Here is a 70,919-nt window from a genome sequence, read left to right as displayed (position 1 = left end):
ATCATGGTTTTCATGGTACAGATCCGGAAACTGTTTAGTCCTGTTCCCCATCATGACACCTCCAGTCCTAAAGTGCTGCAGTAACTACTGATATAAGAAGGACCCCTGAATGTATCAACATACATTGTTCTACCCAGCAAGAGCTAAGTCGGCCAATTTTGACCAACAGTATCAAAATAGTTCCTATGTTTATAGTAATAATACAATGATTGTTCTCACATATTACACCAAACCTTTGAGGAGTAAATATCTTTGTTGTTGATGGTTGTTGGGGTCAAGCACTTACCTAGTACCATGTGTTTGACCTGGAGGAGAGTCTGAAGTGCTGATTCAAGCAGAGGTCGGAGGGTGAGCAGACCTTGTTGACAGAGTGGTTAATAGCTTTATCGTCTGGTTTTTGAAAGGTGTCTTTACAAATATGCTGCTGTGAAAGGTGAAAGGAGATTTTCTATACGTGCTCGGTGTAAACAAATAGATGTCACGTCAAATAGTTCTTCCATTGTTTCCAGTTTAGTTTCTGCACTGCCATCCAAATATGTGTGAAAACATGAATAATTCAAAGTGCACTGTAAGTTTTCTGAGGGTCTGCCACCTGCTTGTCACCATGGAGATGTTATTGCTTTGCTGATCAAACTTTTTCAGAAAATACGACCTTCAAACTACGACATCCATGGCTGATTTGCTGAATGTAAATTGATTGTTCAGGTTCAGTACATTCCTCGTGCACCACACCTCAAGCCCACCTCTGACTCAAATCCAGAGTTTTCAAAAGCACTGAGACGGATGAGAAAAGCCTCGCGCTGACAATGAGCAAACAAACACTAAAGGTTTTATTTCAGGTCTAGTGAGCCGTCGACAGGTTGAACAAATGAAAGCAAAGACAGAGGAATGAAAACGCGGGGGCTGCCGCACAGAAAGACCAACATGGCTCTGCACTATTTCAGTCTCTTTCTTTAAAACCTGGAAATATTTGTTCTTTTGTTGATGTTGAGCCTTTTGTAGAAACTTAATCTGATAACAGGGTGTGAGTGTTTTCATAAGTCTGAGTACAGACCAGGAGTCGCCGTTCTGTTTGTCAAACCTGCAGAGGGGCAACTTATAATATAGGGTTTTGGTCTTGGAATATTTCTAACTAAAAACTAAACTAAAAAAATGTAGTTAACAAATAATAATAATAATAATAATATAATAGTAACTGTGTTTTTCGTATTGCAATGTTAAAACAAGTATTGAAAAATTTGGCTTGGGCTGGCCATACAACATAAAAAAAACGCTGTATCTTGATAGGTTCAATTTGCCGTCTTCATGAAATGATTGTAATTATGCTGTTTGTAAGCTCTCATTGATGCTTCTGTGTTTATGGTCTAGTCACTTTTTACTATTAAGGCCACGTGTGAATGTCCTGAAGAAGACTTGTTGAAACTCAAGGCCATGTATCAATAGCCTAATGTATTAGGAATCTGCCTCAAATCACTGCTACTTGTTTTTTTTTTTTAAGAAGAAACACTGTTGAATAGAACATTTAATGAAGATAAGTCTGTTATCTTAACATGTCGGTGTAATCCCTCATTTGTCCAGGAGTGTTCCATTGTAGAACAAGATTCCGTTGTAGTCATCTGGACTACGTTTCGACTCTCATTCAAGAGTCATTCTCAATCTAATCTAGTCTAAATTTGCAGATTGAGATGGCTACAACAAAATCTTTTTCTACTCTGTTATCTTAAGTTTGGGAACAGGACCACACCCCTTTTACACCCCTATTAAGCATCCAGGTCACACAGATCAGTGTTGTGACTTCGTGCCCCTCCCTCCCATTCTCTTTTAATTATTCTAATTCTTATAATTTATCTTCTAGATGGGGGTATCGAGGCCCGGGATCCATTTCTGTAGACTCAAGTTGTTCATGTTTCTCGTATGTCAATAAACACTTTGCAACGTAGCTGGGGTCGTGGTCCTTGCTAGTGAATATACATTATGAGGTACTAATACATGGGTTGACATTCTGACAGCATGGATGGCTTGTACAAAGACGTTTTATTCTAACTGCATCAATCAGCTCCATATTTTCCTGATTATTGGAACTATACATGGAGTGGATTACCAATCGCTCCTCATGGAAAAGCACTGGCACAGGCACAGTTTATATGTTGGCTGGAATGTCACCGCAATTAACTCATACTTTCTTCTTGTTTGCCAGTCATTAATGAGTCCAACATGGCTTCTACGCGTGATAAATCCAGTCTTTGTGGCTCCATGGGTTTCCTTTTACTCTTGTGGAAGATTCTTACTCACAAAGACAGTATTGGCATCAGTTTTACTTTGGGCAGAAGTCAAGGCGTGTTGTAACAATTTAAAAGCGTTCTCACTTTTATCTGTGATATTTGGTTTCAACATGTCAGTAAAGTAAGGCAATATGTCTTCTGGAGTTTCTTTCAGGGCCCTGACGATAGGAACACCTCTACACTGGAGCATGTTCAGACAGGTCGTTTTGTGCAAACAGCGAGGCCTTTTAGAAGAACTGAGCTGTCCAATATTTATTGTTTGGTTTAGATTTGAGTGAGAAATTACAAGAGTCAGTCAGAGGCAGAGGATCGGCTCACTGTGGGGATTTCCCACTTTCCCTTCAGACAGTCTGAACCTCGTTTGGGCTCCAAGAGGGACTGGGCACAGGACAGAGGGGAATAACTCACAAGGACTGTCTACAAATCAATACTAAAAATTGTGTGTGATCCCACTATTTCAGTTGTATCACCACTAAAAACAATCACATAAATGGGACAAAGTTGGATCGTTCCTGAATAGCTTTAGCATAATCTAAAGAATTGAAGTCCTTGTGACAATATGAAAGAAACTCTTTGAATTGGCATCTAATGAGCCTTTTTCTTGGAACTGGAAAATCAAGTTTGAAATCTCAGTATTTTGTCAGCATAATCTGTAAATATGCCACTAAGTAAGATTTGGTTAAAACTGATGTGTAAAATGATGTTCAATATGGATATCTAAAAGGTGAACATGAACACACACTTATACAAAAACATGTATAGCTTAGTCCTAAGCCAATACTGGAGAACCAAAATAACACAACAAAACAATAACTGCTTAGTCCTTTTTGAAAATTGCGCCTCTACCACTTCTTGGCATCATTTGTTTTGTAAAACTTAATTTCTCGGATTAAGCTCAATAGGTCGAGCGCATGGCGTACACAAAGTCACAGTTAACGCTCTTAGTCCGGATTCAGATGCTGTATCACCACATGGAGGTCTGGTATACACAAGAAAACTCTCTGTGTGGCCATTGATGACATTGTGCTACATGTTTCACTATAAAACATCGGTCTGCCTATGGCTAAAACATTTACAAAAGGACTTCGCCAAATGAAACACCTTTTCACTCATTGTTATCTGCTATTCATTACCCCTGAATCCGATTTCATTCCAACTGCTGAGAACAATAAAAAAAAACATCGAATCAAAGGAGAGTTATGACCGATCTTTATTGCTCTCATATATCAGTCTCTTCTGCACAAAAACTGCTGACAAATGAAAAAATAATCCGTTGCAGGCTTCATGTCACATTTTCTCGGGCCCACCCAGGAGACTGACGGCAGCCATTTTTCTTATTTCATAACCTATTTTATCATGTGCGCCAGTCCTCCCGCACTGACTCAGCTGCCTCCAAATGGAAAACACAGGTCCATTGGTGTGCTCTTCTCATAACAAAGATTTTCAGATGTTTTCCAGACTGGATGGCAGCAGCACCAGCAGACTGAATTACTTGACTCGTCTTGGATAATGTCTTGGCACTGTCTGCAGCTTTTTTGAAATATAAATACGTTTCTACAGCAGCTTGGCAGCGTCTGGTGCCCCCTCCTCACTCATGGGACAGGCCGCTTTCACATGCCCCCGAAATAGGTCCTTGTTAGACGTTTAAAAAGAGGACTGGCTGTTTTATATCAAGCATACCAGAAGTCAATCAAATAGTTACTTGTGAGTCTCATTTTGTACAGGCCTAAATCCCTTTTTAGCTAGTAATAACATACTTAAGCTATTTGTTGTGTACTTTAGTAATACTTCATAAATTGCATGGTATAAATTGGAGAATCTCAGTTCATTGCGTCGGATCACAATGTCACGTCTGCAAACGCAAACACGGTGCATCCAGATTTGCTTATTTCCATGACGCATTTGAAGTTCATTGATCAATTGAACAAAATCTCATTTAAATCTCGGCATAATCACTATAAGCAACTGATGAAAATAAATGAATGTGGGCTTTTTCTCATGCTTGCACTGCACAAGCAGTACTTTATTAATGGGATTATTAATCCAAGCCTGATTATTGGCATGATATATTATTGACAACTCAGACTAAATACAGCCTCATTTAACCCCAAGTTAGTGATTTATGGCGCTGTCCCCTGGAACGAAAACAACCCATCAATAACAGTAGTGTTTGCATAGGGACTAGGCAGCATAAAGAAACATTCACAGTGAGGGAAAACGTCCAAAACATCATGGTGAAGTTGAAGTTGAGTATTTGGGGAGGGGAGAGGGGCTGACATGGGGGACTGCCTGTGGAGTATACTCCTCTGGCCTGAATTACTATCATTATTGTAATGACTCTGTAATGTTTGCTTTCCTGGCCCAGTAATTGTTACCAAGCCTGCTGTTCAGAGGTGCAGGTGGACAAATTGCTGCCGAGCATTACTTTCCATGATAGAGAGGGGGACATAATTGTTCCCACCAAACAGGACCTCTCTCATTCCTGAACATGGAGGGGACACTGGGGGTTATGTTTCCCAGGGGCAGAGTCGGGCTCTAAAATCTACCGGGAGAGACTGTAATAAAACGTCCCATTAGCACTCTGCCAGCCCGTTGTTGTCAGCAAATAAAATAAACTTGCCATGGTTGTTTTTAAGAAATGACATACAAACTGGCCTATATCACCTAAATCCCTCTTTTCTCTGGCATTTTGTCTATTATCTTTGGCCAATAACAATGGGATGTCGTACCACATTGATCAATGCTCAAAACCACGCATCAAACTATGGACCAATAGGTTATTCTTGTATTTATTCATCATCTTTATTCACAAGTAGCCCCAAACCTCAGAGACGTTGCTCAGATGATTACTGCAGATGGTTGTATTTTGTAAGGGCTGCAGAAAGTGTTTTGATGGTGTTAGCAGAGCCTTGACGTGGCAGTATGCGCTGGAGCAACTTTTTTGAGGTTTTGAGCCACTTGTGAATAAAGATGACTTGACGTCCCTTTTCGGGTCACAATAAAACACAGCAGAAAGAAGCGACCCGTGGGAAAGCAGACCCGGCCAGCGATGTAGGCAGCAGGGTCAAATGCCAATGCCATGATGGGAGGGGTGCCAGTCGCTGCACAATGAGTGACATAAGTCTGGACGCATGCACCTGATCATTAACAGCTGAATCACAGGCCCAGACGGCACATGGATAAGGACGTGATGATGTCAATGTACTTACAAATATTATGAGACAAAACATCACCATTTTACTCACCATATTTCATGATGGTTGGCACTAAGACAAACAACACTGAAATCATTCATTTGCTTTTTTTCACAGCTTGATGAAATAAAAAAAAATACTTTATGATGTTTATAATGTCACATAAACAGCCAGATATAGAAGTACTTTACATGCGGTTTTACTTTTTTAGAGTATACACCGACCTGAAATTATTCACTGTTGCTGCCTACGATTCTCACAATCATTACTATTGAGTTCTTACAATTGGATCGTGACCTAAATAATCACGATTATCATTTCACGGAATAATCTTGACCTGCTTCATGAACAAATACAGCTGTGGATTTATTAGAGCCAATGAAGCCAATTGTCCTGACAAAAGTTTCAGGCTTTAGTATTTCTACATTTCAGTGTGAGGCAGTCGCTCACCACCCAGGAGATGGAGAGCAGGGGCGGAGCACAGGGAGCAGGGGCGGAGCACAAGGAGCAGGGGCGGAGCACAGGGAGCAGGGGCGGAGCACAGGGAGCAGGGGCGGAGCACAGGGAGGTCGCTGAGGGCTGAGGCTCCTCGGGAACCATTGACACGAGGTGCGAGTGTATAACACAAGTTAACTCCAACTCTGCCACATGTGTTGTTCCCTAACTGTCAATAATACCTGTGAAATACACATTTATAATTCATTTCTAGAAGCCTTATTTTATGGCGTAATGCTTAAAAAAGTCTCTGACATTATCAGCACACATAGGCACCGGGAAATCTTCTGTGTCTCTTCATTGCCACTCTGCCTTTGCACCCGAGTGACCGCAGACATTTTTTATCCATGTTAAGTCACACAAGACTACACTTCCTACCTCACCTATCTAGTTCCACTAGTTCTTATTTCCAGTTCATAAGAGAGGAGAATTATTGCATTGAAATTGCTGTATGGATTTTTCATTGCTTTTGACAACATGACACGTTCATGATACTGCACGTTGTCTGGAAGACAATGGGCCGTATTTAGAGTTAACAGGAGCCTTTTCCAGGGGGTGGTTCTAGGGGGTGGTTCTAGGGGGCGGTTCCAAGGGGCGGTTCCAGGGGGAGTTCCAATGCGCTATTCTGCCACCCAACCTTCAGGCTGGCGTGAAGAGGCTGGAATCGGATGGTGCCAGTCTATATATGGTGATAGTGCTTGAACCAATGACTGATATCAGTGGCATTCAAAACCACCACCTGTTTGCAATTGCCTCATATACAGGCAATGAAAGCAGTGAGCAACTGCGTTTGATTTTCCCAAAGTTCCCAAAAAAAGATAAAATAAATAAATTAAATATTAATTCTCCTTTATTTCTTTTCGTTCCACCCGGAGAGCTCGCCTTCATCACTAGGACTAAACCCAGGCTGAACCAGGTCTAAAACCCGGTGGCGCACACATCTTGCTTATGAACTCAACTTGTGATCCATAAACGAGAGCAGGCAGCAGCAGAGCCACGGGAGCAGATGATGCAGAGGCGCACGCCCCCAGACTGCTGTGATTACCTGCATTGATCCAGGTGCCACGACTCCACTGCACTAGATTTGAAGTTTATTAGTTACGATTCTGGCAAAATGCACCACACCACGCCATCAATTTGCTTCACTCCCCCACATATTCCGACATGTTCACAACTCTTGTTTAGAATTCTACTCCCTGCGCTGTCAGCAATTGCAAGTCAAGATGTCAAGAAATGAGCTCCTCAGCGCCCAAGTTAACGCTTAGAACCGGGGCAAAATATGGCCCAAAAAGAGTAAAAATTATGATTCCATAGAGAACGTTTTGGTTTCACGCTTAAACAGTGGTGAAGTAGGAGGGGGTTTCAGAAAATCTGACAAAATAAATTCTGCAGTTTTACTTAAAGCTGGTTTGGGTTTTGTCTGAACATTCCTCGTAAACAACAGCTTTATTAACAATATTGTGTGTGTCATCAAATGGAAAAGATGTTGTAGCCACATGTACTGACCCTTTGGGACCACCACACTGTTGTATCCACATGTACTGACCCTTTGGGACCACCACACTGTTGTATCCACATGTACTGACCCTTTGGGACCACCACACTGTTGTATCCACATGTACTGACCCTTTGGGACCACCACACTGTTGTATCCACATGTACTGACCCTTTGGGACCACCACACTGCTGTATCCACATGTACTGACCCTTTGGGACCACCACACTCCACATGCACCACGAGCCCCCGCCCAGCACCACCTGCAGCAAACTGTCCATGACTCTTAAAAGCTCACCACGTTGTTCCTGGTGCACACTTTCTTTAGCACATGCTCAATGTCTAAAGGGAAATCGTTGAATGACTTTTACTAAAACTATGCACATGTGAAACCTAATGTTATTAATAATGACCTGGTGTCCTAGATATAATCTTAAATGAAAGCCATGTGACTTGGCCCAGGCTGCTGATCATGCACTAGATTTACACAAAAAATGGATTTCCCCATTATAGTTATATGTTTGGCCTCTCATCCAAGTGTCCTCAGGTCCTCTGACAGGGATCTGGTCACTGTCTTAAATATCTGTCTGAAGATGGACGACTGAGATGCATGTTTGTTTTTCTTTCCCTTTAGTTATAATTCTCTGTTAGTATCACAGGGTTCAATCTGAGTTTTTTATCAAAATTCATATATGTTTGCTCTTGCATATCTCTTTTATAAGCTTTTATGAAGATTTTATAGGTTTTGGTCATTTTTACGAGCAAAAGGCACATTACCCTCTTTCATTGTTTGCTATATGAGTGGTCAGAACTATAAATCCCAGTATTCCAGAAATCATAAACCCTAAACATTTTGGACTCCAATGCTGGGGGGCAGTGACCTACCTGAAGTCCACGATCATCTCCTATGTCTTCTGGGCAGTGGACTCCAGGTTGTTACCGTTGCACCGGGACACCAGCCACACCAGCTATGCTGGTTTAACAATTGGCACTATTGGTTAACAATATTGATCAAAGGATCAATATTTATACAGACTTACTCTTTTCTCAACAGTATTTATTAGTTCACTGACAATGTTGATTGATCCTCTGGCAGTAGGAGCTTGAGTGTTAGAAATTCAGAACGTTTCCAATGCTTGAGCTATTAAGTTCATTAAGAATCATATTTGCACTATGGTTTCCTTTAAACAAGTGAATAGTTTTGAGTTGAGAGTGTCTGTTTTACACACATCATTTAATCTCTCTACTTTCTCTCTGAAGTTTTCCCCAGATGGTTCTGTGCTGGATTATTCATCGTGCCCATGGCACAGGTTGGAAAGTGTTATAATTACAAGTGTGAAAGTGGCACATATGTGGCTTATACATTGACAGTCACTTATATGTGATTTTATTCACCGGCTACAGCCAAACGCATTGTTCTGACACCCACAGCTATTGACGGAATGAGGAAAATTGTTACATTAAGGTACACCGTATTTAGAAACTACACTGCAAGAAATACTTGACATTTTATATCAATATAGGCAAGCTATGCAGCCAATTAATTTCTTTACTGGGAGATTGAAGCCTGTACTTCTGCTTTCATTTTAGTCAAACAGTTAGAACGATAACAAACAAGGAACAGGTTGATTTGCACTAAACGCCCCTGCAGATGTGTGTCTGATTGAGCCATTTGTGACATCAGAGCCCACAAACCTGAAAATGAACACACACACACAGAGCTAGTTTTAAATTGTATGTAAATGTTCATATGTCTACAGATGCCTTTTGATGTCTTGAAGTGATGATCAAATATTTGAAAAAAAGATCAAGTCAAACAAAATTGTAGAATAAATTGTGAGGAAAAGGATAAACACTGTGTAGGGTGATTTACCAACAAACAAGTCAGACAGGTAGGGGGGGGCAAGGTGGTGAAGAGCTTTGAAGGTGAGGAGGAGTATTTTAAAGTTTATGCGCTGCTTGATGGGGAGCCAGTGGAGAGAGCGGAGAACGGGAGTGATGTGTTCACGGGACCGGGTGTGGGTGAGGAGGCGGGTGTGAGTGAGGAGGCGGGTGTGGGTGAGGAGGCGGGCAGCGGAGTTTTGGACCATTTGGAGTCTGTGGAGGGAATGGGAGGAGATGCCAGTGAGGAGGAAGTTGCAGTAGTCGAGGCGGGAGGAGATGAAGGCATGGATGAGGGATTCAGCAGCGGGGAGGGTGAGGCAGTGTCGGATTTTGGCGATGCGGCGGAGGTGGAAGTATGAGGTCTTGACGATGTGGCTGACATGGGGAGTGAAGGAGAGGGTGGGGTCCATGATGACACCGAGATTGCGTACCAGGGTAGAGGGGGTGATGGTTGAGGTGTCGATGCTGAGTGAAAAGGGACCAGTTTTATTGAGAGTGGATTTGGTGCCAATGAGGAGGAGCTCTGTTTTGTCACTGTTCAGTTTGAGGAAGTTGAGAGTGAGCCATGATTTTATTGTAGAGATGCAGGTTTCAATGTGGCTGAGGGGAGGGTTTTGGGTGGATTTGGTGGTGAGGTATATCTGGGTGTCGTCAGCGTAGCAGTGAAAGTCCAGGTTGAGTTGGCGGAGGATGTGACCAATGGGGAAGATGTAGCAGATGAAGAGGAGGGGGCCGAGGACTGAGCCCTGGGGGACCCCTGCATTACTGGGGAGAGGGTGGATGAGTGACCGGAGAGGGAAATGAACTCTTGCCTGTTGGTGAGGTAGGATGTGAGCCAGTCAAGTGCAGAGCCCTCAACACCCAGTTGGCGCAGCCTTTGTAGGAGGATGGAATGGTTTATAGTGTCAAAGGCTGCGCTGGGGTCTAGTAGTAACAGGATGTTTAGGGCCCCGGAGTCTGCAGAGGCGAGGAGATCGTTGAGTACTTTGACCAGGGCTGTTTCAGTGCTGTGAAGTGGGCGGAAGCCAGATTGGAGGGGTTCATAGAGGTTGTTTGACTGGAGGTGGGTGTGAAGTTGGGCGGCGACGATGCGTTCCAGCGTTTTTGAGAGGAACGGCAGGTTGGAGATGGGGCGGTAGTTGGAGAGGTTGGCGGAGTCTAGGGTGGGTTTTTTGAGGATGGGGGTGATGGAGGCCAGTTTGTAGATGGAAGGAACATGGCCGAGGGATAAAGACTGGTTGAAGAGGGTGGTGAGATGGGGGATGAGAGCAGGGAGGCAGGCCTTGGTTAGAGTCGTTGGGAGGGGGTCGAGAGAGCAGGTGGTGGTTTTGGAAGCGGTGATGAGGTCTATGATATGAGAGGAGTTAACAGAGGAGAAGGTGGTGAGGGGAGGGAAGGGTGGGTGGTCAGGAGAGGGAGGGGGGGGGGGGGGTGATGGAGTTAATGGAGACGGCAGTCATGGAGCTGTTGATTTTGGAAATTTTGTCATTGAAGGCAAGGAGGAAAGAGTTGCAGAGGTCAGGGGAGGAGGGTGGAGTGATGTCCGGTGGCTGGAGCAGCTTGTTGACGGTGGAGAACAGGGTGCGAGGGCTCCGGTGGGAGCTGTTGATGAGGGTGGAGAGGTGGGCAGATTTGGCGGCTTGGAGAGCGTCACGGTAGGAGGAGATGTGTAATTTGAAAGCTTCAGCGTGGACGGTGAGGCAGGTTCTTTTGAGGAGTCGTTCGAGTTGGCGGCCAGTCTGCTTCATGGTGCGGAGTTCAGGGGTGTACCAGGGGGCGGGGTTGATGTATGAGACGGAGGAGGTTTTCCAGGGGGCTAGGGAGTCAAGGGAGTCGGAGAGGGTGGTGTTGAGCATGACAGCATAGTCGTCGGGGGAAGAGGGGGGGGGAGTCAGGGGGGAAAGCAGAGGATATGAGCTGGGAGAGTGTGAGGGGGTTGACTGACTTGATATTGCGGTAGGTGATGGTGCGTTTTTTGGGGTTGTGGGGCGAGGGTAGGGGGGCGGAGAAAAGGATGCAGAGATGATCAGAGAGTGGGAAGGGGAGGGGGTGGGGCTTCAATATGGGTAGGAGAGAGGAACAGACTAAGTCCAGAGTGTGGCCTTTGGTATGGGTGGGGAAGTCAATATGTTGGGTGAGATGGAAGCAGTCCAGGAGAGAGAGGAAGTCGGATGTCAGTGGGGCGTTGGGGCAGTCAATGTGGATGTTGAAGTCACCAGTGAGTAGGAGGCGGGCAGAGAGAGAGGATGCGATGGTGAGGAGTTCGGACAATTCAGTGAGGAAAGAGGGGTGGGGCTTTGGGGGACGATAGATCAGGATAGCGGTGATAGAGTTGGGGAGGGAGAAGGCGAGGTATTCAAATGATGAGATGGATGGAAGGTTGAAGTTCAGTTCAGTGATGGATGTCGATTTTTTATGAATAACAGCAAGACCTCCCCCACGCCCGGAGAGGTGGGGTTTGGCAGTGTAAGTGTAGTTGGAGGGAGTGGCTTGGTTGAGAGCATAGAAGTCCAGGGGCTGTTGCCATGTTTCACAGAGGAGAAGCAGATCAATGTTATTGTCCAGTAGCAGTTCAGATATAACAGGTGATTTGTTGGCGAGGGAGCGGCAGTTCAGCAGTGCAAGGGAGATGGATGGGGGCGCGGAGATGGATGGGGGCGCAGGGGTGGGGGGGCGGAGGTTGCTGAGGTTGGCAGTGCGGCAGGTGGGGGTGACGGGGGGGCGAAAACTAGTCCAGAGTGAGGGGATAGGTGAGCCGTCGTTGGAGTGTTGGTTATGGGAGAGACCAGAGCCCCTGTGGATGTAGCGGGGCCGGCGAAGGATCCCAGCTGAGCTAGCTGCAGAGGCAGCAGCAGCTGGGAGACGGTGGTTATGGTTGAGGAGGTGAAGGTCAGCAGCGGTGTAGGTGAGTAGGCGAGAAGTTGGTGGAGCGGTGGCCTGGAGGCGCGGGAGTGATAGTCCGAGGAGGAGATGGAACGTAGCAGCAGATGAGAGTAATCCAGTTAGTATGTTGGCGGTGGCTAGAAGCTGGTTAACTAGAAGCTGGTGGGCAGAGAGTTGTGAAAAAGCAGCAGTGGACCGGGTGTTGAAGCTGATGGAGTGAGTGGCGTTGGTTGCCCCAGACCTTGTCTGCACGGCACGGAGGCCCCGCGATACCATGACGGACCTCAGCAGGTGTTAAGCCAGCTGTTAGCTGGCGGCTAGGGCAGTAGATAGTCCAGGAGTGAGGGAGGAGATGAGCGATGGACGGTGCAGTAATGTCCGATGAAGTTAAGGAACAGGGATGTAGACAGAAGACAACACAGAGACGCGGGAACAAAACAAAACAATGGAAACGACTGACAAAACAAAGACGTTGGGACAGAAGCGGCAGTCCACATACCAGACGCCGGCGTTGCTCTAGCCCAATCAAGACGCATTTGAGTCCAGTTTTGTGACCAGATCGCCCCCGTCTGTGGAGCGGGGAAAGCAGAGAAACGGGGCTGTACCTTGGTTGTATGGGGCTGCTTTTCTCCGGGTGGAGCCGGTGCCCCGCTCTCCGTGTCTGCTCCTGTGGCGGGCTGGGGCCACACCTTCGCCCAGGTACAGACCTCCGGGGCGGCGGGTGCGGGAGCGCGGAGTCGGTGTTCGGGCGTGGAAACGCCGGTGCTGCGGAGGGGAAGCGGAGCTGCGTGCGGCTCGTGGCGGTGCATGCCGCTCGTGGTGGAGCCGGTGATCGGACACGGAAACGCCGGTGCAGCGGAGGAGAAGCGGTGCCGCTCGCTCGTGGTGCGTGCGGCTCGTGGTGGTGCGTGCCGCTCGTGGTGGAGCCGGTGATCGGAACCCTAACCCTTTGTAGATGAATAAAACCTGAGCCACTGCTTCACCGACAACCACAATGAATTCATGTTTTGAACGATCATGTGCTGTTGTTGTCTATTCTACGTTAGATAAACTTTGTTTTTCAGCACATGTTCTGAATGTCTCTGTTTTCCAGTCGATCTGCTCTTATTTATGCCCTTCACTTTTTGCAAAACCTCAGTTAAATGATAGAAAAGGCCAAATTGGTCAGATTGCATGACGTGCTGTAAACACAGCGCACTTTCTACATGCAGCCAATCATACATCAGTTCAACAAAAATAACCAATGAAACGGGTAAAGAGAATTCAAGTCACTGTTGGATTCGAACCCTGGTCACCTGCCTTCCAACCCAACACTCTACCTGATATGCTACCCACTTAGTGACGTCATAATGCATAACTATTGATTTTTACACAGAGATCCGGGGCTCATGCCCCAAAGCCAGGGCCTGGCTCCGCCCATGACGGACAGCAGACATCACAATAAGCCACAACAGTGTGATCACACTGAGTGATTGGCTTTGTTAACCACAGTTTAGGACCCAGTGTGCTGCCTGAGGCTCTGTTTACACGTACATACAATACAAGACACTTTTCCAAGGTTTGACTGACTGAAAGTCAAAGTGTTATCGAAGGCAGACTGGGGTCCTGTGAATATGCATGTCAATTTAATTGTTGCAAACTGTTTAAACATTGTGAATCTCCGAGGTGAGTTCACAGTGTATGTGTTTAAAAAAGCCTGAAAAATCCAATAGCGTTTGTAGTTTAGTCAAGAGTGCCAGAGTGACCTCTAGAGGACACAAATGTTACTACGTTTGGGTGGGGCCTGGGATATGATCAAGTCACACACAGCAGCAGCTAGAGTCATATCCAATCCATCCCAAAGTAGTATCCAAATCTGTCTTCGAATTAAAAACTGACAAAAGTATAGACTGTTTGCATTGTCACACAACTAACTCAAATGTTGTCCCTCCTCAGCAGCAGCATCCTATTTCTATCACTCACATTCACCGTCTCACATTGTACTTCTGATGGGTTATGGCTAAAGAATGAGAATGAGAGGATGATTGAAACATTAAAAAACAATTGCAAAATAAGTCTAGTGACTGTTGTGAGAGCACACACGTACTGACAAGAGTAGGGCAACAACAACATGTATTACAAACACTAAAATACCCACACAAATAATTAAACGTTTCAAAACAAGTCCATCAAAGTAAGTAGGCCAAAACATGACTAAAAATACTATTGTGGCCTCTCTGCTCTCGCTCCGAAACCATTATAGGCCAACTCATACCCAACGTCACAACATCACTTTTAAGATGTGTCAGGTTTGCAAGTTTTCGAGTTCTCCCTAAACTATTTTGACTTTCCTTCTCCATCTTTTGTCACCAAAGTCAAACTGAGGATCAATGTGTTTGTCCTTGCTGGTGATGATGACTATAGTGCCTTGTGCGCATCAATAGTTGGGGTTGAGGGTAACAGCGGCTGTGGCTGGGCCGGCCTCTGCTAATGAGTGAATGCAGACGGGACGTGGGGTCAGTGATGCCCTCTGTCCTGCTGAGTAATGAAGCCCCGGCTGGAGCAGAGGTTAGACGGAGTAAATGATAATTAGGTTGCTAACGTCCATACTGTGCTCATTAGGATGTGAGGCGGACCTTTGGCGATCGATAACGGCAGCACGGCCTCAGCTAGTTTGAGTTACTCTGACAGAATAACACTCAAGACTGGATGTTTATGAAAAAATATGGCTCACGTTATGTTGCCTGTGTATTTTTAGACATATTATGGTTTTTTTCGAGGTACTTAAAATCAAACTATGACATAAGTAGATCATCATTTTACATTTTGTTCATTTAAAACACAATATTGATCTAAAACTGCTTAATAATAGAAACAGGTTTATGGACTTCCTGTTTAAAAGTGCGTAACTATTGACTTCCTGTTTAAAAGTGCGTAACTGATCAGACATGTCACAGTAACACGCAGTGAATTGTCATTTACATGGTTTTATATTTGAAAAGAGGCTGTGTGACATTTTAGAGCACTGCATGTGAACCTTGAAGTCTTATTTTTTACAGCTAAGTACAGGGCGTAGGTGAAAACACATTTTCTGAGCACAGTTGCAAGATAATATCAAACATGCAAGAATCAATCAAAATCCAACTTTGACTAAACTAATGATGAGAAGCACCGTTGTAAAAGGTTAAAAGCTCATTAAAGTTGATTATTTTGCATCATTGATCTTCTTTAATGGCACTAAGTTGCTGTTATGCGATCATTACGTTTATTTAGTTCAGTGTCTGAGAAAAAATTCACATTTCTTCCACCCAAATGTGTGACCACCAGCAATCTAACACATACACATTACAATCACACAGGCAGTTGAGGTGTCTTGCTCAAGGACATAACGACAGAATTAACTTGTCAGAGCGGGATTTGTGCAAATAATGACAATTAGAAAGACCAGTTAGACCAACGAACCATTATAAATATAGCTTTAACATTGAAACACTATACATCAAAGCCCCCCAGGTATGTTTGCCATTGTAGGTTGTTGTAGGTTAAGCAGAGCAAGACGCCTGTACTACCCCAGCTGCCCTATTTCCTGTCTATGTATGTCAGTGCAGTCAGATGTGAGTGAAAGAGCTCGGTCTCCAGGTCCCGGGTGGACATGGGTGCTCCCTGCGGTTGTGGACGTTCAGCTCAGGCATCCATCCGTGACAAATCTGCACGGCTGGAGGACACTTATCTGGACTAACCACACAGGAGACAGGACAGGTCAAAGTGAGAGGGCTCACCCGGGACAAGAGTCCACCCTCCGGGCTCATCCCTGCACAATGCAGGACGTCCCAGGGTATTTCTGTCCGCCCTGAGCAGCACTCATCGCTAACAAGAGCAGGAAGAGGTGATTCTTCATCTGTCCTTCGGAATGAAAGCAGGAAAATGTGACACTCAGTTTGTTTTTTCATAAACATTCAGCAAAACTGCAATTAATTTGTTGTGCAATTGCAACTATGTAGGTTGTGTTATATTAAATGGTGAATTAAGAGGAGATACCAAAGGAGTGTGAGCTGTGGAGGCCTTGGAATGTCAAATAGCTATTTTTACTTGAAGTGGAACTAATGTCATCTTTTTTTTAAAACATATTTATTTTTTCTTAACTTATACATATAGTTATGACAAGGACACCTCCAGTTCTATCATTGATGACATTTCTATAAGATGGGCGTCAGAATTTGCCCTTTTCAGATATCACCAGTTTCGACTCGTCTCACAGAAGCAGTTCTCATTATATCTCCTCAGCTAAAGCGCCGTGCGAGCATAGTCAGGCCAATACTAGTGCAATGGGTTGAATATTCGAGTGGCCGGGTGGGTCCCAGACTGATGGTAAATAAACTTCTCCTGCACAACTCTGGACTCGTAAAGACAATGCCTATATTTTTCCCAAACAATGAGGAGAGGCGAAATGCTGAATAAATAAATGGTCTTTTTTTTAACTTTCAAGACCCTCAAAGCACTTTAATGAAATAAATACAGGTATAAAAGAAGCAAAACTAGCAAAAGAGAAGCCCTGCAAGACTTGAATGTCTCTGTTAAACTTTCCAAAGAAAAGTCCACTGAGTGGGAATCACTTGGAACTGTCAAGGTTAGCAGGGCTGCCTGTTGGGACGTATTAATGAGCCTCCGTCTTCAGGGAGAGCCACCCGCTGCTGCTCCTACCCCAGGACATATCCAGCGGTTATATGTTAATCACTTTCTCTTAATTAATATCATGCATATCATTAGCAGAGTGGAGATCCAAATGCCAACACGTGTTAATTACTGCTGTGGACGTCATCTTTCTGCAGTGTAAGTTTGGCAGCTGCCAATGTCTTTGAAGGCATCTTGTCTGCACTGGATAAGTGTTGTCTAAGCCATTTAACACAAATACGGAGGAGAACGAGAAAAAAACCTCTAAAATCTGAGAGGATAATTTGCTGATGAGAGAATTATATAATGACGGTTAATTACAGTCTTTAAAGCTGTGGGTTTTGTGGACGCTGGCCAATGCGGTAACAAAGAAAGTGGAAAGAAGACTCATGAAGGACTAAAGTCAGTATGTAAATAGTTGGATGGATTTCCTGATATAATCTCTAGGATTACGTTTGAATAAACCTCTGTCAATGTCACACAAATTCACTGATTTAGAGTTTACAGGGGCACGTCATGGGAAAAGAAACCCGCAATATCTTACTCCATAAGGATGGTGATAAAGGTAATAAAACAGAGCATACGAAAGAACTGGAAATTAAAGTCGCAAGCGGCGATGGTGGCTCTTGCTATCGTGCCATCCCATTTGATTTCAGAACTACGTATTTGAGCCTTAAAATTCCTGCTGTGGACACAATGTTTATATGTGGAGCAAACTTATGATGTACCCATAAAATCATGCCTTTGGAATCAAAGTACAGGCATGAGACAACTGCATATGAATTTCCCCGTCCAATAAACTTGTTTATGGCAAGTTTCACATGTTAGATACAAACTGTTGAAATTGTATCACATAAGTTGTTGGGAAGATGTAATTCTTCCCAGCATGTCATGAAGAAACAGAACATAGGTCAATGACTGGGTAGAGACTGTTTTCCAAGGCAGAGGAGAATCTGAAACAATACAAAAAAGTTGTAAACAGCCAAAGAATAGACAAAGATGAACTAAAATATTAAATACACACTTAGTCACACAATCACTCAGTCAGTGTCACTGTCATAGTCTCAGAGACTACAGCACATTGTGCCTCTGCTGAGAAGGTGATCGGCCGCGAACTTCCATCTCTACAGGACCTGTACGTCTCCAGGACTCTGGGACGAACAGGTCGGATCACAGCCGACCCTTCTCACCCTGGACACGGACTATTTGAGCCACTCCCCTCAGGCAGGAGGCCACTCCCCTCAGGCAGGAGGCTATGGTCCATCCGGACCAGAACCTCCCGTCATAGGAACAGTTCCTTTCCCTCTGCTGTTGGACTCATGAACACTTCCTAAGCACTTTGCACTCACTGCACTGTTCACTTTTTTATTGCACTACATATTTTACATATCATGTCTATTTTTAACTTTACTTACCTATTTTTAATACCCGGTAGTTATTTATTGTCCATTGTTTTTGTGTTCATTGTTCAGTGTTCGTTGTTTGTGCTGCACCAAATCACCAGGACAAGTTTCGATGTTCGTGAATCATGTTCATTGACAAATGGCAATAAACCTTATTCTGATTCTCATTCTGACGTAAATATCTTCTCAGATGATGGTCAGATGATACAGATGGAGGTTTTTTTGAAATGAAAGTAAAGGTTTATACTAGATACAAAATGATGAGTCGTCCTGTGGAATCCAACACACAACCAGACAATGTGCAATGGCTGAAGCAGCTATTGCAAGTGTCTGCATTCTTGCATAAAAGTACTACATGTGTGTAGTAAAGACTTTATTCTTTAGACTTTAAGAGTACTTAATGTGTGTAAAAGTACTTTAAGGTCATAAATATGACTCTAATGACTACTACGTGTGTGTAAGTAGTAATCTGTTGAATAGTGAATGTGTTGAAAGTGTTTTGAAGTGTGGAAGGTTGACTATTTGTTGAAATACAGTCGTCAAACCTATGTATTTTTTACATTCAAAGTGGGTTGGGGCCAGGGGGCACCACTGAGCATTAAGTATTTAAACATTTTATTTACATTTAATTTTGATAACCCTTTGGAAGCATTAGTCTGTGTTGGTGTAATCCTTCATTTGTCCAGGTGTGTTCAATTGTAGACAATGATTCAGTTGTAGTCTCCGTTTTTGGAAAAAAATAAAAATAAAGAGAGTTTCCACTCTCATCCATGAGTCATTCTCAATCTACGAATTGAGTCTGGGAACTTAGATATTTATCATATTCTAGGAGTAGGACCTGCCCACTGGGCGGGACCTCCTGATAAATGGAGTTTTTAATTTTGCTTGAGCATTTTTTTCCAAAAACAGAGAGAAGACTACAACTGAATAATTTTCTACTTTAGAGTCTGTGCAACAATAAACCATGTAAGATTTTACTACAACAGGCCAAATACAATACTAAGTATTAGTCATCTATAATGCACTACACCATTCCCCCAATTGCATTTGAATATACTCAAATAATGCATTTGTAAGCGTAGCCCGTTGATAGAATCAACTTAATCTTAAAAATCACACTTAAATGTCTTTTAAAAAAAGTTTTCAAGAGATCCGTGATCGCCGCAGAAGCCACCGGGGCTATAGTCCTGACCAAACTGGCCAGAGCCGATTTGTCTCCTAGTCCAGCCCTGGTGGAGATTTGAACTGTCAGTTAGAATAGATTGAGCCTTAGTTACACATTTAATAACGACAGTAAAGTTAGACAAAATCTTCTGGTGGTCAGTTTCCCCTGTTTATATGAAAATCTTTAAACTCTACTGTCATTTAGTTTATGCCAAATCAGTCAAATGTTGAAGAAAAGGATGAAAGACTTAGTTTTGATATTACAAAGTTTCTACTGCATAGTTCTACTTCCAATTCTGATTTAAATTAAATTGGTCCCTCGAAGCAGGCTCACCTAAAACCACCGCATGCAGCGTCCAAGCTCGGTCGGTATTCGTATGGATGTCTCATTAATAGCACAACTTCATTAAAACGGCTCCCCGGGTAAATTCCCTGCCCCTCTGCACTTCATTGGAGGCTCTGTGTTGTTGTCGCTGGAGCATAATTACGTCACAGTGGGCAACCCTCACTTACAGAGAGAATCGTAGAAAATCCTCTTTTCACTGATTACTTTTTGGAATATTGCTCATAAAAGACCATAAAATCTATCTGCAACACACAATAAAATGTTATTCTTTGATTGTTTTATGACTGGTGCTCTGGAGTTTGTCTGCTCTCGAACTGTTGCGAAGCAAAACTGCCATCTAGTGGATAAACTTGGTACTGTAGTGTTAATGCTCATGACCCCCTGTATTTAAAGGAAAATTAAAATAAACCATCAAAATACTTATTACTACTCAATATACTAAACAAAGTGATTTGAATAATAGTAGCGCACTTAAAGCTGAAAAACAGATGCAGATTTAGTTTTGTTTTTATTTTGAATGTTTTCATCGCACTGATAAGAACATTTTGAAAACATCAAAATGGTGCATCAGGTGCAAACTGGTGAGTGGGCTTTCATCTCCACAAACCTGACTCGTACTTGAGGAGCCTCATTCTGCTTGGTTCCATGGAAATGTTGTTCTTCGGCAATAATATTCCACAATATGACATAAAATCATGGAAAATGTCCCTAGGTATAAGTATTCTATTTCCATGGAATCGTGCAGGTGACGTGCCACCTCCAGGTTGTTACACAGTGTGGCTTTAAGTTGACAAGCTTCATAAATCACCGGTGGTCCAGTGGTGCAATACTGTGTATGTGAATACACAGGATTTTATTCTGATTCATTTCTGTCTTCAATCAAAAAGCGGAGTGTTTTTCTAAATGTAGGTGTATTTGTGGATTTAATTCCCAGACTAACGATTATTTATGTCCAACTGAACACAATAATGAGAACATTACATTTGTAAAGCCCCCAGATTTGTATTTCATTTGTACAAGTGTAATTCTGTTTTGTATCATTTGTCTGTTGTGTCAACTTGGGTATGACATTGCATTAAGCCCAAAACTCATTTCCTCATTCATCCCTCTCGTTAGAAGCTCTTTTGATCATTTTCTAAGCTGCTAAAATTATAACTTAATCTTCTTTAGCCCTCCCGTCCCACCCACTCTCATTGTTCAACCATGCTCATGTTTTCTAAGTGCTACAGTGAGTGGTTTATTACGCTACAGCAGCTTTGCAATGTGTGGTGTAATAGAGATATGCAGGAGAACGATGGAGGGGCGTCGGGGGCTTATGAGCTCATTTTTATTTAACTTTGTCCCACATTAATTTCTGGGGAAGGAGACGAGATTTTTCAGCAGAATTACTGAGAAAGTGAACCGTTTTCAGGATAAAAAAACATTTAAGCATCAACAAGAATGATGCTTAAATGTTTTTTTTGCAACAGCAGCTCTAATTATATGAATATTTAAGAATATAAATTCCTGTTCCTGTTAGTATTGAAGAGCTCTGAAGTTACCAATCCCATGTGTTTACCATCAAGGCCATTGTACATGTAGATATTGTTCAAATTCAAAAGATGTATTGGTGGAAAACAAAGAAAGAGATATAACCTTGAGTTGTTTATTCTTTTAAATTCAAGCACAATCCACACTATTTACATGGAATCAATTGAGGTTGCAGAAATATTCATGGACAAAAAGGAAATATAGCATTTCCTAGTACGCACCAGTGTTCACCTAAAAGTATCACTGCAGCCTCATCGAATACTTTCAAGGTGATTGCAAAGACTGAAATCCCTTTACGCAGAATTAGTGTCCAAAAAGAATAAACGTTTTATATTTCAACCACAAGGACACAGTGGAATCCCTTCAGAAGAGATTTAATTTCTTGAGAGTTGAAGCTATAAATAAGAAACTGCCTCAGAAGTTGTCACACTGATACAGAACGTCAGCTTATGGGCCTGCTAAAGCACCCGAGAGGTAAATGAAACGTTAAATGTATGCACTATATCTATCTCTGCTCTCGTAATGTCTGTAGGCAAACTTTGCGTCCTTCTTGCCGTGAGGAATGCGTCCAAATGGCGCATGGTCATTGAAACAAGGCTCAAACACTTCATCCACCGTTTTCTCGGCTTCTTCTCGACTTATTTTCCTCACGGCCAGGATGGAGCGGAGGGCGCGACCTCGAACACACTCCTGCAAGATGATGATAGGGTTTTGGATTAAAGGAAAAGAACTGCTGAAATGAAGACACTTAAAGTCACAGCGTGTACCTGATGGTGCTTCTTCAGGCCAAAGTGGAATCTCGAAACTTCATTACTAAATGCGCAATCTCCGCTGAGGTTTGCCGCCCGAATCTGAAATACAAACACAAAGTCTATTATATAATTCTCTGTCAGATGAACTGAAGAACTGAACGAACTGATGTCTTCACTCTCAAAACGTTTGTACGCTTAGCAATTCGATTTTCCTTTAATATATTTTTTTCTTTTATTTACTCAGTTGTCCATTTCTGGATTATATTGTATAATTAATTATTTAATCACAGTACTATGCTTGACATTATTATCAATAACAAATGAGGAATTGTTACATAATTATCTTATCAAACAGTAAATATGTTAGCTAGATCACTAGATCAGAGCCTCTCTCACACAGTTGTGGACCAGTGCATCCAACAAAGAAATCCAAACCAATTCAAATACACGCATCAGTAAAGGCGCTGGATGATGTGAGTAAAAAAATACACTACTGCTGCTTTAAAAACTGCATTTACTTCTTGCCGCTTCACTTAAACCTCAACCAAGACATTTACAGGCACTTTTACATGCCTGATGCATTGTAACAATATTGTCACAATGTTGTTATTGAGATTATGCAAGAAATATTGAGATATTCATTCTTGTCAAGTCGACCATCCTAAGACTAGCTAGCTTAATGTTACATAAGTAGTTTTCAACGGTTTACCTTGATTTTTAAAGCACACTGAGCTCATAAATGCAATCTCAAACTGAAACTAACATGTGTACACTTATTGTTTGTGTTGAACTGAAACAATAAAATACTCAAGAGTAATTTAAGGTAATTATCATAGAAATCACAGGTGCAGTCCTGGAGGAACTCACCTCTGAACATGCCAGATGCTTGTAGTTCTTAAACCAGTCCACATGAGCTCGGCAGTGGTCAAAGGCATGGATGAGTTCATGTGTGACAACTCTGTTCATATGAGACTGCTGGTGGATGTTGTTTTGACACAAAACTATCTGCAAAGTACACATACAAAAGGTTCATTTGTATTTACATGTGATGAGTATTGAGCAAAAGTACACAGTGTTTGAGCCCCGTTCACACAAGCAGCCTGACCTGGAAAATTACCTGGCATTTTGTAGGAGCAGCAACGTGTGTGAATGAAGCCAGAACCAAGAAAAAAAGAGGTATTCTCATTGGCTTTCCCTGTACAGATAAACTGCATTTTTGGTAAATTGCCAGGACTAAAGCAGGGAAGGTCTTTGTGTGAATAAAGCCAGAAAATTGCCAGTACCACTACTTGGTTTCTCAGATTACAGTATGCAGTTACGTTCCATTTTTATTCCATTCAATTCAAGAGACCCAATCCAGCAAAGTTCTTAGACTGATGCGTGTGTGAACGGGGATCAGAGCGGAGTGTTCTGACAATCTGCACAAGGACATTTACAGATAATTGAGAGTGAAAAGGGCTCAGAGTTACTTGGGACTTACTTGGGAAGAGGCAGCATCAAATCCACCACTAACTGAACCATCACAGTCTTCACAGGCAAAATGTCTGTCGTTAAAAACCTGGCTGTACAATGAGAAATGCACATGTCAGTCACAATGGAAGCTTTACAGTGTCAATAGAGCACTGGATAAGAAAGCATTAATGGGGGTGTGTGCAGCAGATGTATATAAACAAGAAGGGTGTGATGATAAATCATGTTTCTATGATCAAATCTGAGCAATGTTTACACTGGCCAGTGAAATAATTACATCACAATTAATAATTACGTACCATCCAGAATTTTTCATAGCACTGAGTAAGAGTTTGGCATAAGGACCTGGGAAAAACAGAATATTAGTCACCTATTTTTAGCATGCACTGAAAGGCAGCTATGGAGGTCAAAAATGGGTCAACACATAAGACATTAACAAGGTACAAAGACAATGTGTAACTACATCAAATAAGACCAGACGTGACATGTTGTTGTGATTTATTACATTATAAAGCTCAGTCACTGTACTTACTGGTGTCCACTGCGTACCGCAACATGATCTGACACTTGTGGTTGAACGTGAACAGACTCGATGCGATTGAGCCCTTCTTGAACTTCACCTGGTTTCTCCCGGGGAATAAGTCATACCCATAGTCCTCTTCTTGTTTAGTCTGGCCCATTCTATTTTCTCCTTATCTTTCATTTAAAAACAACAGCATATGCCCCACTGCTAGCTGCTGTGCTAACCAAGGAAGAGGTCATCGCTGTTGTGTAGGTCACGTGGTACAGGCAAGTCAAAGCTAAAGTTTATATATTATTTACCATTTGATTTTTTTTTTGTCTTTTTAATTTTTACTAACCGTTTTTGAAAATGAAATTGTATTCATGTAATTGTGTATAAAATACATAAATATTAGTTTCGGTCTGCAACAAAGCTTGTTTTAGAACACAAATTAGCGAGTAGAATGAAGTCGACCGTCCCCTCTCCAAAAATGGCATTGACGTCTAGATAATAATCTTGATAACATCTATAAAAAAATATACATATAATTAATACACACACTGTGTTTATGTTTTATCGGTCTATGAAGCATAAGTCAAATCTTAAACTTTTAAACGGTGGTTCTTCAAACATAAACGATCTTTGGCACGTTTCGGCGCATGCGTCAGAGCAAAGCATGATGGGACTTCGCTGTCATGGCTCCCCACATAAACACCGTGTGATGTTTCTGAACATTTCTTACCAAAAGTAAACGTAAGGTAACTTTAAGTCAGTCTGTAAATTGTTTACATGTATTTGTACACGTCCAGAGTGACTACGACATCATCATTACCTGAAATCAACCATCATTAATCTCTGTTTTTAATAGTTTTGATTTCGCGGCGTCACTATTTGATTGGAACTTATCCTAAAAGAGAAATAATAATGTCCGGTGGAAATAAAGCCCTTGATCTGCAGCATCAGATGCGCCAAAATTCTGAAGATCTTCAGAGTTTTATGCGGGAGTTGGACACCTGGGAGAAAGACGTAAAGAAGAAGGATGAGCAGCTCCGTTCAGTAGAAGTACAGGGAGAAGAGGTAAGCTTACACATAATGAAGTGCTTGCTCAGTAAGTACCTGATCAGTAGTATATTTAAATCACGCATAGCTTCCCTAATTGTATCACTATGTATCATTTTATTTTACAGAAGAAACTCCCACCGATCCGCAACAAAGACTACAAGGCAAAAGTTAGACAAAAGAAGAAAAAGAAACCATCTGCAAGTAATGGCCTTGGAGGCAATGAGGAAGGGACAACAGGAGAGAAAATACAAGCAAGAATAAAAGGATACGACTATAGGTCCTGGGACAAATTTAATGTGGTATGTTGTTTGTTGTGCAGTTAAAGTATTATTGAACCTGTGGGATACATTCTATGACTTATGTTCACTTTCTGTTGTATTAGGACAAGGTCTTGGAAGAAATGGATAACGAGGAAAGCCCAGTCGAGTCAAATGAGTCGGACTCAGAGGAAATGCCAGTAGATCGGGAGAAAGCCCTGGCCGAGAAAGAAAAGGTACTTTATTTGTATGAGCTGACGACAGTATCGACGACGGTACAATCTGTATTGAGTATTTGCCTCTCTTTTTTTTCCAGGGCAACATGTGTTTTAAAGAGGGCAAATATGACGAGGCCATTGAGTGTTACACCAGAGGGATGTCCGCAGACTCTTACAACCCTGTGCTTCCAACAAACAGAGCAACGGCGTTCTTCAGACTCAAAAAGTAGGCGTTTGGTCATTTTGAATTGTCTACATTTTACATTTAATCCAAATTGTATCATTTATCGTTCTACATGCAAATATTGCGCAACCTTAAAATTGTATGCACATTTCATTATGTTCTTTTCAGATTTGCAGTGGCCGAGTCTGATTGTAATTTAGCAATTGCATTAGACAGCAAGTATTTGAAAGCATTTTTACGAAGAGGAGCGGCACGATATGCTCAAAAGAAATATGAATCTGCATTAGAAGGTGATTGTTGCAAAATCAGTTGTCTGCTTGAGTTCACGGAATCGGAATAACTGTCTGAATATTACTTTAACAGATTATGAGATTGTTCTCAAACTTGATCCGGGAAACACGGAGGCACAGAATGAAGTGAAGAAAATTAAGGAGGTTAGTTTATCACAACCAACACCATCAAGGTTTATGTATATTCACATGTTAAAATAAGTATTGTTTTGGGTTTCAGATTGTTGGTTCCAATATAGCTCCGCTTCCAGAAGAAACTGCACTGACAAAGGAAGCCCCAGATGTGGACCCCGAGCAGCTAAAGCAAATAGAAGAACAGCAGAGGAAACAGGAGGCAGTGCTACAAAAAGACAGGGTAAGAAAGTACCTCAGTAGTGACTGCTCCAACTATTAGTTTAGTAGTCGATGTAGTCTGTTTGTTTTGTTCAGAATAGGCAAACAATTATTTCTATTGTACAGAGAGATTTTTACAGACATTTCTAACCAAATAAAAGCTGAAGGCTTCTAGACTGAATTTTGTTTACAAAAAAAAATACTATAGATTGAAATCAGAGAAATGGTTAATACATTTTTGCCATTTTGATTTTTACATGCTATATTTTTGTTATAAAAGGTCTTTTGGCATGTGTGTTTGACTTTCTATAGTCCAGATAACGATGAGTAAAATACAATTATTTTAATAGTTGACCAGTCACGATTATTCAGATTAATTGCTGCGGTTGAGTATTGTCATTATATCACCTTTCAGTGAACAATATAACTGAACAACAGCTTTCCAACTAATGTGTCTCAACTACACGACCACTTTCTTTAGAAATGTATTACCACTGTTAAATATCCATGCAATTGTTTTATTCCTATTGTAAATTCCCACTTCATCATCTGCAATGGCTGCGTCTTGTATAAGAAAGCATTGTTAGGAATCATAATCATTGTTTTTGTTCTTCATCTCAGGGAAATGCTTATTTCAAAGAGGGAAAGTATGAAGCGGCTGTAGAGTGCTATAGCAGAGGGATGGAGGCAGACAGCATGAATGTTCTCTTGCCAGCAAACAGAGCAATGGCCTACCTTAAACTAGAGAGGTACAATTAATTCATCTTTGTCAAGTCAAGTTATGTCCACAATCTGTAAATAATGTACATTGGTTTGTTTTAGGTTTAAGGAGGCGGAGGAAGACTGCACTACGGCCATTTCTCTGGACAACACGTACTCCAAAGCATTTGCTCGTCGTGCCACTGCCAGAGTGTCATTAGGGAAATTAGAAGAGGCCAAAAAAGGTACTAGATCACACACGTATTGATTTGAAATGCTGTGGTTGTCATTGTTTTCTTAGATTTTTATGTAATGCATTCACAGATTTCCAAGCTGTTTTAAAGCTTGAGCCTGGGAACAAACAGGCTTTGAATGAGCTTCAGAAAATACAGGTATTTTACACAAAAAGACTGAGAAAAGTCTGCTGCTTTGAGGAAACTGCAGTATAAAATAAGAAAAAAATCGTATTGTTCCTTTTTATTAGGATGTTACCAGTGGATGTCTACAGCCCTCTGATTGCTCACAAAGAAGAACCGTCCAACCTATAGAAAAACCAAAACATTTGCAATCCACGGTGAGTTATTTTGCTTTTTAAAGTGACAAGTTTCAGTTTAAATTTTAAATGTACAAAAACGTGGTTCAATTCAACTTATGCTGGCAATGAAAATAGTCAATTGGTAATAAAATCTGTAATACCGTTAGTTCTCCAGCAGATGTCAGACGAGTCACTATTCAGTATTCAGTATTCAAAAATGGCTTCAAATACATTGAAATTATCCATCTGATCGATTTAAATATGTCTACATTTCAAGAATTTACAAATGCTTTTCATAAGTTTAAGTAAAATGCTGTGCACTATGCCTTGTGTAGAAACCGCTCAGGCGTGTTGACATAGAAGAGGTCAGTGGAAAAGTACTGATCGCTGATATGTCAGTGAGCGAGCCCCAGGATGCAGAGGACATGTCGCCACTGTCGACGTCACCGAGCACCAAGATGATTAAAATTGAAGAAATAGCAGATTATTCAGTTTGTCAGTCAGAACTGTGAGTCATAATATTTAAAAACATACACAGTTCAGATGATGTACATGTAAGCTCATAGTCAAAATGCTTAATTTTCAGACCTACACAAGCGGACGAACTTCCACATAGACTTAATACTTCTGCTCCTGATCCAATCCAACCATCATCACCGGTCGTGGACATACCTCCTCCTCCACCCAACAGTTTTCAATTTGAATCAGACCTGCGCACGATTGGATCCAAGCCTGAAATAGTTTACTCCTATTTGAAGGTAAGTGATTTGATTAAACTACATTATTCTCCACTTTTCCCCCAAAGTAGGTATTAACATTCGGCTTGGTTTTGACTTTCTATATTGTTTTAAATGAATTAACCAAATTGAATTCTCATGAACGTGATCCATCAGCTCGCAATAGAGGTGTGTGTATGTTTGTTTGTGTGTAAGTTTGTGTGTATGTGTGTAATAGGTGTGTAATAGGTGGTTGGGGGTTATGTTAAGCTCGTTTAAGGGTAAAATGCTCTGCACAGCTCCAGTAAAGGTGGATGTAGGTGTGTGAAACGCAGAGGAGCTTCTTCTGAATGAGCTGGGAAAATCAGGATAGAGAATGAATATAGTGTGAATATTTCTTTGTTTCATCAATTCTTTTCAGCACTTTGTTCTTCTTTTTAACAGCAAATGAACCCAGAGGCATTCTCAATGTTATTCCACAACTCGCTTGAACCAAACATTCTTAACCAGATCCTGAAGACACTGCATGGGTTTTACAGAAAGTAAGTTTGAACGCTTTCAACTATAAATAACAATTTTTATCGTAATAACAATCATTCTTATGACTTATTCCACTTTTGCGCAGGAATGAAACTCCAGCTCTAACCTTTGAAATTCTCCAGAACATAGCAAGTGTTAGACGCTTTGACATGGCAGTCATGTTTATGTCATCATCAGAGAAAACAGGTTTTTATCTAAATGTTGATCATATTATTTATCATTTTGGTGACTTTAAAATGACTAATTGTTTTGTTTTCTTTAGTGATCAGAGAACTCTTTGACTTCCTCCATCAAAGTGAACTTGAGGCATCATCTGTCACATCTTTACAAAAGAAGTATTGCGTCTGATTGTCAAATATTTCAAACCTTGCATTTTTCACACTGAAAAGGCCATGAATTGTTCAAAATGTGTTTTTCTTTGTTATATGAGTTAAGAGCTTATTTAAAAGGCAAAATAATAAAAAAAATGTGTCTTTCTTGCTTTTAAAACGGGTCATCTTTATTTTTTAATTCATTTAACAAAGCAGAGACATTTTTTTAGAATCGGGATATTATTGAATTATTACAGGCTTTCCTGGCTGCCCACGCCCACGCTCAGACCTTTTACTCTGACATTTGATAAATCATGGAAAGGTAAACAGACCACAGCCCTGTTTCACAAGGCGTGTACACGATGACTATTATACACGTCACTCTTTGCTTTCCTTGAAAACTGAAGTGTATTTGAACTTCTTTAAGGTGAAGTAAATGTTACACTGTGTGCCATTGTAAGCGACTAAGAAAAGTTCAAAGCCAACACCCCAACATCTCATTGACCCATGATTAGTTCACAAACGGCAACATTTCGGACATAAACATGCTTTTATACAGTTGTTCAAAGAGACATTCTTATATACTTTAAAATATAATGAGTAAACAAAGCAATTGTACATATATGCAGAAAAGCTTTTTGCTGATGGACATTGAAGTGATCAGTATCCAACTTTTTTGCCTTTACATTGTCATTGTAGTGAAGATGAAAACAAAAAGCAGAACTGTTGAAGTCACCTCTAAACGAGCGGATCCACTGCGATCAACACCTGCAAGAGACATTTCAAATATGAATGAACACTTTAAGTAGAGACGAACTATGAAAAGACTGGTCAGGTTGTGTTGAGGCGTCACAATGATGAGAGGGATTTAGGGTTAATTTGAAGGCGTTATGATGTATTGTAAGTTAAATTGTCCTCTACCTTTTAAATGTACAGTTTTAGATGTCGTGGCGGACTTTCTTGAGGCGGTGTTTTGAGCCTCACACTTGACAGTCACTGATTTTAGAGGACGGTCCACTATCAACTCGACCACATTTCCTCTGATGCTCTGAGTGTCCACAGAGGAGACGAAGCGGCAGGAGGGACGGCAAACGGCTGAGCACTCGAATACAGCCTTTTCTCCCATCTCTATAACGTCTGGCCCTGCGATCTTCATACCTAAAGGACCTACTGTGAAAAAGAACAGGGTCCAAGAGGTGTTAGATTGACAAGGGACTATTTGATTTTAGATGTATATTTAGATCAAGCCATTTGGGTGCCCTCAGCTAAAATGCTCAGTGCCCCCCAGGCCCCAACCCACTTGGAACCCACTTTTGCCACTATTATTATTATTTTTGTATTATTTATTTGTATTTTTTTGTCTTATTTTATTTGTATTTTTTATTTCTATTCCTTATTGAGAATATGAGAGGTTTTGTCTGTAAGAGTTTTTCTATTAAGAGTGTTTTTTTAAAGCTTTCTCTAAGTTATCCGTTCTTTTACTTCTGTTTCTATTTGCGTTGCAACACAGAAATTTCCCCATTGTGTGGACAAATAAAGGCTATCTTATCTTAAAATACGAAGGTTTGACAACTTTTATATTATATTTTATTTTACTTTATTTGATATACATCGCATAAATCACAATCCTAAGAATTCCTGTATCCTGGTGCATTTTAGCTGTAACATTAATAGCATCTCATTACACAGTTTATTATGAGGGCCCCCACAGTCTCTAAATGTCCTTGCTCCGCTCCTGCTCCAGCGTCACCTGAAGCCCTTCTCTTGCTCTTCTGCAAAACATATTTAGGCCCCAGAAAACACTGCAAACTATTGACACTTTCATGTAGCATTTAAAAAAAACTTGAAGTAAGAAGTTGAACCACTTTAGTTTTTCACATGCCACAATGTCAGCTCTGCAGTTTGGCGTGCCAGCTCGACTTATTGCACGTTTGTTTCATTTGCTCTTTTTTTGCCATTTCTAATTTATCCAAAGACCGATTTGCTCCTTGTGGATTGTAGAACAAGTCTGCCCAGTCAAAAGTGCTCTCAGCTGGGCCCCTGATCTGTCTGCATCTGTTTAAACTGTCACATCTCAAGCCTGCTATGTAGAGAGAGTTCTAGAGTTAGTTTTGAAATGTTAAACTGAAGACAAAGTAGGCCCACAATAGGCTCCATGTTTAAGTGTAATTGTAATGTGCGGCTGTTGCACAATAAGCCCCTGTCATTCAATCCAAACTGCCCGGGCAGGTTGGTGCCCCTCTGAGCCCCTGACGCCCTAAGTGTATGTGTGTAATGGGAGCGGTCGCACTGATTTAGGAAATGTACTTGAGTAACAAATAAGTCTCCTCTTCCCTCTTCCTTTAGTGTTGCAGTCAGTCTTACCATTGACGGCGAGTTCTTTTGTTGCAGCGACAAACAATCCGGACACTTTGTTAGTGGCTTTGCAAACCAGCATATCTGTGCGGTCCATCTCAGTGGGGGTCACGGCGATAACGTTGCCCTGACCCCTCATCCACGGCCCAGAGCCCCGCCTCCAGGAGTACTCACACGATGGCACACAGTGAGCGTGACAGCTGAAGGTGTGACTCACAGAGGGGTTTAGGAGCCCACTGCCCGAGATGGACACATTTACTGGACCAACTGCAGAGGAAACGGATCATGTTTTATATTTCAAAACCAGGTTACTTTGTTTTGATGAGTTATTTGCTGAATAATTCATGTATTATTAAAGGAGAGTTGGGGAATGGCCATGGATGCACTTTATAATTGTTGGAAAGGCAAACACATGAACATTTTGTATTCACAGTCTAGTTCTATATAAGAAATCTATGCAGGATTTTTGAAAGAAATATCCAGACTTATGATACACAAACGTTGAACCACGGAAATAATTGTTTGTAATCGGCTCCTCAAACTTGCCATATTAGTCTTATGGCTTAATGGCATCACTTTCTGGAGCATTTGTAACTGAGATATCACCCTTTTGTTTATTTGTGCCCACAGAAAAAACGTTTAACTTTGTGCCAATTTTTGTTTCATGCGAATAGGCCCAGGAATTACAGATGTATGAACCATAAACCAGGTCAAATCTGCAATCGGACATTTAATCAACAAATTCCACGATACAGTGTGTTCAGCTGAGGCAGGGCACGTTCTGGTGTCGGATTTCAGATTTTTAAACAAGATTCAAATTGCAGGTGGAGCCAATCCTAAGCAAATAATGATACGGTTCAACATTTGTGGATTTGTATTTTATCTCCCACCCACCATCTGAGATTATAACACCAGCTAATCAAATGATAGAACTTGAACTCAATGTATGGGACTGTCATATCTAGGGTGCAAATGCTGAGAGTTTATTTTACTCAAACGGCAGAAACAGAGATTTTTTTTTTTTTATAGGAAACTGTTTTATACTAAATAATATCAGTGGATGTAACATTTTTTTTCAAGGCCCAACAATGATTTGATAATTTATCTAAAAAATGTTATCTCTAGAGGAAGACCAGACTTAAACTGACTGTTTTTGTGCCATTTTAAATTGGTGAAGCGGGTTAAAATGACCAAACTGACATTATAATGACTATTGCTAAGTAAAAGTGACCCATCTCCAGCTCCATCTTCAACTACAGAGATTCATATTAACAACATATTATATCTGATGCCCTCCCTGATGCCAGCCTTATTCACCTCTGACCTGTGCTTAAAGGCCACCATTTTTCATCAACTGAAATAACACACAGTAAAGTCATAGCATTTCTCCCGTACCCAACACTTGCAGTTTCTTGCTGATCGTCGCAACTTGTGTCCCTTTAGTTACTGAGCAGACCACAGTCAGATCAGTGTCATTTGGAGTGAAGAGCAGAGTATTGCCCTGTCCCTGCGCGGCCTGTCCCTCCAGAGACATGGAGTAAGTACAGGACGGGCAGTCAGACGCACACGCCGCGCTGCTGGGGACCCCCACTGTCACAAAGTCTGGGGCCGTGATCGTCGGCTTCAATACATCTGCAGACAAAGTTCAAAGCAATGATACTTGAATAGCAGATGTGTAAGTAGTGAACTGTAATGTAATACAGTGGTGAAGACTCAGTTGCTTGCCTAGTTGTTCTCCACTTGTTGGTAGCACTTGTGGAAAGCCTGAAAAACAAACAAAATGCATTACACATTGTCAGGATAACACACTCCCACTAGAGTTTTCAGATTTGGGAGATTTATTTGGGAGAATAAGGCAATAAAAGAGTCTAAAAGTGTATGTTCAAGCAACTTTAACTTCAATCCAGTCTAAAGGAACTCTAGTGACTATTCTAAACATTAAGAGTTAGAATAACATCTTTAAAATAATAAGATAAGATAAGATAAGATAAGATATTCCTTTATTGTCCCACATGGGGAAATTTCATTGGTGTAACGCAGGTAGATACAGAGGTAGATACAGAAGAACAGATCACTTATAGGAAGTCTGAAAAACACTTTCACTAGAAGATCTCCTATAGATAAATAAAAACTCCCATAGACAAATAAATAAATACCATTGCATGTGATCCCGACAGTAATTGCACATGAATATGTGTCACGACAGCACATAGATTGCACATGAATTTCACAGTAATTTCACAGTAATTGCACATGAATTCCAACAGCAATTGCACATATGACAGAATTGCACATCAGTATTAGGTTAGGTCAGTATTGCGACGGGATAACGTGGCGATCTCCGGGTAACACTCGCAACTGGAATGTGATGGTAATTGTTTATGCTCTAAATGTATTTCTTTCTTTTTTTTTTTATTCAAATGTTTGTTATAATTAAATGTATTGTAAGTTGAAAGTCTGGCTCTGAGATAATGGCATGTATAATACTCACATAAATGGCCAACATGTAGTTAATACTTAAACTAGAACAAACAATCAGAGCAAATAAAAATAAAAGCAATCACTGGTCCAATGGAAATATTACACTGGAGCGATAACTTGTTTAAAAACTCAACAGAAAAGAAATTGTATCTCAAAATTCTAGAGGGCAAATATTCAATTTCTTGTGGTTTTCAGATAACTTATTTTTCTATAATTATTTCTATTATCATTAGTCTTTCACTAATAATGAATAGATTTTTTTAAACGTTGCAAACATAAATGTGATCTAAAATGATATGTATTTATTTTCTCCGCTAAATAATTATATTTAAAAAAGGTGTAAAATTTCCCTCAAAAACACAGCATTATATTTCTGGGCGTGATGACAAAAGAAATGCACATCGACAGTAACCAAGGCTGTACCAAGGCTGTACGCTAACCCAGAACTTAGCCACACACGGACAAAAATAAAGCAAATGTAACAGTTCTTCTTCCTCTTCACAGAATCTGCAGGAAGGATCATTTCTGTATCTGGCATTTTATTTGAAACATCTTAGAATAACAATCTATTGCTGTATTATAAGTATTTAGAAACGTCATGACAACATCACCACAACCAGCATGTTACTCCCGCTTTCATTTTAGCCACATGTTATATTTTTTTTATCACAATTTTAAAGTTATATGCATTCCACACACATTTTATTTAATAAGTTAACTTTTTTTAAAGACTCATCCGTGTTTATTAGAAATGTAAAGTTATGCATTCCACACAAAAGTCTCATAAAAGTATTGTCATTAAAGGCACAACTGTTCTAGCTGCACCATAGTGCAGCTAGAACAAAGTAATAAAAAAGTATTATTACCCATCAAAAGCAGCATTACTCCATATCCTTTAAATGTCAGTAAATAGTTATGATCCATGTTTCCAACACAAGGAATCGTCCAGCTCTGCCCAGAGTCTCTCAGGTTCAGAAGCAAACAGCTCATATCACGCTCATATTTATCTTCTTACTCACCAACCTTTACCTGCACTTTGGTGCGAGTTTCAAAATGAGCCTCTCTCGTGAAAGAAGGAATTCCTCACACTCTTTCTGTACAAAACATTGAGATATTCTTTAACCCCTGGCTCAACTATTTTTGCTGATATTTTATTTGGTGATCCAATGCCAAAAGCCATGATAGCAGAGCAAAGAATAATATAACTGAACAAATAAGAATAACCGAACTTTAACCCACAAAAGACACACACAAACCCTTTCTTTTCATTCTGACTCTCGTGTTTAAACATATTATTTAAGGTGCTTCGAACAGCAGCACTTGAAGTCGTACAACCACTCTACATATTCACATTTATTCACATTAAAACAGTAGCAGTTACGTTTCCATCACAAAGGAGGACAAACCCATGCGTGTCAATCGCGTCCTACACAGTGTGCATAGGCTGAATGTACAGGAGCTTCACAGGGTGGTCTCTCTGGAGTCTTTGGGAGGTCTGAAGGTCAGGATCTCTGTGAAGGTGTGGCCTAGACAGACAGAAGGGAAAACAATAAGAGTCATAGTAAACAACACCAAAATGTACAGTATGTGAAGGCAAAATATCCTCCTCCTTTACTATAAATGTACTTATACTATGTTCAAAATCACTGGGGTTGAAAGAAAGTGATTAAAAAAATAAAGCATCATTGTGTCATTGTTGAATTATCATATATTTTTGAAAATATATGCGCATTGATTCGGAGTAGCTGTGATTTTTTTTTTTTTTTTACACATTGAAAAGAGAAATTTAACAAAAAATCAAACATAATCCACATTTCAAAGCCGACATTTTTTTTGTAAGATTCTCACTCTTTATTTTAAAATAAGTTTGCCAAGACCAGTTCACGCAACTTCAATTCCAAATGAAAGGAGTTCCAAGCTGTGGTAGCAGCATAAGAGAAGGCGAGACAAAAAAAACTACACATAAAACATTTTGGAGTAGCTGTGATATTTAAGAATTTCAGTGTAATTTATAACTTGATCTTGTCCAATTTGACTAATGATGCTAAGGATATTAATGATGCTAATGATGCTAATGGTGCTAATGATCAAACCCAGAACCCAATAACTGCTATTAAAACTGAAGGCAAAGGTTTTTGTTGGTATTTTAAAACTTCCCATTGTCATTTGGAAGTGAAACGAGGACCTCTCCTGGCAGACTTCAGGCACTGCAGCGGGCACATTTAACCAAACCATCTCTTGTGTTTTGTCTCACGTTTCCACTGCTCCAGGGGCAGGTCCGTGTTGTCCATGGTCTGGTCGTACGGCAGCGCTTCCGTTTCTTCGTCCGTGTCCCTGAACTCGCTGAAGAACGGCAGCTCCAGCGACTCGGCGGCGCTCACCCGCTCCTCCGGGTCCAGCAGGAGCATCTTCTCCAACACACTCACCGCTAGAAAACAGATCCATGTCGTACAGTATATGAACAGCAGAGCAAGCAGACACCACAGGGGACGCATGATGCACAGTATACACACCATTTGGACTAGCTTTGGAAAATATAGTGCGCAAATCTTTCTTGAGCACCTTTGGTATACTTCTGAGGTAGCTTCTGGCCTGTGAAGTAAAATCGTGATAGAATAGGAGCACTGAGGTTGCGAAGTCCGTCCCAAATATCTCAGTTATTGTTGTACTTACGTCTTGGCTCTGTAGCTTGGTCACAAACTCTGGAGTCGGTGTTCCTGTGATCTTCATGATTTCTTTGAGCTGGTCCAGATCTGCAGCGGCTCAGGGTCAAGGGTCACACATTAAAAGCCGGTGTGTGTGAATTTGACGTACAGTATAATGCTTCTGTGTACTGTGCTAAGCAATGATGCATTAAGAAAAGGAGGGGAAAGGATACGGTCGTTTCCTTTAAAAAGAGGTTTTCCCAGTAGCATCTCAGCCATGATGCAACCCGCTGACCAGATGTCCACTGCAGGACAAAACACACAACACATCAGTGGTTGTATTCTCAAATGGAATTATGAGTAAAAGAAAATGTATAAATAAAATAAGAAACAAATAAATAAAACAAATAAAAAGGAATTAAATGAATTAAAATAAATAAATGAATTAAAAAATAAATAAATGAATTAAAATAAATAAAATAAATAAAATAAATAAAATAAATAAAATAAATAAAATAAATAAAATAAATAAAATAAATAAAATAAAATAAAATAAAATAAATAAAATAAATAAAATAAATAAAAATTTATTCAATTTGAAAATAATAAAAAATCTATGTTTTTTAAAGTTCACTATGTAACTTCTGGTGCCTGCTTGTCTCCATAGAGATGTTATTGCTTTGTCCAAAAGTGTTCCACATATTACACGCGTTACATGGAAAGAACCAGGTGACACCATCAGGTCAAGTGACAAGTCAGATCAGTGGAGGGGCCAGCGCACTCAATGTAAGAAAGCATGTTTTTCATGATATTTTTGAGCAATAAAAACACTTTTATTTGATTTAAACAAATAAAGTTCATGTCAGTGTGATTCCTCAGATAAGTTTAATGTTAAACTGCAGAGTATTCCTAGCAGAGCAATAACATCTCCATGGAAACAAGCAGGTGGCAGACTCTTCACTGGACGTTACTACTCAATGATTAGTACTCAATGTTACTACTTATTGGTAAGTAAAATTAGAGATACAAGAGAAAACAATGACGGAAGTAAAAGTATCACACAAATTCCTGGTCATTTTTTGTTGATATATTTTTGTTTGCTCAAAACCAGGACTTGACTGTGAAACCTGTAAGCAGGATTTCACTGAACATAAAGTACCTGTCTGCGTGTAGTGCATCCAGTTGAGTATTACTTCGGGTGCTCTGTACCAGCGGGTGACAACATAACCTGTCATCTCTGTGTCGGCCTGTCGAGCCAAACCAAAGTCCAAGATCTGAGATGAGAAAACAAATTGCAACTTATACAATGAGAAATCTGTGAGATAAAATAATAACAATTCGGGGGAAATGTTCAGGTACCTTCAATTCACAGTCTGGATTGATGGCTAAGTTTCCTGGCTTGAGATCCTGTCAGTGGACGGCAGAAAACACCTTGGTTTGGTATCATTTCAAGTGGTTTACTTTTCTGTTACACGCTTAGAAAAGGAACACATTTGTTGTCATTTTGCAGTATACATTTGTGATGAGGAAGGCTTCAAAGATGTTGTGTTTTTGTGCCTGGAGACATTCTCTTTACAAAGTCCCAGATTGCATAACATTGTGAAAAGTGTTTCTTTTGCAACAGTCAAGATCTGTACTGAGATTTGGGTTATATGCTGCATAAGTGGATTGATGTAATTGAATATAAGTGAATATACCTCGATGTGCAGCTGATTGAACTGATTGTATAATGTGAAATGCTTAGAACTGGACTGTTAGTCATCAATAAGACATTTTTTATGGACCGCCGCAGTGTTTAAGAAGATATTGTGACATAATATTCAAATATAGGAGGACAGCAGTTAAAGTTACGACAAGAATGAATCGCATGGGCCTTATTTGAAGCGCAATCGAAGACGAACAGCTCATTTTTGCTTTCCAAAATATGTTACTCTCATTCTTTCACTCCAGAAAAGTGAAAGAATGAGGTGAAAGGTGACAGCCATTTTTACGACTGCTGACAACAGTGAATTTAGACTCTGAAGAGCAACAAATGCACGCATAGACTTTATAAACATCTTAATAGTGCGTTACTTAAGGCCCGCTAGCTGATTAGAAGCGAAATGTTTAAATATTGTAATCAAACTGACAGCGTTAAGTTGAATTACTATGCTTTGGGTCTATCCAGTCACAGACTGCAGATGAAAGTGGTAAATCTTGTGTGGGAATGCGAGTGAAAAGAGCAGCGTGTGAAAAGAATAGGCTCCACCCCCTAAGGTCAGGTCTGAGGGGTCAGAAGGTCACGTACCCTGTGGACGATCCCTGCAGAGTGGATATACTGAGGACACAAGACAGGCACACAGTTACACTCTCAGCAAAACAAACGCTGACTTTTTTAAACAATTATATATATTTTCCACTTGTGTTCAAACATTGCTTTTGGGATCCAATCGAAAGAAAAAAAAAATCAAAATATTCTAATCAATCTAAAATTATGGTGGTTACTTGGTGTCAATGTATTTTAGAAACAAACTCATTCAAACGTTTATAATTTAACCACACATACGAATGTCTAGCTCGATAACCTGAATTACTAACATATCTTTCAAATCTACACGTGCTTCTCTCTGTCCGTCTAACACAATATAATGCCCTGCGTGCATGGTAACCTTGAGTCCTCGCAACATCTGATAAACCAGGAACTGTACTCTGTCCTCCGTCAGTCTCTCCAGCTTCATGAGTTTACCCAGGTCCGTCCCCATGTACGGCATCACCAGATAACTGTGCACAGACAACACTTTCAACCACAGTCCATTACATACTGCTAAGTGTCGATAAGAGCGCTTCACGCGTGCTGAAGCGAGATAAAGTATGTGGCTAAATTAAAGGAGGCAAAAGTGGAAGACATTACGCTCGGTTTGCATGATTAAAGGCGCACAATGTACCGTATTTTCCAGAATATAAGCCAAAAAATGCATAATAGAGAAGAAAAAAACATATATAACTTGCACTGGAGTATGAAATGCGGTTGCAAGTGTGAAAATAACAAATAGTATCACATATAAGTCGCTCCGGAGTATAAGTATAAATATATAATAATTTCATGTGCAATACTGACTTAACCATGTGCAATACTGTCACACTCACAAGCAATTAAGGCCATATTCATGTGCATATAACTAATGTAAATAAGAGTTGTTTATTATATAATTTATGTTTACTTACCATTAGTATTAGTATTATTTAGTCTTATGCTAGCTATTTTTACTTTACTTTATTATTTTATTTTTATTTTATTATTATTATTTGTTTTCTCCATTCCCTATCAAGATATGAGAGGAGTTTTGTTAATAGGAGTTTTTTGTTTTGTTTATAAGAGTTCTTCTATTAAGAGAGGTGGGGGGGTTTCAAACTCCCCCTGTATCTACTGCGTTGTAACACCGAAATTTCCCCATGTGTGGACAATAAAGGAATATCTTATCTTATCTTATATAAATATAAGTCGCACCCCGACCAAAACTATGAAATAAGGTGCAACTTATAGTCCGGAAAATACGGTAAGTTTTCTAGTGGGGGGTTTCTCCTCTTGCCTGTAATTAAACGTATCAATCATGCACGTATTCAATTAAAAGCGTTTTAATGGCAAAAAAAGACAAAAAACTGTTGTCTCGCCACAGATCTATTTATTTACTTTTTAATCTTGGCCTGGTAGAGTCGACTGCTTGTTTCCATGGAGATGGACTAGTTTATCAGAATCACCATTGTCAATGAACAGAATTCACAAACATAGGAACTTGTTTTGGTGTTTCGGTGCAACATTTATTTGATAATTTATTGCCAACTGCGGGATATTCCTGTCAAACCGCTAACAGCTCCGAGATGTAGACAAGCAGGTGGCGGACCCTCCAGTAGAGAAGTTACATAGTGCACCTTTGTTCACGCTCAAGATGGATTAGAACACATGGACTGGGTGTTGTGAATGAACACATGCAGAGAAGGGACAATGAATGCTAAATTTGTAAACGGTTTCAGAGGTTACAACTGCCAATCAAGAGGTTCAGAGCGAACTCCAAGATGTGGTTAAAGATGAGATGGAGACGCAGAGAAAAGGCAATCAAAAAACAACTTACAAATCTTTAAAACGGTCCAGTAAAATCTCCGCCGTGAAGACATCTAACAACCCAATCACCTATGACAACAACAACATAGATTGAGCCCACGTTTCGCTCCGTACAAGTTGATACCTCTGCCTCTCTGGCACTTTTTAAAACGTACATTTTCGTGCTTCATGTGCTTGAGCAGTCGCAGTTCTCGGTAGGCGCGTTTGGCAAAGAGTTTGGACTGGAAAGGTCGGTGGAGCTTTTTGATGGCGACTTGGGCTCCCGATCGCCGGTCCCACGCTGAACTGAAGAGAGGGAACAGTCAGGGTGAGCGAGTGTTGAGAAAACCCCTGGAAACAGTTGTAATGACAGTTGAAACGCCCATGAGATCGGCCTCTTCCTCTCGTGGTAACTTGCTGGTAATGCCTAACTTGAGTAAAGCTAGAGTTCTTCTTTGTTACGTCATGTGGACAGCAATCAGGCAGTTTGTGGTGTAGGAGTTTGTCACACACATTTGTTTTCTCAACTCGATCGCATCGTTTTCTAACTAAACAGATGGCTCTATACATTGTCATTTCAATGTTGACTAAAAATATGCTCTGAATGCACCTGTGTCTGTTCTGGTATGTTACGATGAGTGTCTTTCCAGGGACATGTCTTTTTTGTTTGGTTTTTTTATGTTAAACGCTCAGTTGTGGTGCTTTCAGTCCAACTCTTTGACTCTCTGTAACAATGAGGCTGGGGGTAGTGTCTTTGTTGACCCTCATCCACTCATTACAAAGCAAAGGGAGGCCCTGCCGAGCCAGCTGCAGCCTGAGGGAGTGGTCATTTAGCATACTATGGTTTTACACAAGCCCGAGGGTCAGATGTGGGTTTAGATACAGGAAATTAGGTGGTCAATGGTTTTCTTTTAAATTGTAAAATGATGTGAAATGTCAAAACTTCTTTGTAGCGTATTCTACATTTGAAAGTCGTGTCATTTGAGATTTAGTTCTGTGAGTATTTGTATTACAAGTTGCAGTACTGGTAAAAGTATAGTGACAGTAGTTGTAGGCAATATAATCAACCAGAACAAGGCAGAAACTGTAGACAAATGGTGGTGAACTAGTATGAGTATTTCTTGCTGTGTGAGAAAGAAGCACAATTCATACAGAGACTAATACAATAATTGCTTCACACAACAAGAAAATATGTATTGAAATCACAATATAAAGATATAAAAACATGACTAAACAACAAAGCATCTTTAAGTTTGTAAATGTTTCTATTGTTTGTCACGTCCTCAAATCAGAGCAGACATTTAGGAACAACCCGGCAATAATGATATGCAAAGTGTTGTAAAGAAGTGCCTTAGATGAGAAAGACCTACCACACGGTCCCATAAGCGCCGGTCCCGATCTGCTTGAGGTCCCGGTACCGCTCCGGGACCTCCCACGCGGTTCTGTTTACCTCCTGCCGGTAAAAGCCCGTCCTGCTGGAGCGCAACGCCATAGCGCAACAAGACCCGGGCCAGAGGTGCGAATATGCGGCAACTCTCAGGTCAACATGGGGCGAAATAAAGCCGTTTCTCAATCTTCTGACTAGGCTTTTCCAGAAAGTTTGCGGGGCATTCTTTCAGACGCAGCAGAGACGCGCCGTCACACCCCCCTCGCGCTTTGTTTTGGCTGCCCCCCCCCCGGTGGCCCCGGGCCGTCTCTGTGGGCGTGTCCACAATATGAGACGGGAAACATCTCATTTCAGTTAATCCCCTTGTTCTCACTTTGCGTTGGCTTCAATGGTGTGTTGGGAGCCGGGTCGGCCAGTAGAGGGCGCACGTGAAGCATAGTACTCCCCTTTTATTATTCTATTCTCTAACTCTACATGATATTTATATATATTACATGATATTTCTCACTCTGAGCTTGTTTTTCTGCAGGAAGTGATTGTAGCTGTCCAATTGTTGTTGCTGTTCACCACCAAGGTCATGGTCCTGCTAAACTGCTTCTATTTTCGTTTTGTTATTTCTTTTTCAAAATTGAAAAGATAAACAACAAAAACAAACAAGACAAGACCAGAGAGAAAAATGTGTCCATTGTATAAACTACTTTTCTTAAGTTTTACACCGTAAACTTAATCATATAAAAGGCAGCTGGGCTTAAACACCTCAAAGCTGATGTTTTGCAGTGTGATCAGACAAACTTCTGGTGGTCTAATCTATAATGTTTCTGCTGAATGTGCTTTGGTTCTTAAGCCTGTGGTGCACTATTTTAGAAACTAAATCGTTTGATGGAATGTGGGAATTAGGCTTTCTGTCTATTTGACAGAAAAGTCAAGACTTTATTCTGTACTTTCACCACCAGATGTCAGTAAAATGACTGAAAACAGCTACTTGCGCTTCCCAAGTCACTGTGTTGAAGTGTGCTAATACAGGCCTAGTTCAATTAACTAATAAACTCAACTCCAAAAGAAATGCAATATCCTTATAAACTCAACTCCAAAAGAAATGCAATATCCTTGACACTTCATTAATCACAATGTTATTAAAAGAATTTGCATTTATTTTTCTCGTCTCAGGCCAAGGCTGTAGATGGATGAAAGCTGGCATTTATCTCAAATCGTTGTGGTTACGGCAGAAGTACATGCATTTCCAAGTACTCAAATACACACAGTACATACATACAGTTATAGTATACATTCAGTTTGCAGGTACTATTCACATTCACCATTTACATTGCCCATTTTACACCGAACATTCAAAATAATTGCCCAAGCTCTGAGACAGACAACTCAAAATAAGTCAAACTATATTCAAGCCAGCAAAAGTGGTTCAAAGGCTACAAGGAAAATCTTCAGACTGTAAAAGAATAATGTGACGGATTGAGGTCATAGGTAGCTTTTTGTAAAGTCAATAGTTATTTTCTTCTGTTGCTGAAATGCGTGTTTCTTCTCTTCAGTCGATTATAATATCACCACAAAAACTCAAAGTAAAGATTTCAGGGGACATATTGTAAACAACCATTAAGTCTTAAGCGTTGCATTCAAATGAATTACACTGATTAAACATTCTGTGATATGTCAAGAGTTGCATACATTTGTTAGAATGAAACGTGTACAGTTAAGTTCAGAAACATCGTCTTCTTAATTAAATAAAATGAATTATCAGTCAGGCAAAATTAGTCTTGAAAAAAGGAATGCAACTGATTTTCAATTTAGATACTAATTATTGAAATACGTGGCTTAAGGAACTCTCTGCTCATTGGTGGGGAAGTGCCTTTAGGTAGTTTTAATAATCAGAGTTCATAAGTTCATAATCGACGTTTCCCTTCAAAACTACCTGTTGTAAATGTCTTAATTCTAACGTTAGCCAAGTTCCTTTTGTACCACAAGAACACAAACAGTATTCTGAAATAGGCCGTTTCAACATCACTACTTGTACTCCCTGTATTAGCCCCACAAGTGTGTAGTTTAGCACAACGTTTGCCATAATGTAATTGCAGATAACGTCAAAAATATTACAATCCCCAGACCGATTGTAAACAAATGTGTTGGCTTGCGGTTATGACTGTGGTTATGAACGTGTTGTGCGGGGAACGGAGGAGTTTGCAAGATTACACACGGACAGATTTGCAGTCATATTTTGTTATTAACGGTTCATGCAGTAGAGTATGATGAATAAACGCTAAGCAGTTTGGGTAATAATGGTGTGGTATAGCAGCAAGCCGTTGGTATACACGGATCAGACGCAACAATGTAAATACCTAAATACTCTATACAGCCCACACACAACGGTTTCTCTCTTATCTCTTTGCATTCAGGCCTCGTATATGCTTACAATGTTATGGCTGATCTGAGTATACTAAAGTTTACATGAGAGTTTTATGTGAAAGTATTCGATGGTCCGCGTATGCCGTCACTTTGGAAATCCTAGTGTGCATGTTTTATCTTCTTCTTCTTCTTTGTAAACAGTTCACGTTGCATCCATGTACGAATCCTTCCCTTCATTGTCCTCCCTGAAGTCCAGCTCTCTGATAACGTTGGAGATTGTCCCAGTATTTGGCTCAGATGAACCTGTAAAAGGCGATACTGAGCGGGGCATATTCTTGGCCTTGGTCGTGGGTTTTTTATACACGCGCGGTCCAGTCTTATCCATATTTGCTCCATTATTGCTCTGCCTGAAGACTGCCACCGCTGCAGACGGGAGTTTTGGAACTGTTGACCTCTTCAAAAACCAACTCTGCAAACACAATAGAGAGAGAGTACTGGATATCTATTGTAGCATCGACATATTTGAGGGAGATTACCAAAAAAGTACAAAATTGAGCAACACTGTTTGGTTATGACTTTGCACTTCCCCAAAACTTGATTGACACATCACTGTACCGGCGCTTAAAGTGTACTTAAAAATATGCTGAGATTTGATGAAACCAACTTCCCTGAACCTCAAACACAATTGCAAGCTTTAGCGCTTTCACAATTTCTGGTCTGAGAGGCTTAGTGACAAGTGGGGTGTCGGTAGCTTCATTTGTTTATTTATTTGAATGAAGTAATGCTCTAAAATCTAGTTTATCTGGTACTTTTTGACTGCACTGTGTTTATGTATGACGTAACATTGACGTTATCTAGTAGTATAGCTAAATCCGAAACATTTAAAAGGTATAGTGCTCACACAATAGCTAATCTCTCTATGTGTTTTACTGTTGCAATCCTGTGCTGTACCTTTCCATTCCTCCAAGGTGCGGTCTTTGCTCTCCAGCGTTTGGTCGTAAGGCGGGGCTTCCGGCTCATCGTCCGGGTCGTGATACTGCGAGAAGTACGGGTGCGCCAGCGCTTCACTCGCCGAGATGCGTCCGTCGCAGTCCAACACCAGCATGCGCTTCAGGAGGTCGACGGCTGTGTCAAAAACGAACCCAAACGACAAAAGTATTGGACACGGAAACAGAACTATCTCTTTGGTATCGTGCAGCGAGCAACTTGAGACGTGAACTGGATTGTGAATTAAATTAAAGATTCTGGTAATCGTATCAAATCGATCACCTAGTGGGTTTGCTCCTCTGAAGATCTTCTCCAGGTCTTGTGGGGGCATGTAGGCCAGGGACTGGATGTATTTCTGTGCCTGTAAAGAAAAAGGAGAAGAAGTTTAGACAGCAATCTGTTTTATTTATAATTTTTTCAGGCTTTTAAACAACATTTTGACACATTAGTTAAGAAGTTTGTGTAGCTAAAGAATGTGTATGAGGGGAACGGAACTTGCACTCTGCTGTTAACAGTAAAGCAGTTTAAATGAGGCAATAAACAATGGCTGTTCTTTGTTAAGTTAAGCAATAGGAGTTTAATTTGAAGATTTCCTCTGAATATCAACACGTGATCTGTGGAACTAAACATTTTGAGATCTGGAGAGGAAGATTCTACAGTAAATACTCTGAAACAACAGTCCGTGTTAGTACATTTGAAGCTCAACAAAAAATGTTAGACCTCTTTTTTGTTTATCCTTTATTTAGCCCGAAAAGTCCAATTGAGAGACACACTATCTTCTGCCAGGGGAGTCCTACTGGTCTTTAAAAGGAATTTGGAAAAAACAAAGCTAAAACAGCGCAGTAGAGGTTTTAGTAGATGAGTTACATGGAATATAGATAATGCAATAACAATATATTCACACTACTTTCATTTGCAGTGGTGATGAAGTATTGCTACATGTGATTCATCAAACCCAGCAGTGACATCTACGGACAATTCACTTAACAACTGTGTCCCTTGAGGCGACTTCATCACGCCACTTACCAGGTTAGAATGGGACGGCCATTGATTTAAACATTGTCAGTTCATCCTCTCTTTAAATGTATAGATTTACACCACTCACATGTTCAGAGCAGATCTTTTGCAGTAGATCTGGTGTTGGGGTTCCCACCATCTCCATGATTCGTTTTAATTGGTCAATATCTAATTTCACAACAGGTTAAGGACAGTTACAGTAAAATATAACAATGGTTAGAATATTCATTTAGATATTTGCAATACTTTCAATTTCTTTTAAGAATATCAGAGATGGGAAATGTATCTCTGAATACAATAAACTGAAATTCCCCAATAAATTGTCCCCAATGAAAGGATTCAAAAGACCTTTAAAAACTGATATTTGTCTTTTATGAGATATCCATGCTCCCCATAACCAAACACCAAAAATAATGAATTGAAAAGCATAAAACCCAATGATATATGTTGTTACACCATAGCACTGTAGCAAGTTGGGTTATATTCCATGATAGTACTGGTAGTAGTAGTAGTAGTAGTAGTAGTAGTAGTAGTAGTAGTAGTAGTAGTAAAATCTTATCTTAGAATAAAACAGTATATAGTTGACATGATTTAGAAAAAGGATACAGTCACTACCAGGAAACAGGACCTTTCCTTTTATCAGTTCTCCCATGATGCATCCTACAGACCATATGTCAACTGCAACACAAACCAAGCAGTGGGTTAAACATTTATACACTGCACATTCACGACAGGAGTTAGGGTCATTTGCTCACCGTTCTGGTTGTAGTGCATCCAGTTGAGCATGATCTCTGGCGCTCTATACCAGCGAGTGGCCACGTAACCTGTCATCTCATCGTCTGTCTGTCGAGCCAGGCCAAAGTCTAGGATCTAAAGTTCACAAGTCACCAATGCTGCAGTATTTTTATTCATACAGTTTTTGTTAAAGCAAAGAACATGTTAGGATCTTACTCTGAGTTCACAGTCTTCGTTCACTGCAACATTACTGGGCTTTAGGTCCTGAGAACAAAAAAACTATTCATAAAAATGCTCAAGTCCTCAAAGGCTTTATCACTGTATAGCCTGTGTTAATACATTATCTATTGTAACAGCAGCACTGTAATTATTGCTTTTATTAGTGATGGTTGTGTGCCTTGTACTGTGATTTATTGTTTGTAGCAATAAATCACTGTGAAAGATGACACCCAGTCCCACTGAAACTAGTCTGAAACTTGCTGTGCGAAATGTCAGATCCTTGTGTAACAAATCATTCTTAATTCATAATTTTATTTCTTCTTATAATCTTGATTTTATGTTTTTAACCGAAACATTACTTGACAAAAACCCAGGAAATGTAGTTCTGATAGAATCTGCTCCACCCAACTTTAAGTTTGAATCTGAAACACGAGAAAACAAAAAAGGGGGTGGAGTCTGTGCTGAATTTAGATATGAAATAATTACCCGCAGGTTGTCTTTTGGGGTGTTTTCATCATTTGAGTATGTATCCTTTAAAATGGAGCTCAAACAGTCTCCATCCATTCTCTTCATTGTTTTATACAAGCCTCCCCAGCACTGCCCAAGTTTTATTGATGATTTTACTGAGATGCTTTCAGTCGTATGCACAGACTTTGATGGTTTGGTCATTACAGGTGATTTCAATGTGCATGTTGATAATATTTGTGACAGAAACGCTAAAGAGCTTGATGCTGTCCTTGAAACCTTCAGTCTTACTCGGCATGTGAGTGGCCCCACCCACAGCAGAGAGGCCCCACCCACAGCAGAGGGCACGCTCTAGATTTTCTAATTATAAAGGGGTTAACATTTTAAACATCAATGTGGTTGATGCTGCTCTGTCTGATCATTTCTGTGTCTATTTTTCCTCTTACAGAGACTGGAGGACTGGGTGGGCATCACTGGCACTGCCCTAAATTGGTTAAGGTCCTATCTGGGAGACAAAAAGTACTTGAACACAATTACCAACAAGAAGTACTTGAAATTGGTAATTGTGTCTCAGACCACATGACCCTGACCTGTGGAGTGCCCCAAGGGTCAGTCCTGGGTCCCCTTCTGTTCAACCTCTACATGCTGCCGTTGGGTCAGTTGATACGCAGTGAAAATGTGTCCTATCACAATTATGCAGACGACACTCAGATCTATGTTTCACTATCGGCAGGTGACTATGGACCAGTAGATTCACTCTGTCACTGCATCCAACAGATCAGTTTGTGGATGCAAAACAACTTTCTCCAGCTGAACTCAGACAAGACTGAAATAATCGTTTTGGGCCCACAGAAACAAAGCGAAAGTGTTAGCGGTCACCTCCAGAGTCTCGCTCTAAAGCTTCTGAAAAAATCTGGGGGTAATAATGGACTCAGACTTGAATTTTAACAGCCACATCAAATCAATAACATCAGAAGCTTTTTACCATCTAAAAAACATGGCCAAAATCATCATTAGACTACTGTAACGGCCTGCACGGCCAGAACGCTGCTGCTCGGGTCCTGACTAGAACCAGGAAGTACCATCACATTAGTCCTGTTCTCAGGTCTCTGCACTGGCTCCTGTGGCTCAGAGAATAGACTTTAAAGCAGCTCTGCTTGTGTACAAGTCTCTCCATGGCCTAGCACCAAAGTACATCTTGGATATGTTAGTGCCATATGAACCATCTCGGACTCTGAGGTCCTCAGGGACCGGCCTCCTGCTGGTGCCAGAGTCAGGACTAAACATGGACCGGCCTCCTGCTGGTGCCCAGAGTCAGGACTAAACATGGACTGGCCTCATGCTGGTGCCCAGAGTCAGGACTAAACATGGACCGGCCTCCTGCTGGTGCCAGAGTCAGGACTAAACATGGACCGGCCTCCTGCTGGTGCCAGAGTCAGGACTAAACATGGACTGGCCTCCTGCTGGTGCCAGAGTCAGGACTAAACATGGACCGGCCTCATGCTGGTGCCAGAGTCAGGACTAAACATGGACCGGCCTCCTGCTGGTGCCAGTGTCAGGACTAAACATGGACCGGCCTCCTGCTGGTGCCAGAGTCAGGACTAAACATGGACCGGCCTCCTGCTGGTGCCAGAGTCAGGACTAAACATGGACCGGCCTCCTGCTGGTGCCAGAGTCAGGACTAAACATGGACCGGCCTCCTGCTGGTGCCAGAGTCAGGACTAAACATGGATGGCCTCCTGCTGGTGCCAGAGTCAGGACTAAACATGAACTGGCCTCATGCTGGTGCCAGAGTCAGGACTAAACATGGACCGGCCTCCTGCTGGTGCCAGAGTCAGGACTAAACATGGACCGGCCTCCTGCTGGTGCCCAGAGTCAGGACTAAACATGGACCGGCCTCCTGCTGGTGCCAGAGTCAGGACTAAACATGGACCGGCCTCCTGCTGGTGCCCAGAGTCAGGACTAAACATGGACCGGCCTCCTGCTGGTGCCAGAGTCAGGACTAAACATGGACCGGCCTCCTGCTGGTGCCAGAGTCAGGACTAAACATGGGGAATCTGCGTTTCAGTTTTATGCAGCTAAAATCTGGAACATTCTTCCTGAAGATGTGAGACAGACTTCTACTCTGACAATGTTCAGATCTAAGCTAAAAACGGTTTTGTTTAGCTGCGTATATGACTGAAAAGATTTTTCTTTTATGTCTTGAACTGTTTTGAGATTTCTGTCATGTCTTTGTGATTTTAATGCATTTTTTTCCTGTTGTGTGAAGCACAATTGGAACAAATAAACTTGCCTTGCCTTATTTTCCTCTGTGGAACAATAAAGCAGTGTTTTGGACATAGTTATCTTTAAAAACAAAAAATATATTGACTATAACACGTTCTACCTTTTTCTTTTTGCCTAGTACACGGATTAGTAGTAGCACAAAATGACTGTTTGCCACTGCACTAATGTGTTGATTTATTGCTGTGAGAACATAATCTTCCTTTATGCATAAATATTTGCCATGAAATCTTAAATAATAAGCCTTTTTAGCAGAAAAAATTTTGTGAACTGTCCCTGTCTCAGTATATAAACTAACTAACAAACGATTTACTGCATTCAGGATGAAAAATAAAGAGAACAAAAAAAACATGCTTAAGTTAAGAGACAAAAGAGATTCTCATAACTTCATGACACTCAGGGCGAGGCAAGGCCAAAACCGGTTTTACGCCACTTTTCTTCAACTATCTAACAAGAATTTATCCTCCATAGCACAGGAAAAGAAATGACAGCCAGGCACTTACTCTGTGTATCAATCCTGCTGAGTGAATGTACTGTTGGACAGGCGATGGGCGGGGCAGAGGTCGAGAAGGGGGAGAGAAAGGAGAAAGTCAATAGGGCAATTCACCAGATCAGCCAAAACAAAAAGTGCTTTGGTTTGAACCATTGCAAACGTGTGGGCATGCCAGATATCAATAACACAAATAACTTGGAAGAATGTAAAGCAGCATAAATAAACCAACTCAAACTTGCATCACAATAAACTGTAACCTTGGTTAGTCAATTCATATTTGGTGTAAATATCAACAAACAACTGATTATGGTTATTAACATTGTCCAGACCCACTAAATATAACCATCTTACGTCTAAATTACATGTTAAAAGCACTGCTGAACTCTTAATTGCCCTTTCACAGTATCATGAGCATTATAGTGCATATGTAGCAGGTAATTAGTGACGCGCTAAATTACCTTGAGCCCGCGGAGGAGCTGATAGATTAAAAACTGTACGTGTTCGTCGGACAGTCTCTGAAATTTAACAATGTTGTTGAGGTCGGCGCCCATCAGGTTTGTCACCAGGTAGCTGCGGTGGAAGGGGGAGACAAAGATGTGAGAGTGAAGCGGCATCGCAGGGGGGAGAGAGAGTAAAGGGGGAGGGGAACAGGGGCTGCCATGGAAACCAAACCAGCAGCAGACATCTACAGAAGTGTGAGATGTGAACCCCGTCACCGTGAATGGAGATGAGGCACTTATGGGATTGTCTCTTTCAAGTTAACTATTTAATTATTTAACGCAAGCTCGACAAACGAACTTGAAGGTGCACTGTGTAACTTTTGTTGTTGCTTTGCCTGGAACGTTCCACAAGATGGCATTAATTGTAGTAAGAATGCAGACTTTTCAAGGTTACTTTTTGGCACTAAAACTGAATAAATGCCAGAGAGATCTAGTTTAACGTCATATTGTGAAATACTTCTAACAATAGCAATACCGTCTCAATTAAAAGTGACATCAGCCACGTTTCACCCGCCTGACCGGTTTGCTTTAGAGCACTTTGGAGCGGTTCTTTTCATGACGTCACCCAAACATAACTACCGGTAATGCTTTCTTAATAAATCCAATATGAACGGTAGCTCAATTACACGTTTTAATCCTGAGGCCAATCTCAGCGATTCACCGAAGGCCGCAGTTATTTTATTACTCGGTTTACGGATTTTTAAATGAAATATATTTAACAAGCGGGCAAAATATAAATATAATTTCAATTTCAAACGATTTTTTCTTCCTTGTTTACCCAAAACGCACCGCGGGAGGATGAGGGGGGGAGACGCGACGCGCAGGTGAGTGTAACAGTAGATTTAGCGTGTTTTGCATCGGTAGAACAGACGCTTCTAAGTGTGCACTCTTAGTCACGGCAAAACGCGCTGGGTAAAATGTGGTAAAAGGGTTTAAAATGTGTATTTGCGATATAAAGGAGTTAGCGCTGCGCCTAGCAGACAAGGAAACGGGCCGCACGCAGGGACGGAGCAGCTTCGTCCCAGACTCCCGCAGGATTTTGACGAAAAATAGCTTCACTTAATACCGCTTTTTATATTTCATTTAATGCTATTTTGCCTTGTTGGCGGTACTTCATAAAAAATAAAAAAAAGGATAATAATCAATTTTATTTATATTGTAGAAATCAATCATCTAAGTTCTGCGGATCCGTAAACCAAGTAATAAAATAACTGTGGCCTAAAGACGTTTTCTGCATTTATTTCACTTCTCTGCGCCTCTACAACGTGTTTTAACGTCTCTTTATGTAATGCATTGGGTTCGGTTTGATGTTAGCTGCATTATGCATTGGAAATCTTTGACTCACAGCTCATTAAAATCATTGAGAGCAGCAGCAGGTGTGAAGACATCCAACAGTCCTATTACCTGCACAGACACAGACAGACAGAGGGTTGGTTCACAGCACCGACGCGTGTTGCCGTATCTATAAAAGTATCCATAAAAAAATGCACCGACATTCTCGTGTTTCATGTGCTTGAGCAGCCTCAGCTCTCGGTACGACCTCCGGCTGTGGATCAGGGACTGGAACGGCCTGGACAGCTTCTTCACCGCCACCTTCTGACGCAGCACCACGTCGTACGCAGAACTGGAGGACGAAACCGTTGTTAGGTACACAGCGATATCAGAGGAGTGCGATGGAAAAGGCAGTTCTCACATTTCCCCATTATCAAGGCGTTTTTTTAGACATATTTACAGTCTTTACATAGTTTCTCTCACACCAGACAACTTCATGTTTCAGAATCAGAAAAGCTTTATTGCCATTGTCGGTGAACAAAATACACAGGCCAGGAACTTGCTGTGGTGATTCGGTGCAACATACAACAATGAACAATGATAAAAGCAAGATATATCAAATCAAAAAGGGCATGCATGAAAGAAAAACTATTTAAATGTACTATAAAAATAGACTTTCTATCTAAATAGAGTTTGACAGATATATTTCTTTTTCGAGGCCAATGCCAAAATAAGCTGTTTACTACTCTACTAAAAACAATATAATAACAAGATTTTTAGACATTCAGGAACTAGTTACATTTTTGTACTTACAGTCAGAACTTGATGTAATTCCTTTAGCTGTCGGCCCAAACAAAACATTAGGTCCGTGCGGGAGCTTTAAGGCCGACACCCAATACTGTCATGTCAAAGTGCAAATATCTAAAATGTCTAACTCTCTCTACATATATCGATCCCCTTGTTGCTCACTAGGCGTCCTGGCTGAAAGCTTTATCCTCAACCTCCATCATCTTCATCACGCATCACACTTTCTTGACAAGTTTCCCTGTATATGTATCTTACAACGTGACGCAGAGACAAGCCAGACATCTCCCCTGTCGACGCCGTAATCTATGAAACCAGACAACCAGACAGGTCAATAATGCACACGGGGATTGACGGGATGTGGTTAAACTGGAGAATTGAGGATGTCAGATTTTGCGAGAGCGCGGTATTGTGTTTCCTCTTTAGAAATGTTAATGCCATTCCTCATAATGTATGCTGTACCCTGTCTCCAGTGGGCTGTTGTCTCTTCACACATCAGAACCGCTCAATGCACTACCACTGTCAGAACAAACAGGAAGGAAATGGGGTCAGCAAAAAAAAAAAAACTCTGCACAAATGAACCAGGCAACAGGAATTGAAACAAACTCAGTAGATACTAGACATTAAAGGATATGCAAGGATTAGTAGTAGTAGCCATGTGGTTGTGTGAATGATTATATTTGACTATTTACTGTTTGAACCTACATCTTATCCTTGGTAACGTTGCATAGTCTTTCAGAGGAAGCTAAATCTTATTCTGAGAGTTCACTTCACGCCGTGATTGCCTCACCCGACAGTCACTCAGAACGTGATGGAGTGGACCAATAGGAGAAGTGGGTGGGGACAAGAAGACACCATGTAACAACCATGAAGCTGCATTAAACAGAAAAGGCTGTTTGCTTCTGAATAGTAATTACATCGGATTCAGAGTGATGAGAAATTAGGACCGTTGCCATAGCACTTAACAATTTCAAACAAAATACCAGTCAATATCTTAGCCCGTATAACACCGCGGCATGACTTGTAACAGGAACCAAAAGCATATCACACCAGTCCTTGCGTCTTTCTTTGCCGAGGGCCTGCTCCAGCTCGTGGTGCTCTTGAGGTCCGAGGGCCTGCTCCAGCTCGTGGTGACTGAGGTCCGAGGGCCTGCTCCATCTCGAGGTGCCTGAGGTCCGAGGGCCAGCTCCAGCTCGTGGTGCCTGAGGTCCGAGGGCCTGCTCCAGCTCGTGGTGCCTGAGGTCCGAGGGCCTGCTCCAGCTCGTGGTGCCTGAGGTCCGAGGGCCTGCTCCAGCTCGTGGTGCCTGAAGTCCGAGGGCCTGCTCCAGCTCATGGTGCCTGAGGTCCGAGGGCCTGCTCCAGCTCATGGTGCCTGAGGTCCGAGGGCCAGCTCCAGCTAGTGGTGCCTGAGGTCCGAGGGTCAGCTCCAGCTCATGGTGCCTGAGGTCCGAGGGCCTGCTCCAGCTCGTGGTGCTCTGAGGTCCGAGGGCCTGCTCCAGCTCGTGGTGCCTGAGGTCCGAGGGCCTGCTCCAGCTCGTGGTGCTCTGAGGTCCGAGGGCCAGCTCCAACTCGTGGTGCCTTAGGTCCGAGGGCCAGCTCCAGCTCGTGGTGCCTGAGGTCCGAGGGCCAGCTCCAGCTCGTGGTGCCTGAGGTCCGAGGGCCTGCTCCAGCTCGTGGTGCCTGAGGTCCGAGGGCCTGCTCCAGCTCGTGGTGCCTGAGGTCCGAGGGCCTGCTCCATCTCGTGGTGCCTGAGGTCCGAGGGCCTGCTCCATCTCGTGGTGCCTGAGGTCCGAGGGCCTGCTCCAGCTCGTGGTGCCTGAGGTCCGAGGGCCTGCTCCATCTCATGGTGCCTGAGGTCCGAGGGCCTGCTCCATCTCATGGTGCCTGAGGTCCGAGGGCCTGCTCCAGCTCGTGGTGCCTGAGGTCCGAGGGCCTGCTCCAGCTCGTGGTGCCTGAGGTCCGAGGGCCTGCTCCATCTCGTGGTGCCTGAGGTCCGAGGGCCTGCTCCATCTCGTGGTGCCTGAGGTCCGAGGGCCTGCTCCAGCTCGTGGTGCCTGAGGTCCGAGGGCCTGCTCCATCTCATGGTGCCTGAGGTCCGAGGGCCTGCTCCATCTCATGGTGCCTGAGGTCCGAGGGCCTGCTCCAGCTCGTGGTGCCTGAGGTCCGAGGGCCTGCTCCATCTCGTGGTGCCTGAGGTCCGAGGGCCTGCTCCATCTCGTGGTGCCTGAGGTCCGAGGGCCTGCTCCAGCTCGTGGTGCCTGAGGCGAGACTTGAAAGGGCCATCTCTGTGGTCGAGCCTTAATCTTAAGACCCACTTTTCTATGGCTTTTAACATTGCGTGAGTTATGTGGTCCCCTGTTGTTGTTTTTAGCCACTATTTATTGTTTTAGATTATTTATTTGCTATGGTTATGAGCACAGGTAGAACAAGTGTATTTAATGTTTTGTTGCAACTCTTTGGAAACGTTTCAGTTAATAAAATGTGCCATAATGCAACCAGAGTGGATTGGATGTTTACAGTATCTTTAGGGGAAAACCTCCACAAAATGTTGCATTTAACAGGTCGCTAAAACCCATGACTAGCCTACACCCTGCAACCAAACATCCTGATTATTTCCACTTCATGAATCCTAATCGTATACCTCTGTCCCGGCAGAGTGGATCCATATGGTTCAGTGCTCGTCTGGTGCCCGGATGCCCCGCCAGACTCCAGCAGGGTGGCAGGCTGTCTGTCTGATCTGAGCCAGGCCTATCCTTTTGTGTGCCAGCTTCCAAACAAGGGACTTCTTCTTCTGCTGCTGCACGGTGAGAGCAGGGTCGCTGATTACTTTACTGTTGCCATAACACAGTTTTGCTGCTAATGCCAAAAAATAATATTATAAGAGGGACAATGTAATGTAATGTGTAGAATTGTGAATGTACATATACTATTCAAATATGTTGTGACAGTGCCATATTTAGTTAAATGTAAATGTATTCAGATTTTACTGAGGGTTTAGCAAATAAAAAAAAAGACAGGTTTATTGTATTCATACTGACATTTATTTTTTTAGTTTCTTATTTTGTTAACTATTTCTTCTGCTGGATGACTGAAAAATAATTCCTCTAAGGGATTACTCAAAATAACTCTGATATAAATGTTTCTGTATTTAAATCAACAAAAATTGTCTTGTCTTAAATTATTTACACGTTACCCTTTTTATTTTATATATATATATATATATATATATATATATATATATATATATATATATATATATATATATATATATATATATTTATATTTTTTAAAAGATGTATCTGGGACTATTTTAAGGTAGTACCCTACACCTTTAAATTTTAGCTCAAAAATAGCACCTTTTAAATTTATTCAAATTAAAAGGTCTTTCTTTAGAGAAATTCTAAAACTACTATTTTTTTTATTTTTTTATTTAGTTAATTTTATTGTATTTCTGTTTCTGTAATTTCTTTGTGATTTTAATGCATTTTTGCCTTGTGTATGAAATGTGCTCTACAAATAAACTTGCCTTGCCTAAATTTGATGATACTTGGCCAATATACACCTTATAATAATGGCCAGTTATTTACAAAATTGGTTGAGGGGTAGTGGTGTGGTAATTACATTGTCAAACAAGTAAAATTGTGTATATTTAATTAATACTGAGATTGTTTATATCCCATGACTTACAATAAGAGGCTACTTTGATGACTCGTTCAAATGTATAGCACACCATGTACCAAACAAATGTGTGATAAAGAATAATTGGATGACTCAATAACAATACAATACATAGGCAAGATTACATGGCCATTTTAACAGACACAGGTTGCATACATTTGTGTCAGGCATATGATTAATCACCACAAACCCGGTCTGGTCCACAGACAATCACATTTAAATCATTGTGACAAGCAAAGACAACAATTTTGACAGGAGAAAACCAGGCAGCCATGTTTTCTTCATTTTATCTAAATGAAAGCCTCATGCTTCACCAACTGAACAGATGTTACGCACAGACATGTGTGGACAGCACATGAAACAGCTGAGTCCACTGCATATGTTCTCTGTATCAGTTATATGTCCTTTAGAAATACAAGAATAAAGATCCACTGGCACAATACTGATACAACAACGCTATCAATTGTGGTATTGTATTGGCAATAGTGGGGCCAGTGGAAGAAATAAAAAACAAGTAACAATGTAATAGTACTTAGGGCTGTATATGCTATACATTTTAATATGATAATATCAATTTAAAAAAAAAAAAATCTTTATGTAATACGATGTTATTTTCAACATGCAATAATAGTATTTTCTTTCAAATTTCCATGTGGTCTTAAAAGATACTATTCAAGAATGGTAAGGTTTTGCTCTACTTATGTGTGTGTTTTAATTCAAAATCAATACTTTAATAATAAATGAATATCAAGCAATTAGAATCTGGGTATTTTTCAACTTGAGAACTGTCATTCCATCATCGTATTCTTCCTCTGGTGTTTCAACATATCAATATCAAGTCGTACAACCAAAAGAAAAATGAATTAACATAATCTTAAGTAAAAAGTGTGCTTGTGTTTACTGAACAAACACATGCTAAATCCTCTGAATTACATAGTTGTTAAATCCTACTCTAAAAGCCAAAGCATCTGCTTTGCCTCTTCCTCTAAAACAAAGAAAACAACTCAAGATCCTTCTCTGTTCAAAGTCCCATAAGAGACAACAGAGTAATGCACGCCATTTTTACACAACGCACCAAAAATATTTCACCCTGAATGAACCATGGACAAGAATAAAATAAGAACGTAAGATATTCCGGCTGCAGAAACGTAGACCGCTAGATAGACACAACAGGGGAGTCCATGGTGCTCCGAGTGCTGTTTCACAGTTTAACTGCTTGAAGGATAAAGAGAACTCAGTCTTATTGACCCGAGGCGGACAGTACCTTTCTCCTCCCAGGGCTGGAGGGTAAAGGAGTCACTGAGTGGATGTCTCGAGTCGGACAGATTATTGGGCTAAATGACATGTCTATAAAGGTTTAGAATTCAAATTTAAATGCAGAGCTGCTTACACAGTTTGTTGGCGCATCCAAAGGGTTTCTATGTCACAGCAGCAACCCTCCCCCTGCCTGCGTTAATCAAGTCGTACCATGAGAAAGTCAATGACAATGGACCGAGATCAGCATCAACAATACAGGTCGCACAGAGGGACCACTGCAGGAATGTGCTTTGTGTCTGTAAGGATAAGACTATCACTATAACAGGTGGATTATGTAACTTTGGGGTCGTCTTTCCACAGATCTAACATCTAACATCATGCCTTATTCCTTGTTCCGTTCTTTATTTAATCATATTTTTTATGCATTTTATTCTAGTGTTTTGACTTTGGATAGCCTTGGTTTGAATAGGCCTCATGAAGTCCTTTGAAGATGTTACTTAAAAAACAAATATCATATTTTACAAAGCGTGAACATTTGGAGAATTGCTGCTCTGGGGGAAAACAGAGACACAAAAGCCTTGCTGTGATACTTCAGACTAGAAAGGATCAGTGGTTACTTTGTTGGAAAAGTAAATATTGGATGCAAATTTGAAGAAGCCAAGTCAAAGTGATTTACTTAAGTTCTGATACATGGCTGGTCCTCAACTGCAGATACTGTATAATATTCCTGGATGCAAGAGCTGCATGGGAGAGAAACCAATGATCTATTTCTCTGGCTAATATGGCAGTTTGAGGCTGAGCTATTCCGAGTGCAGTGTATTGGGTTTCACACTGGCCTATGCACTATGAGTGTCCATGTGCAACACCAGCGTTTCCATCCATACAGCATACATAAGGAGCGTATACAGTTAAGTGTGGAAGGGTTTTGCTTCAATGTATATGAAATGAGAACAGACAAAATAATTTGCCTAATATTGGAGAGGATCCAGATCAATACTTTGCAAACTAATTTGAGATGCAGACTAAAAGTAAATTCTGTATTAGGGTTTAGCAATATTGACCAAATTGAATATCCTGATATCTTTTATTATAATCTTGATAACGATATTTGGGATATTTGGGGATTTTGTGCTAAAATATGCATGTAAAAGTCTTCAAGTATCAAACAAAACATGGACGGACCATAAAATGAACCAGAAAAGAGCAAAATATCACTTTATGCCCTTGTTTAGGAGATTACAGTACCCATTTTGATCTATTGAGGTCATTTTAATAGTTTTAATTAGACTACACATTCGATATTCTAATTTTGCACATCTCTAAAAACATCAATTGCGATAACAATTTTCTCCATCTTCCACCTCTATCCTATACCATTAAAGGCAATTAGAGTTCTACAGCCCGATGCCACAGGGGGAAATAAAAAGCTGCAACGAAAAAAACCTGCCCCTGTCTGTATTGCCTTCATTTTTGAACCCTGAAACCACTTTTTTACCCCATTTTTTAATAGGAACGGGGTGAGCAAAGACAAAAATGATGACAAAAGCTAAGTCGCTTTTTGAAATATGGCAACAGTGTACTTTGCTGCAACTACAAAGAGATGTTAATGAAGTCCATATAGAGCAATATGTGTCATGAGTGACGAATTGTTCTCTTACATTAGTTAATCATAAGACTAAATGTCAACAGACACGCATATAAGCTGCTCTACATTTACAATCGCCTGAAACTGTATCACATTTACCAGCACGTACTCTGCGCGCTTCCCGAGGCACAGAGCCCGAACAAGAGCCCGCTGACAGTGGTCATCACTGGAATACTATGGAAACCCAATCCTAATGTCAACAACATATTTGACCAAAGTGAACCACAAGATGAGGCACAATTTGTACTTGGTAAGATGTTTGTGAAGTGTTTTTAAGTCAGGCGTAATTGTTCACTTGGCTTTGGAGCTGGCAGGTGGACAATCTATTTCAAACTTTCGATCTTTACATTTTAAACAAAAAAATCTTGCATGAATAATATCATGTCACAACTTAATAATCTAGTTTACATATTGGAGATTGACTGATATGTTGTTGTTTTTTTCCCACGGCTAAGGTTAAGGGTTACAGTGTTAGGTCTTGGCGATATTTTTAGCGTTATATGTAGTGCAGATTTTTATAGATTTCTCCAAATTATGTAAAATGAATTCACAACAAACTCACCCACAAACATGTTTTACCACAAACGTGTAAGAGAGCAGTGTAGTCCCATTTCGTGCATTGCCCTATTCGTGCTAAAGTGTCAAAATAAAGCTTTATGTGTATTTTTAGCAATCAAACTATTGACTGATGTATTTTTTAAGGCCGATATGCAAAATACTGCAAATATTGGGCCAGATACCTTGGCCAAACGATGTGGCGGTCTATCTCTACCCAAAACCAAGTTGATCCAAATAATTATACGTCTCAATTTCTCATTATTCAACGCAGTGTTATGTGTCAGATCAGACAGTTCCCATACTTTGCAACCCTAATTGGTCTCCAGTCAATGCGCTGTACTTAATACAGATTACTAGAAGGAAATTGACCATTTTAGAAAGAAACAGGCTAATTAGGCATTAGTAGGAACTTCACTGTCAGCTCATGATAGACTACAAATGCAGCTTTAACACACACCAGCTGTTTGTCCAATCACATTAGATTTGTGGTAAATCTCTAATGGCCACAGCCGTTTGTACATTTTGCTTCCATATTGACTTTGAAATCACTAGAAAGATAACATTTCACTGTAAGATGAGCCGTATTGAACAGTCTAATATAAAATGTCCCTTTACTCGCTGTGAGTAAATGTGCAGTTATTGTGAGTGTAAGTGTCTTATAGGCCTTGAACAAATACCGTTACACACTGAGAGTTTAGATCTTAGTTTCTTGACTTTATTTTTGAAAACTCTATTTCTTCTGTTGGTTAGCTGTATGTCTGTACCAAAAATAATTTATCTTGGGATGAATGAAAATAGGACATACAACATACATTTCAGCATTAAGTATAACTAAAGTCGGTGTAATCCCACGGAAGATCACATTTGCATCCATAAGTCAGACATTTATCTAAAAATGCGTAAATAAAAGCACACTTTTAGAGTCATAATTAGATACCCATGCACTGGAAAACTGTTAAATCATGAGTCTTATAATAGTCACTTTCCATATAGTCAAAGTAAAATCTATTCTATCCAGGCGTTTTTACTGTCATATAGATCTAGATGACAACCACAGAAGAAGAGCTGTATGAGCTTTTTATCATCTATGAGATTTTGCATGAATTTTCTTGGTGGTGGGGGCATTTCCCATCTAAAGACACAGTTGGAAACACCTATTGATTGAGTTGGCATAAAGAGCAATAGGATTCAGTCACTACACAGGCTAATTACGCACTGACAGTGAGAACAACAACAGTGTTTGAGGCAGCGGACACGGGCTTGGCACCGCCGCGCTGCTGCATCAGACCAATATGAAGCCTAAAATATTGTGCTAGTGCCTCGCCCTCCCCGCGCGCACTGTGCCCCAGACAAACACTCACCACACCGAGCCGTACGCCCCGGATCCCACCGGTGTGAGGTTCTGGTAGCGCTCCGGTACCTCCCAGACGGTCTTATTCAGCTCCTGGCGGTAAAAGCCCGGTCTGGCAGACATGTCCACGGGCTGGACTGATCACAATGGGCTGAAGATGTGGAAGGAGAGTGGGAAGGCTGGGGACCAGACGGAAGATCAGGGCAGATGAACCGGAGGATGAGCTGCAGGCTGCCGCTGCCGCTACTACCGCTGCTGCACGCGCGCTCACGCACCTCCCGGCTCCCGGCTCCCCGCTCCCCCTCTCACTCTGCGCGCTCTGCTCACGCCACAAGATCTCTGGTTGTTCTTTAGTTATATTTTATGGTCTCTCTTGTAGAATATCCAACAAAATTTGCAAAAAAATAATAAAAACAAATGCAATCCAATAGAGAGAATAAAATAGATATATATTTAATTCATATACTTGCCAAAATAATGCGAAATACAAGCCTCTTACGCCATCTAGTGTTACACATTTGTCAATGGACCCCCGTGCACTGAGCTCCACAAGTAATCCCATGCATGCTACAGTGTGTGGTTTTCCTCCAAAGAGCCAGGCCTCTATAATAGCAGACAATGTAGATGTACAAGTGCAGACGGTAGCAGGCCCGGGTCTACAGGGGTGTAAAAGGGTGCATTGCACCCTAATTTCTAAGTGTTTGCGCCCTCGTTTGAGTGTGTAAAATAATGAAATGTAATGGAAGATATTGTCTTTGCACCCCTTTGAAACTCGGATGCGCCCTCAGTCAGTTTGGTCTGGGACCAGTGCCTGGACGGTAGTAGGGTGAAGTCAGGTAAATGATAAGGTCTAAGTCCCCCTGGTCTTTTAATATACACTCCTTGTTTATGCAATGTGTTGCATCTTTGGCATTTGATAAAAAAACAACACATTTGATTGGCGTGTGGTGGTCATTGGGATTGGGCAAGCATCACATTCAGACTGCAGAGCAGAACAGTGACTTAAAGTGCGTATGACAGGTGTTTACGATTTTTTAACATTTCTTTATTGGATGTATTCATACTTGTTGTACATATGAATTATAGTTACACCATTAGAGAAGGTATTTCTGGAGAAAACATTGAGAAATCTTTGTAAAATCACAGGAAGTGACGTCACACTAGGGACACTCATTCCAGTCAAAGTTTATACAGAATTTGACTCTCAACATTCAACCAAATAAAGTTGCTATCATTTAGTTTTATTTGTCAAATAAAAACAAATTTGACATTAAATGAGTTTTACCCAGTGTTTGCTGGGTAATTTGCTACTGTGATGTCATCAATTAAAAACAGGAAGTGAAATTATAAACCTAAAAAAATTGCCATTCTGGGATAGCATTTTTTAAAATCATTTTTAGAATAATTCTAAATTTAAATTAAATAAATTTAATTTAAGATAAATTAAATTTGTCTTAAATGAGTCGTCCAACCTGTCACTTAAAGTGCGCCTCAAGTATGAGGCTAATAAGTCAATAGAAAATGAAGGTACATCCACAGACATGATATAATACATGTTGTGACTGTGTGTCCCCACATATGTAATTTAGTCTGTCTGGCCTAAGCCAAGCTCATTTTCAAGAAATAAATATTTTGATGGTGGGACAATTTTCCTTAAAAGTCTTCAGATAAATTGGACTGTGCCTTTCAGCTAAAGAGAGATCAGGATGGATTTTTACTATGTACTCTGATGGTTCTAATTGTTTGAAATAAATTAATATATGGGCGTTTATAAACATAATATTGCATATGCATGCCCAATTGTTGACACAGCTAGAGTGCACCACAGTGAATATAGTCATTACTGTACAACTGTTTTGGCATCTTTGAGTTCCTGATTTTTTCACAATATGGTCCATAATAATAATAATAATAATAATTTAAAAACATCCGTTTTAGTGCATCAAAAAATAACTTTAATTTAGTTTCAAATCTCTTTGAATAATTTCTAGCTTTAGCTGATGTGTGGCTCATTTTACTTGAACACAGCTCTTCACCAAAATGTTTGCCATTTCAGATGATCTGGGATGAAAATAATAGCATTTTATTTTCACAATTTAATCCCGCAGTATACATAACTGTTCTTAGTACCTATAAGCACAACATTCAATTCCAAACATTACTTCAAAATCATCGCCCAAGGTAAATTACCAAAAAGGGACTTCCCCCTGAGTAGCTTATTGTCAAGTTCATTTAGGAGAATAGAGTTTGGTTACTCTTCTCACTGTGAGTGACAACACATTTATTTTGACAATATAAAATGATTTGACTAGATTATTTGTGTTTCTTGCACTGCTCTATTAAATATGATTTCTTGTTTTTTTTTTGTTCTCATTTTTTTCTCATACAATGTTTTATACTTCTGATTATGGCTTACTTGAGTTGTAGTTTCCCTAAATACTTGTTTCACTCTCACTTGAGTCATTTATTGGATGACAACATTTTACTTTTACTACGAGCAACATTATTTTTAAGTTTGAAATTTGTTTAAAGTGCACAAATTCAAACACTTGCACTGGAGAAATACTGTGCAAACTGCATTTTAGTTCAAGTTTAACACATTTATTCTGTCATGGCAGGTGAGAACCAACATTTACAAGGACAAACTGGACAACATTCCACATTCCACATTCAACATTCCACATTCTACATTCAACATTCCACATTCTACATTCCACATACCACATACCTGTTCTCAGAAGCAAAGCAGATTGAGCCTGGCAAGTACATGAGTGGGAGACCATTAGTGTCACAGTGTGTAGCTGTAGTGCGTACTGTTGTGTCCTTGGGCAAGATACTTCACCCACGTTACCTCCAGTGTCCTAGTACACTGGTGCATGAATGAGAATGTGTTTGTGTGAGTGAATGCGGGACAACGGATGGAAACAAGCACATGGCAGCACATTTGTACTACACGTGTTCACTAAAGTAGGATTACAGAATGGGTCATCAGGAGGATAGTCAGGTGGTCCTTTGAGGAGAGGGTGAAGAAAATGTTTGGCCAGAACATATCAGTGAAAGTGTGTTCAAGTTTGGACATTTTGGCCCATGATTTGGTGAAGAAGATGAGCAGAGAAAGCAGAGCCTGAGGTGAGGAAACACTGCAGTAGCATGTAGACACTCACAGCCGCTGTAGCACTAATGGAAGTTGAAGTTCTAATTGCAGTGGTGGACTACTAACAGTTCCAATGTATCTACAATCTTTTGAAGGTCTCCTGTTGTCGTTGTAATAAGGGACCATTTTCAACTCTGATCATTTTAAAGAGGGACTAAACACCTCAACTCCACCCTCAGGCCCATTTAAACTAAAGCTGATAAACTGGGCAGTGCCTGGAGGGCTAAAGGCGTGAAGGCGGAGCAGGGTCTGGACTGTTTGAGGAACAGATTCAATGGTCTTACAGACATAAACACTTCAAACTCCGCCTCTGCAGCCAAGTGCTTCTTATCAGGTCAGAGTGATGTCAAAGACCTCTTGAAATGTAGTGACCACCGGAGGCAGCACACACTTTTTGACCACAAATCTGTAAATACCAACAGCAAAACAAACAAAAAAAGGCAAAAATGTAGCAAGACAAGTCAACCGTGAATATTGAAGTTTGACATTATTTATGAAAAAGTCTTTAATGTCTGAAAGTTGAGAGCAGTGTCAAGAACTGACCTTTTCATGTCTCACAGCGGGCGCCATCCTCCTGCTGTTTGATTGATTCTGCGTATTTTTAGGCTTCCCCAAAAGACACACTGGTAAATGTAACTCCTTTACCATTAGTGCGCCATGACAGCTCCACCTCTGTGTCCTCTCCTCTGACCACAAGTAATTTATTTGCAACTGTCAAAGTTGACCTTGTAGCTCAACGTTTGACCAAAATTTAACGCCTTAGAATTTTTTGAGGGAATTCTGGAGGTTCTGAGATGAGCATGTGGCATGGCTTGTTATACACAACACGGGTTCAGTTGTAATCCTAATTCTTTTTTTAAACCATAAGAGCATACTACACATACACACATCCCTTTGAATTTCAGTTCCTATTTCAGTAGTGACGTGTTGTTGCCAAATAGCCTTAAAATAATAGGAAGATTTGAAAATAATAAGAGAAAAAACTTAAACCTTGTAGTGTACATAACAGTACCTTACTTCCTGATTTCATAGTCTGAACGTAGCCAGGAGAGGGCAGTAAATGCACATCGCATGAAACTGAAAATCGTTTTACTGGAATAGCCTGCAGATAAAATATAAATAATAGTTGTGAAGTCTAATAGTGATCTGTGAAATGTAAATAAACCCTACTAAGAAACATGTTACAGTATCTTGTCTCAATACTGACATGTCTGCAGCTTACAGTTGGCGGTTGGAGGTGACCCCTGTCCCTATAGTTGGTCCCTTTGTCCAGAAGGCGGAGGACATGCGTGGGCGGCACAGTCATTAATCATTAGTTAAATGTTCAACTGGAGTTTCCCTGCAGGATTTCATCTCATTCTGTCCCGTAGTTCTCCCTGTTGCAGCTGCGGGAGCCCTGCTAATGACCCACACACTCAGCCTCCCTCTGCGATGTTTGCCAAAGACAGGGCCATAATGGCACTTATGCATGTGAGAAATGTGGAGTCACGTGCAGTAGCTGTGTGTCGGCCTATGTGAGGACGTTGCTATAGGACTAAACATCACAGCAAAGAGTTCAATCAACACACGTGATCTGATGATGCACACACAAAAGGGATGCATGTCAGCCCCGGCGACTAAACGTGAATTCATAAGATGGCGTGTGATGTTTGAGGAAGCTCGATCTCGTCTGACGCTGATTGGAACCAGTTAGAAATGGATGAGACGGCTGGGGAAAAACATGTTCCGTTGTTGTGGGCGGAAGCGGCTCTGCTCTAGTGCACGTGGTTGTGTCCTTGGGCAAGACACTTCCCTGACCTTTGCCTGTTTAGCACTCTTCAAATGAACTCAGGACAAGTGTGGACCTGCAGTGTGACATTAGCGGTCACTGAATGGGCTGGGTGCTCTGTGCTCTGGTGTAAAAGGCCTCATGTCATGTGACCTTTTACTTCTGGGTGACGGAGTGGAAATACATTCTGGTATTTACAGTGAACCATCAAGAATACTGAAAGAGCTCACAGTGTTGTACAGTGAAATAATGTTGTATTTACAGTATGTGGTGTTGCTTTGAGCTTAGGGCAGCTGTTTTTTTTCTTTTCCTGCTACTTTTTCACGTTCATACATACTCTCTCTAATCTCTCTCTCTCTCTCTCTCCCTCTATATTTTGCTCACTCACTTTCTTTTTGTAAATGTTTTATTTTCTTTCATCTGGCCTCTGCGTGAACCCGCTCCTCAGCGCAAAAAGTATGTATAAGTATATGAGTATAAATATAAGTCGCACCCCGGCCAAAACTATGAAATAGTCTGGAAAATACGGTAATTGAGTTTGTTGAAGCTTCCTGGAGGTCAGGAGTTAGAAAAGTCAGTCAGTTCATTTTGCAAAATGGAGAAACCTTTATGTGCTCATACTGCTTAAATCACAGGTCAGACTGACAGAAGGTGAGATGTTTCTTAAATTTAGAGTTATCATTTTGAAACGTCTTCTGTTGTATCACACGTTGTTCATTATGCAATGTTTTGTGTAAAAACTCTTAAGAAAAAACAAAAATAAACAAAACAACTGCATACTCTCTCTAATCTCTCTCTCTCTCTCTCCCTCTATATTTTGCTCACTCACTTTCTTTTTGTAAATTTTTATTTTCTTTCATCTGGCCTCTGCGTGAACCCGCTCCTCAGCGCAGTCTGTAAAGTTGAGTGGAGAGTTACGCCCACACTCTCCACAACCCACCGTCTGAAGTCTTCGGGGCCACATTGTCTGCTGCTTATTCATAGAACTCAGCAAAAGAGCAACTTTTACTGCGTTTTAATAAGCAATTCTTTCCGCAGACAGGAGACACTGACGCGGCGAGTGATCGGGAGAGCAGAAAATTAGTCAGCTCTATCGTTTTAGATCCAATCCAACTTAATCATCACGTTGTAAGTTATTCTACATCGACGCTTTATTGATCCAAACCATGTAAACCTCCCCTTATAACATTCATAATGATTCAACTTGAACTGCGACGAAAATATGCATGAAAACATTGAATTGCTGCTCACACGTACAGTATGCAATATCCCCAGTGACAGAAATAGTAACACTAACATTAGCCTGCGACCCATTAACCGAGACGATGATGAAACATCCAAAGATACAATACGTCTCTTCTCTGAGACAGTTAGCAGTCATCAAATATTAAAAGGCGCCGCATAAATGAGTGGAGCCATAATGAACGGGAGCCACTTGAGCTGCCTAATGCCTCCGTGTATCTGAGTGATGTACGGGACACTAGTGATTATGTTAATGAGCGCATTCATCACAGCTCATTTACATCCATTACCAATAACTCCAAATCAGCGCTCACACGATGACCTCGACTTATTAAGGAGTTTGGGAAAGAGGAATTCATATCCTCTTCGAATTAATGGGAAAACTGCAAATCTGCTTTGAATGCGTGTCATTTCTCTGTTATATTCAGGTGTGTTCTTCTCATTGTGGCTAATGAAAGCTCTTGAATTGTGCTTTGTAAACTGGATCTTGACAAATTGAAGATGAATTGGACGGCTCCGCAGACAGATTAGACGGGTCTTGATGTGTTCTGTCTGTAGCTCCTCAGTCAAACCTTCCATTTGCTTAGATCGATCATTTGATGTGAAAAGCAGATTTGGAAATCCTCCATACGCCTCAAGTTGCTTTTCACGATTTGCTAAAGGGAATTGGAGTGGAAGGAAGATGTTGCTGAATGGCTGACTGTGACTTGGAATAACACGGGTTCAAAAGGGCTGAGGCAGTGTTACTATAGTGCAATTAAAAATACTGTATTTTGCGGACTATAAGTATTTTTTCATAGTTTTGAGTTACTTATACTTTTACTCGACTTATAGCGACTTATATGTGATATTATTTGTTATTTTCACACTTGCAACTGCATTTCATATGTTGCGCCCTCTGCTCCGACAGTTTGGGAGCGGTACGTGGTTGCTTTTTGAATGTGAAAAGTGAAGGACAGAGACGGTCACGTCCTTACTCTTCCGTTTTATTTCAGGAAAGAACACTGAAAACTTTGCGCAGGCGCATATTACACATTTCCGCCAGCCAATAGAAAAAAACATTTTTAACAGGTTATATGTACATTTTTATCATTTACACTTTTTGTACTGAACACAGTCTTGACCACAATAATTAACTAAAAGGTGAAAATAGTGTCTTGTGACAAATTTCAAATCTGTGACTCGCTTTTTAACCTGTCACACATACTCATACTTGCAACTTATACATGTTTTTTTCTTTACTATTATGATTTTTTTGGCTGGTGCAACTTATACTTCGGTGCGACTTATAGTCCGGAAAGTACTGTAGGAGAAAATACTTTACTTTATAAGACCTAATAACTTGTGCCACTCCTCTGTATCGTAATAATTCAATTTCATAATAAACATAGACTTCCAGATGTCACTGCTTTGAGCATCATATTCTATCACGATCAATTAATAGTGTTACAATGAGAAACATATATCTTTCTGTCCTGGAGGTTTGCAGAACGAGCACCTAGAATTTATGTGATGTGTTCAAATGTGGGACTCAAAATGTCATTCACAAACCTGCATCATTAATACATGTACATTACCCTGAGGACGAACCAGTCTTTAGATAAATGCAGCGCTGTCATAAATAATGAATATGTGTCCTTTCACGTATGGGATCTATCAGACACTTTTTTATATCTAATGCAGGGACACGCCCTGAGCCCAGGACGCCCCGTCTGAGGCCGTCCAATGTCCACTGAAGCTGCCATGAAGCAAAATGTTACTGTTTTTTATTTTGTTGTATTCAGAAATGTATATAAATTCTTCTTTTAAATTGTAGATAATTTAATCCCTCTGTATTTTTCTTGCACTCGTTGCATTTATCTTAAAAAATAAATACCGGTAAACCTTCTCATTTATTGTTTTAATTTGTCTAGAGTCCACATTTATAAATCAGTCAACCAAAAAAAACCTTAGAGGTAAAATAAAATGATTTAATAATTTGGATATGTATTTCCTAAGATAAATTAATCACACTTGAATAAGTCGCACCAGCCAAAAAAACATATATAAGTTGCACTGGAGTATGAAATGCGGTTCCAAGTGTGAAAATAACAAATAAGATCACATATAAGTCGCTCCGGAGTGTAAGTATAAGTATGTATAAGTATATGAGTATAAATATAAGTTGCACCCCGGCCAAAACTATGAAATAATCTGGAAAATACGGTAATTGAGTTTGTTGAAGCTTCCTGGAGGTCAGGAGTTAGAAAAGTCAGTCAGTTCATGTTCCAAAATGGAGAAACCTTTATGTGCTCATACTGCTTAAATCACAGGTCAGACTGACAGAAGGTGAGATGTTTCTTAAATTTAGAGTTATCATTTTGAAACTTCTTCTGTTGTATCACATGTTGTTCATTATGCAATGTTCTGTGTAAAAACTCTTAAGAAAAAACAAAAAGAAACAAAACAACTGTATTTAGTTTTCAGTGGAACAGTCTCTACATTCATGAACAGAAGAGCAATGTAAATATTCCCCAATCAAAAAACTTGTTTACTGCTCACATTTGGGACATTTGAGGAATGGACAGTGCCTGGTTTAGAGGGCTTGATTTATTTTGATTATAATAATAAATAAATACATGAATAAGTGCATTGATGAATACATACATTTAATTTCATTATTTCACTCATTAAATCATCAATTAACATCAGTACTGGACACATTTAAATATGCTGGATTGTAGCTGCAAGGCTAATTCACATTCGTTGTCCCAAGGCAGGTAACAAAACAGTAATAGTATGAATAAAGATTAGTTAAATACTAGTTTGTAAAGTTTGGTGTGTGACCTGCCTTTAAATTCTGGCAGGTCTATGGTATTTTCTGCATTTATTTCATTTTGTCCACAGTCTGTTGAAAATAACTATCAAGCTCCTGGGAATCTCAAAAAATATATAGGCCTTATAAGGTATTCCACCAAAATATTTTACTTTATTACAAGTCTCTTTTTTTTTT

The 70,919-nt window shown here is 40.7% G+C and overlaps 5 protein-coding genes across 6 annotated transcripts; 1 reads left to right on the top strand and 4 right to left on the bottom strand.

Moving 5' to 3' along the window:
* Positions 1–21,425: 21,425 nt before the first annotated feature.
* atp23 (ATP23 metallopeptidase and ATP synthase assembly factor homolog) lies at positions 21,426–24,319 on the bottom strand. Its single transcript, XM_072453698.1, has 6 exons — positions 24,081–24,319; positions 23,848–23,893; positions 23,559–23,640; positions 22,946–23,083; positions 22,094–22,177; positions 21,426–22,016 (listed from the first exon to the last, which is right to left on the bottom strand). Exons 1-6 carry the CDS (start codon positions 24,226–24,228, stop codon positions 21,813–21,815), a joined length of 702 nt encoding a protein of 233 aa, XP_072309799.1. The 5' UTR covers positions 24,229–24,319; the 3' UTR covers positions 21,426–21,812.
* Positions 24,320–24,754: 435 nt separating this feature from the next.
* On the top strand, positions 24,755–29,326 carry rpap3 (RNA polymerase II associated protein 3). Its single transcript, XM_072455053.1, has 17 exons — positions 24,755–24,808; positions 24,919–25,127; positions 25,238–25,411; positions 25,495–25,605; positions 25,686–25,813; positions 25,940–26,061; positions 26,135–26,205; positions 26,282–26,416; positions 27,016–27,143; positions 27,217–27,338; positions 27,418–27,485; positions 27,578–27,667; positions 27,964–28,136; positions 28,215–28,386; positions 28,789–28,886; positions 28,970–29,070; positions 29,147–29,326. Exons 2-17 carry the CDS (start codon positions 24,975–24,977, stop codon positions 29,230–29,232), a joined length of 1,932 nt encoding a protein of 643 aa, XP_072311154.1. The 5' UTR covers positions 24,755–24,808; positions 24,919–24,974; the 3' UTR covers positions 29,233–29,326.
* Positions 29,327–30,069: 743 nt separating this feature from the next.
* LOC140367160 (uncharacterized) lies at positions 30,070–35,441 on the bottom strand. Its single transcript, XM_072453512.1, has 5 exons — positions 35,438–35,441; positions 33,252–33,314; positions 32,946–33,182; positions 31,560–31,817; positions 30,070–30,365 (listed from the first exon to the last, which is right to left on the bottom strand). Exons 1-5 carry the CDS (start codon positions 35,439–35,441, stop codon positions 30,070–30,072), a joined length of 858 nt encoding a protein of 285 aa, XP_072309613.1.
* mapk12b (mitogen-activated protein kinase 12b) lies at positions 35,286–42,398 on the bottom strand. 2 transcript variants are annotated; one of them, XM_072455050.1, is made up of 12 exons: positions 42,125–42,394; positions 40,931–41,060; positions 40,786–40,844; positions 39,325–39,436; positions 38,964–38,993; positions 38,036–38,083; positions 37,836–37,950; positions 36,910–36,981; positions 36,705–36,784; positions 36,545–36,623; positions 36,286–36,459; positions 35,289–35,557 (listed from the first exon to the last, which is right to left on the bottom strand). In XM_072455050.1, exons 1-12 carry the CDS (start codon positions 42,244–42,246, stop codon positions 35,493–35,495), a joined length of 1,086 nt encoding a protein of 361 aa, XP_072311151.1. In that variant the 5' UTR covers positions 42,247–42,394; the 3' UTR covers positions 35,289–35,492. The 2 variants fall into 2 exon arrangements, with proteins under 2 accessions (XP_072311150.1, XP_072311151.1); XM_072455049.1 differs by having other exon boundaries at positions 35,286–35,557; positions 36,545–36,784; positions 42,125–42,398.
* Positions 42,399–43,271: 873 nt separating this feature from the next.
* On the bottom strand, positions 43,272–62,018 carry mapk11 (mitogen-activated protein kinase 11). The gene is made up of 12 exons (XM_072455048.1): positions 61,774–62,018; positions 52,693–52,822; positions 52,544–52,602; positions 51,157–51,268; positions 50,709–50,738; positions 47,455–47,502; positions 47,259–47,373; positions 47,110–47,181; positions 46,592–46,671; positions 45,769–45,847; positions 45,451–45,624; positions 43,272–44,968 (listed from the first exon to the last, which is right to left on the bottom strand). The coding sequence occupies exons 1-12, from the start codon at positions 61,884–61,886 to the stop codon at positions 44,895–44,897; spliced, it is 1,086 nt and encodes a 361-aa protein (XP_072311149.1). The 5' UTR covers positions 61,887–62,018; the 3' UTR covers positions 43,272–44,894.
* Positions 62,019–70,919: the final 8,901 nt, after the last annotated feature.

This window comes from Eucyclogobius newberryi, unplaced genomic scaffold (genome assembly GCF_026437365.1).
Source record: "Eucyclogobius newberryi isolate DKJ021-1_F unplaced genomic scaffold, fEucNew1.0.hap1 SCAF_2, whole genome shotgun sequence".
Classification (NCBI taxonomy): Eukaryota; Metazoa; Chordata; class Actinopteri; order Gobiiformes; family Gobiidae; genus Eucyclogobius; species Eucyclogobius newberryi.
Note: the sequence above shows the minus strand (reverse complement) of the source record. Positions and strands in the feature narration are given on the sequence as shown.

Bases quoted from the DNA above. Each gene is read 5' to 3' on its own strand.
- atp23 (XM_072453698.1), bottom strand. From the start codon at position 24,228: ATGGGCCAGACTAAACAAGAAGAGGACTATGGGTATGACTTATTCCCC. The intron at 23,894-24,080 runs GTAAGTACAGTG...TGTTTTTCCCAG, and splicing joins GCGGTACGCAGTGGACACCA to GTCCTTATGCCAAACTCTTA. The intron at 23,641-23,847 runs GTACGTAATTAT...CTCATTGTACAG, and splicing joins GCTATGAAAAATTCTGGATG to CCAGGTTTTTAACGACAGAC.
- rpap3 (XM_072455053.1), top strand. From the start codon at position 24,975: ATGTCCGGTGGAAATAAAGCCCTTGATCTGCAGCATCAGATGCGCCAA. The intron at 27,339-27,417 runs GTACTAGATCAC...ATGCATTCACAG, and splicing joins ATTAGAAGAGGCCAAAAAAG to ATTTCCAAGCTGTTTTAAAG. The intron at 29,071-29,146 runs GTTTTTATCTAA...TGTTTTCTTTAG, and splicing joins GTCATCATCAGAGAAAACAG to TGATCAGAGAACTCTTTGAC.
- LOC140367160 (XM_072453512.1), bottom strand. The intron at 33,183-33,251 runs GTATTACATTAC...CTTTGTCTGCAG, and splicing joins GCAACTGAGTCTTCACCACT to ATGTATTGAAGCCGACGATC. The intron at 31,818-32,945 runs GTACGGGAGAAA...TTTCCTCTGCAG, and splicing joins CAAGAAACTGCAAGTGTTGG to TTGGTCCAGTAAATGTGTCC.
- mapk12b (XM_072455049.1), bottom strand. From the start codon at position 42,246: ATGGCGTTGCGCTCCAGCAGGACGGGCTTTTACCGGCAGGAGGTAAAC. The intron at 39,437-40,785 runs GTAAGTTGTTTT...GTCTGTGCACAG, and splicing joins CTGGACCGTTTTAAAGATTT to TTATCTGGTGATGCCGTACA. The intron at 36,982-37,835 runs GTACTTTATGTT...TTTGTCCTGCAG, and splicing joins GATGCACTACACGCAGACAG to TGGACATCTGGTCAGCGGGT.
- mapk11 (XM_072455048.1), bottom strand. From the start codon at position 61,886: ATGTCTGCCAGACCGGGCTTTTACCGCCAGGAGCTGAATAAGACCGTC. The intron at 52,823-61,773 runs GTGAGTGTTTGT...TTCGTCCTCCAG, and splicing joins GGGGCGTACGGCTCGGTGTG to TTCTGCGTACGACGTGGTGC. The intron at 52,603-52,692 runs GTCGGTGCATTT...GTGTCTGTGCAG, and splicing joins AGCACATGAAACACGAGAAT to GTAATAGGACTGTTGGATGT.